This window comes from Mugil cephalus, chromosome 21, assembly GCF_022458985.1.
Source record: "Mugil cephalus isolate CIBA_MC_2020 chromosome 21, CIBA_Mcephalus_1.1, whole genome shotgun sequence".
NCBI lineage: Eukaryota > Metazoa > Chordata > Actinopteri > Mugiliformes > Mugilidae > Mugil > Mugil cephalus.
The window spans coordinates 17,912,893-17,973,556 of NC_061790.1; the positions used below are offsets into that span (position 1 = coordinate 17,912,893).

Below are 60,664 nucleotides of genomic sequence, written 5' to 3' on the forward strand. Positions count from 1 at the left end.
TCCTCCTTTTCAGGATAAAAAATCCTTTTGCGCCTAATATACAAATAAATGGATTGATCTCGAATTATTTTGACATTTTATTATTTTAGTTTTCATGAATAATATGCTGTCATCGTATTTTTTGTGTTTTGTGCAAAATTGAAAATGACTAATAAAAACTTTAATAAAATAAACTTGTGTTGTCTAACCACGAACCGATCTCGCAGTGGAGCAAGACAAACAGGCCGAACATATAGTTGATGTCACTTGGAAGCCGAACATGCAGGCCGAATATATAGTGATGCCCTCCAGAAGTGTCCTCGGTAAAAAGGTGAACCTCAACAATTTTAGAGATGTTTTAGTCCATTTAGATCCAGGCGGAACCACCAATTGTGCCTTTCTGTCATATTTTGGCACCTTATGTGCCATTTGACTTTTCTCAGGTAGCAGTCTGAAAAACGAATTTTGTTTCACTGATATTTTTGACTCATTCCCTCAGACCGTGTGTAAACGGAGGTCTTCGGTGAAACTCAAAGGAGAACCTATTGGTCAATTTTAATGATTGACACCAGGGACGGACTGGGACTAAAAAACAGCCCTGGACTTTGACTAGGCCCGTCCTAAAGCAATCGGCGTGCCGAAACTCAACAATAACAACAATAACGCCTGGCATCACTGTCGGAATACTTGAATTGTGGCTCATGATACGATACCATCCAAATTATATTATATACTATTAATTATAATCTGTTCCACGCAATCTTAAAATGAATTTATTACTTAATAATCTTAATTAATTTATGCAGTAATTAATCTTACTGCACAAACACTAATACCACATTTTAATGAAAATACACCATCACAAATATAACTTCTGTATTCAAAGTCTTCAAAGTTTGAAAGCATTAACTTATACATTACGAAAACTTTATCAAGTGAAACCACAATATATTTCTTAATATTAGCTACTACTGCATGGCCCTATCATGTTTGATGCTACTAATATGAAACTGAACTTCAGCGGGTGCTGCTGCTAGCTGTGCTGCTGAACATTTCAGTTAATTTGCGCATTTTCCCCCACGCCTTCTCGGCCCCACCCTTTTCTTTCCGTTTTTTTTTTTTTTACCAACGTCATCCATATTGTTTCTTTGGTCATTGGTCAATACGCTTGGACGTCTTTGCTGCTGCTATTCCACTTTTTCTTTTTCTTCTTCTCCTTAATTGGCGGGCATGGCTGGGCCGCTGGCACTGGTGCACTGCTGCCACCTACCGTACTGGAGTGTGAAACGGTAGATTAGCAGGTGGAGAAAAAACAGGTGATGACTGCGTGGTGGGTGGTCGGCCGCCGGCCGTTCTGTGATTCTCCACCATTCTCCTCTGATTGACACCTCTATCGGCCCATCAGAGTCAATCGAATCGAAAGCCATGCCCATATTGACCGTAGCAAACGATGACGATCCAGAGCGAAGTAAACCCAAAGATCGCATATAGTTAGAAGACCTTATACTCAAACCTAGAAACCTCTTCCTATTTTTATTGATCCCCACAGGGAAACAACCGGGAACTTCTGGGTTCATTTCAAACTGACGCAGAGTTATAGGAGAAGCCATTAGCAGCATTTTTTGGAGCTGAAATATAACTTTAATCACAAAACAGCAACGGTAAGACCTAGCTACTTTATGATTTTGTGAATTTTTTTTGTTTATGTGGTTATGGTTATGTGAAGTGGTGAGACTTGAATTAAATGAGACTTTTGCTATACTCCTGTTTTTGTCGTCATGTGTTTAGATCGTCTGTGGCGCACGGATCTCACAGCCCCCCGTACAGGGGGTACATAGATTGTACAGAGTACTATTATTATTATTATTTTATTTTTAACACTGTTGCAACTTTTACCACTCACAAACGCCAGTGGGTGATCAAATCAAGATCACAAGATGCATCTCTAAATCACTTCCCAGACAATTTTCCATCAGCCCCCAACAGTACAGTACAGTATAGAGGTCCAGTAGGGGTCAGAGAAGTACCAGATTATCCAATGCTACCTTTTTTCTTCCTTCTATGCAAGATTTTTAAGTTGCAATCAAAGAAATTTGAAGTGATTAAGCTCCAAAAAGTAAAAAAAAAAAAAAAAAAAAAAAAAGTATTGAGAATAAATGTGAAAATAATTTATTTAGTAGTTACATGACATGAAACCATCAAAAATATTTTGACTGGCGCACGTGATCAGGAGTGGAACGTCATGATGTGCATGACGTCATTAGTAGTCTACATCGCGGGGAAGGGGGCGGGGCAAGATTCGCGGGGGAAGGGGTGGGGCAAGATTCGCGGGGGAAGGGGGCGGGGCGTTGTCGCAGATCAAAGGAAGATCAAAGGCAAATATACTGGGTAATGACGTCACATCTGTAAAAGTTTAAATACAGCAATACATCCAGTCAATACATTCAGTCTTCATTACACTGACGCATCGGTTCGTGAACACTAGTTTTTCAAAACACAACGCAAATTCCCAAAACACAACAGAGCTAGCAAAACACATCCCAGTTTCTGCATCTCATATAACACAGAGAAGCGCGATGGCCAGAAGAATCAGTTCCAGGATGCAGGCGAAAACCTCACTTGACGCGGATACCGCTTTTGTGGACGCCCTAATTCTAGAGGAGGAGGAGAGGGAACGTAAGCTACGTTTAGATGTTGCTTATGTGGATGCCTTTATTCTTGAGGAGGGCAAGAGGGATCAGAAGCTGCTCTTAGATATCGCCTATGTGGACGCCTTTATGAATGAGGAGAAGGAGAGGGAACGGAAGGAGGAGGAGCAGAAACGGAGGAAGGAGGAGGAGCAGAAACGGAGGAAGGAGAGGGAGAAGAGGCGGAGGAAGGAGGAGGAGGAGAAACGGAGGAAGGAGGAGGAGGAGAAACTGAGGAAGGAGAAGGAGGAGAGACGGAAGAAGAAGGAGGAGGAACGTAAGAAGGAGGAGGAGCGTAAGAAGGAGGAGGAGGAACGTAAGAAGAAGGAGGAGGAACGTAAGAAGGAGGAGGAGGAACGTAAGAAGAAGGAGGAGGAGCGGAAGAAGGAGGAGGAGCGGAGGAAGAAGGCGGAGGAACAGAGGAAGCAGCGCACAAAGGTCACTCCTGTAGCAGCCGTTATTCCTAAGAAGGAGAAGGAGGAGGAGAAGGAGGAGGAGAAGTGCTCACAACGCGAGTTCTCAAAACACGTCTTAAGTTCACGAAACAGAACAACATTTCTGACAACACAACAGATCCAGGAGGCATTTATTCCTAAGGAGGAGAAGGAGAAGAAGGAGAACTGCCCACAACGTGAGTTCCCAAAACACAACCAAAATTCTCATACAACACAGACAAGCTCCATGGACAAAGGAAACAGCTGCCAGATGCAGGAGGTCCCTCAAGTCTCAGTGGACACAGTCCGTCCACTGGTTGAGTCCTTCCTTAAGAAGATCAGCCATGGCCAGTGGCTGTTGTTGGTATCAGCCACCCCCGATGATGAAACCAATTACTGGCTGGCGGAGCTGCTTTCAGATGTGATAGAGCTTATTTCAACAGTTATTCTCCCCCATTACAAGAGCACCAATGCTATTTCTGAGACATACGTGTTGAAGGTCGTGGGCGACACAATTCCTCAGACTTTTGCTCAAGTCCTGGGAGTTCCAGAGGAGACCTGCTGTAAGAGCTCAGATATTGTGACAGCCTTGATTGTCAAGAATGTGACGTACAGTGTTCGCTTTCTAGCCAGAAGACAAGAGAAACAGAATGTCACTCCGCTCCAAAGAATGGATTTTATGGTTGCTCACACCATTAAGATGTTGAAAGAATTTGCAGCATCTAAAAAATCACGTCCTGAATCCACAACACATCAAATCAATGTGAAATCAAATACTGTCCGGTCAACATCTATGCAAATTGTAGAGGAGGCGGAGGATGTCGAGTCATCAGAAAGTGAAATCTACGAAGCCTGGACAACCAGTGTGGTCAGCCAACAGCCATCCATTGAGTCTCTGAAGACGTCACCAGTAGATTGTGCTTCGAAGGTCAGGGTGCCAGTACATTTGTTTTCTGCCTCTAGATCTGAGGAACAGCACAAACAGTCTCCGGATAGCCAAGCGGCCCTGAAATTGAACAAGGACAGAATAAAATTGTATTTGAGCAGTTTTATTCAGTCACTGGTATTGAAAGCCGCAAAAAAATCACCTGCGACCTTGACTCCAGAAGATATACGTATCATCCAGGTGCGTCTGTGGAATAAAATCTGGGCAGAAGTTGACTGCCTGAACATTCCGACAGAAAAGTTTGAGGACCTCCACAGGAAGGTTTTCAAGGACCTTTGCAAGAAGGGGTTCTCCCCCCGCGCTGTGCTTATTCTCATGCATCGGGAAAATGAATTGGTCGAGGGTTTGGTCGTGAGTTTGTTTAAGAAACACGTGACCAGACCAGGTGTCCTGAAAAGAATCCTCTCAAATGTAGGCAAAGGCATCGTCAACGTCGGCTTACGGGTTGGAAATGTTGCTGGGGATCCTGCAACATAGTGATCAAGCTACGTCATCTTAAGGGGGAGGGTACTACTTATTGTTTTCATGGGGAAGGGGACTCTTTGTTGTTTTTAGTGTCTTTATCTTTTCCATTTCTTATTTATCATATCTTTATCTTTAACCATTCTATTTCTTATTTATCTTTATCTTTAACCATTCTATTTCTCATTTATCTTTATCTTTAACCATTCTATTTCTTATTTATCATCTTTTTCTTTATCCATTCTATTTCTTATTTATCATACCTTTATCTATTCTATGCTTTTATGTATTTTGATTTTACTGTTTTACTGCTTGTTTATGTCATCAAATTCAAATAAAAAAAAAACTATAGCATTGCAAAAGATTTAGTTTTCATGTGTATTTTTTAATGTTTTCCCTCTGTATTTATGGTATCAATCAGGTCTGGCTAACATTAACTGCTAGGCTAAAGTTAGCTCTGGTTCTGCACCACAGCCATGCAGCCATACCCAGCTGCCAGATGGGAATTTGGAATGGGAACAAATTATCGTACCAGATGCTTAAAATGATCTTATTGTGAGGGATATTATTGTACATACCTGATCTGACGTTGCTGAGGAGCATCTGCTACAGTAAAACATTACTGTGTATATTATATTATATTAGCTTATAATGCAGTTTCACCTTTAAATAAACAGCATTGTTGGAAAACGTCTTTTCTTCTGACTTTGTAAACATCATCCCAGAGTGTCATTATAGGATGTCACCACTTTTTTACTGTTATGAAATTGTTCAAAATCTTTCATTTTCATGTACAAAACCAAGGTCAACAACACGGTTGAAACGGTGAAAATAACATGTATTTTAACCTTCAATAATTACGTTATAAACAGGGTTCCAAATGAGGTTCAAAATCAGCACCCGCCAACCCTGCTGCTTTACTGTTCTGAGAGGCACCCAACTGCAGGTAAGATGGACAACAAGGGTGGCACCATACCTCAACCACTGACTGTATATACTAGACTTCAACCTGATGCCGGATCTCCAAAGAGGAGGAAAACAAATAAGATGAAGATCGTTGTAGCATAGCGGGGTAACTGTAAGAAAAGTAGCCTTTTAATTATCAGCCAACGAGTGTGATATGATCACTAAGATTTAGTTCGTGCTATTTACGAGTGTGATGCATCAGAATGTCCCGTGTCTTGAAGTTTGTTTTTCTGGTCCGGGCTAATGTTAGCTTAGCTCCTACGAGGTAGAAAATACCATACACTGTGAAACTTTTCATGGAAATTTACAGTAATTTACGGGCAGCAGCTTTGCCAGCAAACTACTGTATATTCTACAGTATCTCAATATGTTCCACAATTACAGTATATTACTGGAAATTAATCTACAGTTCATTGTTGTAAAGCGCAACACAAGCAAAACAAGACATGAATAAACCGTAAGTCCCTGTCTATTTTCTTTTTTTTCTGTTTGTTTTGTTCTTTCAAAACATTTACAATTTTTAATTTAAATTACAGTGCATATAATATTTGGTAACTCACAGTGACAATTTTGTCTTTTGTGAGAAAGGAACATCAAACTGTTTAAATAAACCTGCTGCAGATTGTAGCATAGGGAAGTGAACAGTAAGCATAAGAAAATAAGAAAATACACTGAGGTTCTAGTCACTGAGTGAGTAAGTGAACGCAGCATTTAAAGGGGTGGAAGGGTGAGATAGGGGGTCGTGTGTCCCACTTGAAATCACTGATCTTCTTGACGAGTGTGCTGACATGCAGATTCACTGATGTCAGTGCAGCTTCTGGAAAACAATATAGAAGGACAAAAATATTTTTCTTTCAGGTGATATTGATCTATGGATGCGACATATCAAATAAGAGCATGTTCACTACAATGTAGTGATGCAGAATGTTGAATCATGTTAAAAAGAGAGTATCGGCCATATCAATATTACTAGAGGCAGTAATTATGTTTGTAGTTGCTGTTCTTGTCACAGACACCATTGGCTTCCACTACACGTTACTGGACAATAGGGTTGTGTGAAAGAAAGTCAAGCTGTGTGCTACAGTATATGTAGAAGAAGCTACATCTGAATGAATTTCAGCGTGCACGCTGCATCGTGTTGATACTGATGGCTGAAGTTGTAGCAGGAGGAGAAGACTACAGCAAGCCCAAGCACAAAGGACATTCCTTCACATAGCACCTCTTTTTCTATGCTCAACATCCAACGTTGGTTTGTCTGTGTCATTGACCTAAGAAAAAGATTACAAGTTTAAACATATAACAGAAATCACAAAAACAATGGAATCAGTCTCTTCTAATTATGTTTGTACTGTATGACAGAATGGTAAGTCAATTACAACTACAAACATGTTCAAAAAAGAACATGTTTGACCAGGACAATACAAAATTTGTACTATAAGACACGATATAGTAATGTTGTAAATTTATGATATGATACTGATGATATTTTTTCAGTAGATTTTTGTATATATACAGTATTTGAACTGTAATTGAACAGTATTTATCCTGTATATAATATTAATGACAGAATGCTATTGTAATACTACTACTATAATAATAATATATAATAATAATAAAGAAATGGCAGCAGGACAGTATTCATTATGCAATTCCTTTTCAATTATTTATTTTTTTAAAAAGCAGCGCAACACAAGCAAAACTAGACATGAATAAACCGTAAGTCCCTGTCTATTTTCTTTTTTGTTTTGTTTTGTTCTTTCAAAAGATTTACAATATTTAATTTAAATTACAATGCATATGATATTTGGTAACTCACAGTGACAAGAACAGAAAAAGAATGATTCATCTTTACTTTAGTATTTGGGTGCATTTGCTTTTTTGCCAGATATTGTAAACATAAAAAATAAATTAAAAAAATAAAAATAAAAAAATCTCACGTGAAGTTCCAGTTAAGTAATTTAATTTGGTTTGTGTGTTTTTTTTTGCTTTGTGAGATTTATTTCCAGACAAATTTAAAATGAATTACCTAATTAGCCAATACCTTCCTGCACAGTGCAGAGCAACTACTGTGGCATTCAGGTAGTACTCGCTAAACACAAATGCACACATATATAAACAAATGGCTCTAACACAGTTAGACTTGTAAGGTTTGGATTTTAGGTTTTTAAAAATTGGCCTTAATGACAAATGCCTTTAAGTATTCAATTGGCATTGGCAGAGTTTGTTTGTTGTATAGATTAGAGCGCAGTTACAAGAGGTTAGAGGCAATTAAGAGGGCATCCTGTAAACCTTACATGTGTAAGCTTTACTGAACAAACTTCTTTAGCAAACTATAAGTATAGCTGTCATGTATTTTATTCACATTCAAAATCAGATACTGTTCTTACCAGCCACCAGCTACAGTTAAACGTGGTGTGTCAGGGAGTGTGACAGTCGACTGTACAATGGCTGGTGTGGCAGACACCTTAAAAAAAGCACAAAAATAAAACTAATTATCAGACCTTGCAGATGCATGTTGATTGACAATGAATGGACTGGAATTTTAGAATAATGGAATGTTGAAGGAAATACCTAACTACAATATTAAAACAAACACTGAAACCAATACACAAGCTAATCTCACATCAGTTTGGATGATGAGGGCATCCAATAGCTCCTTGATTTTTTCACCTTATGCTAAAAAAATCCACATGGCAAGACATTATGTCATTAACAGTGTACTGGTCTAAAAGTCACTTTCATCCGATGCCCTTTGGTCTTTAGTTGGGTGATCTCTGTATATGTATTTTGAAAACGCTTATTTTTTTGGAATATGCGGTTGCAGTCAGGTCAAGTTTCCGACATTCTTCTTAATCTTCATAGGCCTCACAAATGCAAATTTTGTTTCACAGTTATGACTACACAATTCACAAGGAAACATGTCGGCAAATTAAGTGGAAACCAAGATTTAAGTGAGATCTGTTTATTTAATTACGAGGCCAGTGAAACTGACAATGAAAAATTTAATAGCTAATCTTTGCAACAGCAGTAATAACAAAAGGAGTGAATTCAGAGCAAGGTACTAGAAAGGTCTTAGAAAAAAAAGGTCTTGTAAGACTTGCTTTGCTCATGCAGAAAACACAAGTACTCACTACTAGGGATGTCACGATTACTCGATTTCACAATTAATCGCGGTATTAAGCGCTACGATGAATTGATCGTAACATTTCCTGAATACCGTTAGAAAATATTATTGATTGGTCCTATATAAACAGATACTTAAATATACAAATACAAATATTGGGTCATATAATTAGTAATATAATTATATTTTGGCATCAAAAGATAGACACAAAGGAAACTAAGATCTTGAAGGAGTGTTCATGTGATTTTACATATGAATAGAGTTGTGAAATCTATCAACGCATAATAATCGTGATTATCGTAATATCGTGATAAATTCTCGGACAATAATCGTACTAAGGAAAACTCATCGCGACATCCCAACTTACTACCTTTCTAAATTAGTACCGTATTTTCCGCACTATAAGGCGCACCGGATTATAAGGCGCACCTTCAATGAATGGCCTATTTTAAAACTTTGTTCATATATAAGGCGCACCGCATTATAAGGCGCATAGAATAGACGCTACAGTAGAGGCTGGGGTTACGTTATGCATCCATTAGATGGAGCTGCGCTAAAGGGAATGTCAACAAAACAGTCAGATGGGCCAGTCAAACTTTATAAATAGATTACAAACCAGCGTTCTGACAACTCCGTTCACTCATCTCGCTTTGTTCCCTCGGAAACTCTGTTTAGTCTTCTTTACTTGGCGCAGGTCATCTTGTTGCTTCCTCCACTTCCGCACCATTGATTCGTTAATGTTAAATTCTCTCGCTGCTGCTCTATTCCCGTGTTCTACTTGCGTGACTGATCGCCTTGAGTTTAAACTCTGCGTCGTGAGCGTGTCTCTTAATAGGAGCCATTTTGGGGTCACTACATAAACACACAAATGGAAATGAAACGGCACGCCTCGCGCAGTCATATATCCCAGCATGCACCGCGCGCTTCTTCTTCTACGGGGAAAATGAAGTCGGCGGCTGCTTACCGTAGATGCGAGACCTGTTGTGGCTCAATATTGGTCCATATATAAGGCGCACCGGATTATAAGGCGCACTGTCAGCTTTTGAGAAAATTGGAGGTTTTTAGGTGCGCCTTATAGTGCGGAAAATACGGTAGTTAAAATATCTACTAGGAAAAGCAACAGTGTTGTTTCAGTGTTAACGTAAACCAATACACAATGCTTAGACTTGCTAGTTTTAGACTGCAGTCAAGTGAGCCATCGTTCGTCTTTTCGTGGTTAAATCAGTCGCACCAAAAAAGTGCGCCCGTATTACAAAATGAATGGCAAATACAGGTAGTCCATGATACAGAGCGAGCAAACTTTCGGTTTTCAGAACAAAACGTCGGTTATTCCAAGGTAGTAAAAGCAGACATACCAATGTGTTCCGAAGCTGATTTTCAGACATTAGAGTGATATTTACGCTACTGTAAAATCTCTTTGATCCATAAGTTCTGACAAAGGTTTTTACACTTGTTTTCAGGACCGTCCTGACTGTTCGCTCACTCAGTGTCAAGCATATTCACTGGATAATTTTTGAGAAATTCAGCCTCAAAGTTCCTTTTTTGCATTGACAAAAGACATTATGTGCAATATTTATGCTACCGTAAAATATCTTTGATCCATAAATTCTGACAAAGGTTCCTACACTTGATCTCAGGACCATCCTGACTGTTGAGAAATTCAGCCTCAAAGTTCCCATATATATATATATATATATATATATACACACACAGTATATATATGTATATATATATCGGTTTTGTTTATTGGTTCAAAATAATATTGAAGCTGAACAAATGAGGAAAAACTAAACAACTCAGGTGAAAACTGAAAACATCATTACAAACCCTCCCTTCCACATTAGGGAAACAAATAACATCATTCACTAGTAAAATGTGGATGTGTGAGCAGGAAATTAATATAGACTGTAGATATAGTCTGAGATCATTGTTGTAGTTGTTTATGCATTGTTCACACATAAAACAATTCCAGTCACCTGCTGAGGTGAACATGAGTCCATGTTAATGCACTCAACATGGAACCACCTGCAACAGGTGTAACTAAGCACATGTAAGAATAAACTTTAATATCTAGCCATGATGGACACCAGATAACCATGATCCCCAGACTAACATTTTGAGTTAATATTTGCTTCTTTGAAATACTTAACACAGATACATTTTTTTTTTCATAATTGTAGATCTTTCTCTAGATATGATGATGGCTTCACAATGTGATATTTTGGTTAATGAGGTCCAAATATTATACTTCACTCTGTAGAAATGCATTTCCATCATGTAAAACAGGAAACTGTAAATGTGAATGACATGAAATTATAAAGTTGACTAAGCCATTGTTTTTGCTTTCTTCATGGAAATCACTAAGTGATTATATAATGTTCTACAACCTTTTGATGACTATCTTCATTTCATTATTCTCCAGATCAAACTTTTGTCATTGTTGAAATCTCAATCTAATGCACACTTTCTTTTTGGAATTCTTGATAGGAAAACATGCATATCCCTATGGCTGAGCAGTGAACCTCAGGTCGTCCTAGCACAGATTATTGTCTGTTGGGTGGTTTGACTGCTGAGCACATGGCAAAGCTGTTACCTGTATTAAACACCTAACAAAAAGTTGAAAATATTAGATAAACCACTACTACCACCACCAACAATTGTACTTATAATAAATAAAATAACGATTTACTTGTTTGAGCATATAGAGAAAATGTTTACAAAGTGTTTTCTGTAATACCATGTCACTGTAGATTTAATATAAGTTGTTACACACCTGAGAGTCAAGTGTATTCTCTCATCTGCCATCATTCTTTGAGCAGTCCCAAAGCCTCCATGACTGCCTTCGACGGACTTAATATTTTGGGGTCAGAATTGCAAATAATGTTCAGTTTGATCGAAAAAAAAATTATAATGTTGATAGTGATGTCTTTAAGTGGTCACAAGTCTCTTCTGACTTTGTTTAAGTGTTTAGCAAGGGTGACATAGCTATTGTGTGGGACATTGAACAAGTATTTTCTGCCATATTGCCTATATTCAGCCTTATGTATAAATCCTGCTTGTTACATATTTCTGTCTTGTAAAGATGCCTCTAATATGTTGTGTAACAGATTACTGTAAGCCTTACTGTAATGCAACATTGCATTCATACTTAAATATTTTCATTTAAAGAAATATTCAGTTTTGAAATTGCTTCAGTCACACTGTACAGATAGATCTGCTTAATTACCGTCATCTTTTTGCTGCATTGTCTGAGTCTGCCTGCTCGTTAGCACTGCGTGCGGGATCAACCAAATAGACAGTACTATCTGCAGCATTGATGTACTGTAACCAAAAGAGAAAATATGAAATATTATTTAGAAGTTAGTAATGACATACAGAGAATTGAAGGCAGTTGTGATGTATTAAGTATCGACATACCAGAAACTTCCAGTGTATGTTACCGATGTTAATAACAGACACAACGGCCTTATAGTTGTCAAAGTTGGTCTGTAACAAAACCCAATATTAGTTATTTAATTTGACTAGTGCAGTGCCAATGCAAAATCTGTTTTGTGTGTGTTTTTACTACAAAGTCAGACATCAAAACTCTCCCACATATTATTAGCAGCTCCCTGATGCCCGTAAATAAGATCCAATCTCCCGGAATCTGGAGCGTGCAAGAGTGCACAGCTAACTTGTAAACAATTGACATACTGTTATACCTTGGTTTTGTACCTGACAAAAATATTACCTTTGACATACTCTGTCTCCTTACGTCTTCCCTCTTACCAAAGAGGATCACACTAGCCACATAAAGGCTCAGAACGTAAATGGTGTTTCCCAAATTTAGTTTCCTGGCAATGTGGTGAAGTACGCACTCGATGACCTTCAGTCACCCCCTTCACCCCACCCTGGCTGGACAGGAAAGCAGCCACAGCCAACGGCTCCTGTCACTGAGCTGTAGGACGGAGCGCTTCAGGAGGTCACTCATCCCCACAGCCATCAGAACACACAACGCTAACTGTTAGCAGGCTAGCGACTAATGGCTTGGGTGACTGCACTGTCTGTTGCGCATCTGTAAATGCATATGATACACTTTACTTTATGGAAACTTTATTTAACAAACACTGAGACACTTTGGATCTGGACTGAGACACTTTAAAATGTACATATATATATCTCATGTCTGTGATTGTAGATTGGACTGTATAATTTCAGAATATTTTCTTGTAATTACTACCTCACTCTTACGCTACACTATTTTTTTTATTTTTATCTTATTCTATTTTTTCTCCTTGACTCATACTCTTATGTCTATGTCTGGTCACATTTATGTTCTCTGTTTGCTTGAGACTTGGACAAAACAATTTCCCTGCCAGGATCAATAAAGTGATCTTGAATCTTGAATATTTAACTATCAAAAAAATTAACTTATTCTTCATGTGACTTTGAATGGAAAATGATGTTGATTTTCATTATTGTAGCCGTAGTCTAAGTATTTCATTTTGTGGATTTTACTTTTTGTGTGGTTGTTTGGCATGAGGGTGGGGTTACTTTAATTATGAATTGGGATAGCAATGGCCGGTGCACAATCACAAATGTCTAAAATACTAGTAATTGCAGTATTTATGATCAGCATATGAACTTCTTACCTTTTTCTCTCCCCTCTGGGAGTCAGCACACTCCTTCAATAGGGCCTTGAGTGTGACTTTGTAGGTGTCCACAAAGTCATCGAGTCTGGTCAGTCTTTTGAGGTCTGTGATGGAAAATTACATTTTTATTTTTACTTCTCTCATATACACTGTCTGTATTTGCTTAAGTGACCTTTTAGCTAACATGAGTTCATAACAAGTCAAAATAAGTTCAGCAGAAGTTCAATGAAAGTTCATAATAAGTGCAACATTACGTTATAGTTTTTATGTGTAGATGTGCAGACCAAAGACCTTTTAGTTGTCTCGTTTGACTTCGCTTACACTTCCTCTTGACCTTCGCACCTCCTTTCTATGCAGTAGTAAGACTCAAGAAGTGGAAAGCATAGTTTCACCAGAGCCACGTGGAACAGACGTGAGCGTGGACTATAAAACTTGTCACCCCACATTCGGTGTGACATACTCTGTGGGTTTTACTCTGTGTGTGTGTCTCCTTCTGCGCAGAATATTTGCAAATAAACCAACAAAAGTGATCACTGAGTCTGAATCATTACTGGCTTCTCAACAACCCTCACTTTTTGAATTTTTCAACGACTGGTCCCATTGGCTTTTTTCCATTATTCCCTGCGTTTTGTTGTCCAGAGTGTAATTCTAGCGTTCAACATAAACATTACATCAAATCGCAGTGTCTTCATTCATTTGGTTTATTTTATCATGTGTAACATCCAGCATGGATAGTGATATTCAGTTTCATTAACAGATGTTCAGCTTTATTGTACCTGTTGTGATTTACAGGCAGCTTTACTGTACTGTCATATACTGGGCCTGATCCATGACATCCTAGATGACCTGGCAGAAGATGGAATTTAATTTACGTAAATATATTGAAATAAGCATATAGATTAATAACAGCAATTAAACAGGACTAACTAGTAAGCCAGACCATGGGGTAGAAAGTACTTCATCAATGTCGGGATGAAGGTTGGACAGAAGTAGATGTTCAAATCACCTTCCTGGTCACGTTCTTCCCTCTCAATTACTTCTTCAAAGAGCTGCATGAATGGCGTTGGTCCTACATCGTTCTAAAAAAAATAAATAAATAACTACTCTGTAAGACTGTTTTAGAAAGAGTGTGTGCAGGGCAGGTGACACACTTCAGCGGCTGGCAGAGTGTTTGAAAATAGGATGTTTTTCACACAGCACAGATGAGTAAAACTGTAAACACAAAACATTTATGCATGCCTACACAAGAGTTTAGTTTAGCAAAGGAGTACAAAAAAAGAACAAAGCTTTTAAGGGACAGTTAAGTTTTTAAGTGTGGTTGTATGAGGCCCTATATACTGTATCTGTAGTTGACAGCTCTCTCCTCTCCATAAGTCAGACATAACGCTGGGTCCTCACACTGCAAGAGTCTGACCCAAACAGCTGATGAATGGAGTGCCACGTGTCGTGAAGCATGTTTTTTTAAAACAAGCTGTATGTACATCATACACTTTAGAGTTATGCCGTTCACAGCTGTTTATTACCTGTATCTGTGTCCAGTGTTATGCCCTTTAGAGCTTGAATTTAAAAAGCCAAATGTGTTTGAACTGACAAATTTCTTAGTCGGGTACAGCAAAAACTTAAATCCAGAGCAAAAAGATACCTCATAGTCTTTCTCTTTGATAGATGTGTCCTCAGCACATGGTCCTGCATTTTGAAAATGTTTCTCAACATTTTGACCACTGTGAGAACTAGAGAAGACCATGTTGGCACTGATGACAACTTCATCGGTTGATGCTCGGGCACAGCACAGCGCCTGCACCATGAGCGCTCGCGTTTACCTCCACCTTAAAGGGACGCTCAAAATCAGATGCAGCCAGTGCTGGCGCACTGCTTTTGGCTTTTATGTCTGAAATCTTAAGCATATTTTTATACAGACACCACGTACTGTTTTCTGCAAAGGTCCTTAGCATTTTTCATTACGTGGCTTACAATTACAATTGCAAAATATCTGCAGAGCAGTTCCTGCAGACTCACTCCACAGAGATCATATGCAAGTGACTGCAGCAGAACCACTGAGTCGTCACAAATTAACATCACTGGCTTTGATTTGGCTTGTTGACCATGATGTTTTACTAAATCTGTGACCACTGACCCTTAGAAATGTAAGACCGATGCTGTGGTGCGGTCACTGGTGATGTATGTTGCCACAGGGAGAGGGAAAGATACTTTAGTTGGGTGTCTCACGACCACCTCACAGGCGTAGAAGGGTGACGTCTGTCCTTTTCCCTTCCGTACAATGCTGCCTGTTGCATCTAAATACACAATATCTTCTTTGCACCGGTCAAAGAAAATATTAAGTGTTTTTAGAGTGTACAGCATCACACTTTTAGGGTAAAGACCGATGTTCTGGATCACCCTTCCTTCTGCCTCTGCCTCCTCTTCAGCCACCGTCTTCTGGAGGATGATCATGTCGTTGTGTCTTTTTTGTTTTTTCTTGCTCCATGACACTGTTTTCATGACACCAGTTGCAGTGACCTCATAGTAAATTAATAAATAAGAAAAGCTAAAGAAAAACTAAACTAGTCAATCAGTCAAAGTTCCTGTCATGACTTTAAATGTGGCATTCTTCAGAATTAGAACAAAATTATTTTAGGAGCATCAAAAGCTCCATTGACAGTGTTTGATATGGAATCAGTTCTTGCAAACCTGGCTGATGTTCAAGGAGAGAGTTAGCAGAGGAAATGGAGATTATTATTTACTCAAAATGATCAAAAGAAATACACACAATATTGCATGTAAGTGACGTATGGGTGAATGGAGTGAGGATTAGGTCAAGTGTATAAATATATATTTGTCAGAAATGATGGACCCAAGGGATTTTATAGTAGTGCAAATATCGCACGTGATGCCTTTTTTCAATGAAAAAGAAAATTTCTCAAAAATGATGCAGTAAATATGCTTGATACTGAGTGAGTGAACAATCAGGATGGTCCTAAGATCAAGTGTATCAACCTTTGTCAAAACTGGATCAAAGAGGTTTTACAGTAGTATAAATATCGCTTTAATGTCTGAAAATCAGCTTCACATTGGCATGTCTGCTTTTACTGCCTTGGAATAACCGACGTTTTATTTTGACGCTCGCTCCATATCGTGGACTACCTGCATTTGCCATACACTTGAAATTTTGGCGCGGCTGATTTGACCACGAAAAGACAAACGACGGCTCACTTGACTGCAGTAATTTACGCTAGTTTGTAAAAACAAACGTGTTCTAACACAATTATGAACGGCAGGAAATTGAACTGGAAAACTCCTCAAATCCTCCTCCTAAGCAAATAATAATAATAATAATGAGAAGAAGAAGAAGAAGAAGAAGAAGAATACATTTTTAAAAATGGTGAAATAATGTTAACTTGTCAGGCAGCTCCGGACATCTGTGACAAAAGGCTGAGCAGGTTGTCCTGTGACTGTGCCTTCGTGGAGACAGAGACTGGCTGTCAGTATTGCACCAAAGTTCAACAAATCAACAAAAATAAAATCTGCAAAAACAAACTTTTGAAGATAATAAAAAGGTATGTCCGTTGATTTTCACATTTTAGTTCCCGCACTTTTATTACACCTTCCCATGATGCTCAGCTGTTTACAGGCATTCTCTTAAAATGCTGTAATTTGTTGTAATCACTTTTTTCCCTCCTAGATTGCATTGCAGTTTACAATATAATACAGTAAGACAATAATACTGTGAAATACTGCTGAGATTTCACTGTAAATTTATATCAAAGGTTTACAGTGTAGCTATAAACACGCTTCCGCCGCCTCTGTCCATTGGAACGATGCTTCAACGGGCCGATATCTTAGGCAGGTCTACCAGCGATTTAAATAATAATAACTCACTGAATTTTCAACCAAATTCAGGTCCTTTGGTTTATTATAAATGTCATACATATATTTATGATAGAATATAAATAGATTAAATAAAAAATGCAGACAATGTGCAACACCACTGAAAAGCTTCTAGGTATTAATCAAAACGGATTGATATATCACAATAATAATAATAATCTATTTAACAATAATAATTATAAAATAGGATTTATGATATTATCAAATGAAAACAAGATACAGTTACAGAAATAAATAATAACAATAATAATAATAATAATAACAGATTTAATAACACACTTTACATTTGAAGGACAAAACAACTTCATCTGACCAATGCAGAGTTCTGCGTTTGTAGCTAACGTTAGCATTCAGATGCATAACTTACGTTAGCAGTTAACGTTAATGTTATATGTGTGATGATATAGATCTATACATGACAACAACATGGCCTACTTAGTACAATTACATACAGTGGCCGATTTACAAATGTCACTTTCATCATCTTACTGATATCTTACTAACAAAAACATATTTAGTTTTCTTATCCTTAATAATACGATACGGCAGTTTAATTTATATTAGCGTTAGAGATACATCAAATTCAACACGTTCATACCAGTTAAATAATATAAAACATCTTCTCACTTGTTAAATGGTTTTCCCTGTTCCTTGGTTTTTGGTGTTTCTTCTCACGGGAAAAACAAGCGACACAACGGTCTGTCATTTTAGTCAGTCAGATGCACTGACAGCGGTCTGCCCAAGATGGCGGCAGCGCTGACGTGTCTGACAAGACTGCTGCGCAGCTCTGCTAGAAATGACGTTAATGGATTTGGTGTTAAAGATGTTTTGTTGTGTTGTGGCGTTTACCATGCACTTCTTTTAGACTATACACACACGCACTCAAGCAGATAAGAAGGTCAGTCCAGCTTTCCAAATAGAAGGAAATTATTGGGTCAATTTTATTCCTTTGAAAATCATAAAAACAAAAGAGTCTACCCTTCACAACATCACAAGGTATGATTAAATTATGTTACTATTTTTCAGTTTTGATCCAAGTGCTTCAGGAAGAGGGGATGACTAGGCTCAAAGCTGAGACCAAGATGCTGCCCCTACCACCTGAGTAATTCTTTACAAAAAAGTAAAGTAGTTATTATTGCTAGTATGATAGAACGCAGTAACAAAAATAGAAAATAAATTCTTCACCAGGGTTAATCAATATGCAACATAAGAAACTTATAAAATCCTCAGGTACTTCTATTATACAATCTCTTTAAGAATAAAAGAAAAGTTTGACTTCATTTTTAAGGATCAAGTGGCAATTAGCTAAATTCCGCTTTGGAGTTCCAGCAAGGAGTTGAGCTATGGTCAGCCATCTTGCCTGCAGTTGGGTACTCGTTGATAAATTGGGTAAAAAAAAAAAGTTTGCAGGCTTGTGTGACGGTGCTGCATCAGATATTGACCCTTGTTGGGTGGTATAGACCAATATATACTGTTGCTTCACCTCTTCAATGAGCTAAAAAAGATTACAAACTGTAATCCGGACTAGATGTTTGTATACAGCCCACGGGATTGATTTCCATGCTCCGCCTCTTCTGTAGTTCTGTAGCAGAAACAGTGTCACACATAGGCCTGGGATATGTACTAAAGCGTTCCTACAATTGTAGAAATTAGATGCGGTTTTGCAATGGATTGATCTTTACACAGAAATTCTCAAAACGGCGCCAAAATGATGTTGTTGTTATGAGACATCGGAGGCTAGAAGGGTGAGGGGTGAGGCGATCACATCATTGTGTTTGTATTGAGACTTTCACACGAATAACAATAAAAAAAAAAGAATCTGCACAGGCTCTGTTATTTGTTTTTTCACCCTGGGACCTGGATTCAAAAAGGTGCAGTTCCAGATCTATCATGATAGTCAGCAGAAACCTGCACGATACATGCGGTCTCACACAAGAATCATATTTGTGTAAACATGGTCTAGATCAACACATAGACCCCAGAGAACCCCACTAACAACACTGGATTACCAGACACCACAGTACACCCTCAGAAGACCCATGTCCGTTCTGTGATGTGTCAAAACTGTTTTGGAGGCAAAAGGGAGACCTACACAATATCCGGTCATAATGTTGACTGGTGTATATCCTTTATATTCTCTTTTATATTAGTATAGCACTATATATTAGTATAGCACTATGTCAACCTACAGAAACAGGGTGTGGCACTGTGATAGCTATCATGGACCTGTCATAACTGTCATGATAGACTAGATATGGTAAGAAGACTTAATTAAATGTTAGTAACTACCTATAGTGAAAAACTACTCCTTATATGACACCATTGATCATTTAGACTGTTATGCCTGAATTGTGTAATTATAGCATGGTCATTACACTTAATGATTACAGATGAATGTGGGAATTTATCATGGAAAACCCTTGTGCTGTCCAGAACCTGTCATGTTCCACTCCTCATGGTTGAAGAAGTTATTTTAAGTGGATAATGCCATGAGCAGTGGATCAAAGCTGCTTCTCAAACCACTACTCCACAACTCTCCTCATTTCTACTGAATGCAAAGCAAAGCAAAAGAACTCCCTTCGGTCTTTAAGGCATTCTTCTTTGTAATTACTGCATGGCTCATACTGAAATAGTAAACTTAGAGCAGATGAATGTGCTTTTCCATACAGAACAACAAATTGGGGAGTGAAGTCGTTGACTTGAATGATCTTATCAATTATGGAGATGCAGATTATTGGACTGAAGGTGCCAAATGTGGGAGTGAACCATGGCAGATCCTTGTGCTCTCCAAGACTGTCCATGATCCACTCCTACCGCTGAGGAGTTAGTTGAAATGGTTAATGGCATGAGGAGTGGATCATAACAGGCTTTGGTGAGGTCCAGCTCTTCATCCACGAGCCTAGGGACTGAATGTTGTGATAGTTGCTGCATGCTGGTGTTTCATGTCTCTTAAACCTATATAACTTTACAACATCTTTCAGCCTCAGATTTGGTGGGTTTGGTTTGTCTGATCCTGTGCTGTTTTTGCTTTACTCGAGCGATACTCCACTTGGGTTCCTTCCCATCTGAACTTTGACATTCCACGCGCCAAAGGACAAGTTTGCAATGGCACGCCCAGGTCGTCCTCTTCTCCTGCTGCCTGGTTCGTGCTGCACCCGACCCCAATGCTTTGTCTTGGCAGTTGTAGTTCCTCATGAAAGTAGCTCTATGTTGCTTCTTTTGTCTGCGCCAAGCCAGGCCCGATGTCAGTAAGCGTAGACCCCAGACGGTCGCCAGTAAGGTCCCTTCCTGATCTTGCACCTGGTGGGAGACCCAGTTTCGCTACTTCTGGGGAAATTTACTGCGGCTCCTTTTAGGTCATTCCATCGAAGTCCATGAATCACTGTTTGGTGGGCCCATCCCTTGCAATATTTTTTGTGTTTATACAGGTTAGAGTCAGGTTTGTCCATGAACAAATACAAGGCAAAGAAGCGATTTCATAGGGATTTGACTTTGTGTGCAATGTGAGCTACTAAAAAAGCCAAGCCTTCTGTACCTGAAACACAATAATTCTAGTTCTATTCCAGTGTGTACCATTGTTGGTAACTTTACCCATGTAAGCATTACATAATTCCTTTGTGACAGTTTAGTTTGCTCATAGTGCACCTCGGGGAGTAGCAGAGCTCTGTGTAACAACAGAGCACCTCAGGGACCAAAGACTGAACTGTGTTTCACACCTTTAATAGGGGGCAGGTTAGGTTGCATCATGCTGTAAACAAACTGTTAAGACCAGACTCGATATTCAGAGAAGACTTAAAATTATTTGATTTGAAATATTCACATATACATACCTTGACCTCATAGGAAATATATATAATATTTTGGGGAAATAAAAGTGTGTATGTGTAAATGTAAAGATTCCCACATGCAATACAGACAGTATTTTTTGTGTTACATTTTATTTGTGTTTAACAACTAATGCATAAATAACATTTAGATGGTTATGTTTTAGCAGAGTTTTAGCACAGTTTCAGCATCACAGATCTTCATAAGACAGCTAATGGGTGGCATAGCATGCCATGTTACTTTTCTGGAGGATTAGACAGACAGACAGACAGACAGACAGACAGATAGATAGATAGATAGATAGATAGATAGATAGATAGATAGATAGATAGATAGATAGATAGATAGATAGATAGATAGATAGATAGATAGATAACTATATTCATCCCCGAAGGGAAAAAGTTGTGTGAGCTGTTTCACTTACCACTGGTGTCCACAAGCACATTTGAATGTTGCTGTCACAGCAGGCATCAACAACCTTCTGGCAACAGCTCCCACCAGTTGCTTCTGCAATGGAGGACTTGCCAGAGTTTGGGATTACTAAGTCTGACTGGCAGCCTTCCCCACCATCAAAAACAACTCACGACCTCTACTCACAACAGTGTCCAAGACGTACGAAGATCTGATGACACTATCACAAGTCTATCACTGACCTTCGCCCTACTGTGCTCTGATACCAAGTATACTTATGCGCCACCTTATGCTTTAACATGATGTTTGTTATGGACGATCTCTGACCAACACAAAAGTCCAACAACTAAACACCACTCAGTTTAAGATCAGGGATGCCGTTCCTCCCAATCACTCCTCTCCAACTTGCTCCAACTGTGCCCACATGGAAGTTGAAGTCTCCCAGTAGAACTATGAAGTCCACAGATTTAGCATCTTTCAGGATTTCCCCCAAGAAGGCCAGACTCCAAACTGCTGTTCACCCTTCCCCCCCAGTGACTTGTAAACACGTGAGGATGACCCTCATGTTCATCACCGAGAACTCCAGCAAATGAAAAGAGCTGGATGTGTATTTCTACCGCTAAAGTTGGTATTCACCTTGGTAGCTTTAAATATGTTACGCTAAACCAAACTGTTCAGGATAATATTTGGAATAATAATTATCCTTGAGGCTTCAGGCTTAACATCAACTGCCAGTTATTCTGTTCTCAGTAGCACTGCATCCTTTGGAGTCATTAGGTTTTGTTAGTGCTGATCTGCTTATACTTTTTTATTTTTTTTATTTTGTGAATAGTTTCGTACAGAGACATCAGTCGAGAACATACAGCAAAAGGTCACAGTTTGGGGAATCTAGTCTGAGTTTGTGTACCATCTGCTCAACCACATGAGCTATGGAGACATACACTACTGTAGTTCAGTTTTTAGTCTTACATTCAAGCAGGCATTAGTCGTAAAGATGTAAAGAACTGAACCCAGGGTGAAACTGGTTTGAATGTTCTTGTCACTCTGGTGAAGTTTCTAATTTTGGTATATTACAAATAATGGTACTGATATTGATGGATCAACCTAGGATATATTTTCATCTCTTGACTTAATGGCAAATGTCACAGTTCTGAACTAGACCAGTAGACCTATAAATTCTGCAAACCAAATAGCACAACCAGTTTTTCCTTTCAAGTGTTGCAACAACTCAAATGATGCCAACTGATGCCCACACTCTTTGATAGACACGGAACTTTTTTTGCAAGCAAAAGGACAGGTTATGCCTTAGTCAGTGTGTTCCAAGTTGATATTATTATCCAAACTTCATTGAGTGACGTTATTAAATCAAAGGTTCTTAAACTGTTTTTACTTTGTATTGTATTTTTTAATTTGTACGTTTTTTTGCTGTAATCTTCAAGTAAATCTTGTAAATAACTAATGTCCAAAATATATAGTAGGGGTAATGTCACATTTTTAAAAGGAAACTCAAATACTCAAATAAGTATCTCAAGTATCTCAAAATGATGCTTAAAAATATCACCCCAATGGCAGTGCCTAGTCAGGATTTCTGCAACAAGCCATGATTGGATGCCATGGTTCAGGGGAGGGATTAAAGAAGTGGTCCATCATGGCAAGGTGCTGGCCATATTAAATTATGTGAGATGTTCTGGGATACACCAGTCGGGGATAACGATCAACACATGAACAAGGTTTACGAGTATGGGTGTTATTCATCATGCATGTCCATTGTTCCAGCTTAATTTGTTAATGTGTTTCATTGAAGATAATGTATAAAAGTAAAAACTGTGGATTCGGGAAGCATGATCCTCAACGAGACCGACAGTGGCACAGGGACGTTGTGTGATCAGACAGGGAATGTCTCTTGCATAATGGAAATAACCCCTTCAACAACACGTGTCTTTTTGTATATGTTTATTGGCATTGCTGTATCTGTTCTAACAATAAGTGGCAACCTGCTAGTAATCACCTCCATCATTTACTTTAAACAGCTTCACACTCCTACTAACTCTCTCATCGTCTCTCTGGCTGTGGCTGACCTGCTGGTTGGAGCTTTAGTTCTGATGTTTAACATGGCGCTGTCTGTGAAATCATGTGTGTATTTTGGGGATTTAGTGTGTAAAATGCGACGAAGTTTAGATATTTCACTCATGACCACATCTATTCTCAACCTGTGTTGTATTTCTATTGACAGATACTATGCAGTGTGTCACCCTCTGACATATCAAACTAAAATCACTCATTGTGCTGTTGTGATCATGATCCTGGTGAGCTGGAGTGTTTCTACTCTGTCAGGATTTGCCATTGTATTCGGAGGACTTAAAAATGCTGTCTGTGGAGGGCGGTGTTTCATATTTAATATTCCTTATTCAAACATATTAGGCCCTGTTGTGTCATTTTACCTTCCAGTTACCATAATGCTCAGCATCTATCTAAAGATTTTCTTTGTGGCCCAGAAACAAACACACAGCATCCAGAACACAACCATCCAGAGCAGAAAGTCTGTGAGTACAGACTCTGGCTATTGTTATGGGAGTTTTCCTTTTCTGCTGGACTCCATTCTTCCTCTCATTAACCTTTAACCCTGTGACTGATTATTCAGTTCCATCACCTCTGACTGAAACTCTGGTTTGGCTTGGCTGGTCAAATTCAATGCTTAATGCTTTTGTCTATGGATTCTTTTATAGTTGGTTCAGGTCAGCTGTCAGATTATTCATTTCTGGAAAAGTATTCACTGGTAATTTTACTAATACAAAATTGTTATAACTGACCTACTTTACTCAAATATGATTTAATTTCATTTTAACCAGAAAGACAGAAGCATGCAATGTAAGTACAGAAAGAGAGAGACAGCTGGTTATTAGTCTTGCCATGTTGTGGTAGTTGGAACATGATGTTACTGACATTATTATTATTAAATATTTAAGTAACTTTTCTTGATAATCCTCACAGCAAGAAGGTTCTGGGCTCTAATCCATCAGCCAACTGGGACTTTTTTTTTCTTGATGATAATTTCATTTGTTGCAACCGATTCCATTACTTTTAAATAAATGTACAGGAATTAAAAAAAATGACAGTGAACAATGACAACTGCAGTGGATGAAGAAAGAGGATCTGGACAACTGTTCAAAAGATGGAAAGACCCACAAAAAAGCTCTCTGTAACTATTGATTGGTTGGATAAAGGCCATCAAAAGATATGTGACATTTTCTTGAATGATTTATGTTGTTTAATTTCTTTTTAAATCTAAAGTGAAATAACACAGTGTTTAATCTCTTTGCATCGTGCTGGGATTAGCCAGGAAAGTAGCCCTGGTTGCATGACATAAGTAACAAGTTATGTGATCTATACAGCCCACTGAAATCAACTGAATTCAACAGATCTGATAAAATCTGTTGCATATCCAAGACATGAACTGAAACGTATTGAAATGAACTCCAACAAAATTATGACTTTTGAAATGTAAGGCAATCCAACATACATTTGCAAAAATTAAGCAAATATGGTTGCCTGGGAGGCAGACCAACGTCATTGCCTACATTTCACAACTATAACAGCAGTGGATAAAGGAAAGGGATTAGGGTGACTGCTAAAAAGGAGGAAAAAAGAAACAAGGAATGAAAATGGGTGTTGTGACCTTTTTTTCTCAGAAAAGCTGAGAAAAAAGGTCTTTAATCTCAAAATTGTGTCTCCTTTTGAAAATAGTCATAAATTTAGAGTGGGCCTAAACCTCTCTTATGGTGGACTAACAGGGGTTATACCGCTTTCGTCACAATTATTTTGTACATTTTATACATATTGTGGAATGCTGTAGATAAAGTGTTTGATCAGCTTTTACATTTTTTCATTTGCCTTCATATGCAGTATGAGCAACACATTTTGTCTAGCAAGGTAAAAAGCATTTGAATTACATGAATCCTAAAATAGTCCTTTAATCGAGGGAATACAAAAACTAATACACCAACTTTTCTCTAGCTTACCCAAAACTTATTACAAAAAATGTTATTGGTATTGTTGGATACATGTATTGGTCCTCATACTAGTTCATACTATGAACTATATCAAATCAAATCAAATCATACTTTATTTATATACCACCTTTCAACCGCCTGTTGGGGCGGCTATGGCTCAGTAGGTAGAGCGGATTGTCCATGAACTGAAGGGTTAGCGATTCGATCCCCCGAGTGTGCCGAAGTGTCCTTGAGCAAGATACTGAACCCCCAGTTGCTCCCAGTGCAACTGGCGCTGGTGTGTGAATGTGTGTGTGCTTGTGTGAGCGAATGGGTGGGTGTGTCTATGATGTAAAAGCGCTTTGAGTACCTTTGAGTAGGTAGAAAAGCGCTTTCATGCAAAATATAAAATGCAACACAAAGTGCTTCACAAACAAACACATAAAACATTACAAGAAACAAATCAAGAACAAACTCGCTCCCTCCCCACCCACCCACACACACACAAACGCACCCCTCACGCACACATACACACGTTACACAGACACACACACACTCACACCCATATACAATGTGAGAGCTGTTGAGACATGGCAGGGCAGAGGGCCTCACACCACCCATTGGGCTGTCCAACCACCCAGGCCGAAGGGACCCAAGGGACCCAAGGGATGGTGCCCCAAGTGTGGCAAGCCCCCACGAGGAAACACTGGAGAATTAGAAGACTGAAACAGTAAGATGTGGTAGAGAAAATAAATAAATAAATAAAATGAGTAAATAAATAAGTAAATGAAATAAATAAATAAAATAAGTAAGTAAGTAATACAAATATATTATAAAAGTAAATAAATAAGTACAAAGAAAAAATAAAATCATGTAAAAGCCTGATTAGTCTTGAGCCTCTTTTTAAAAGTATCAACAGTCCCTGTGGCCCTGAGGTTCTCCGAGAGCTGTTCCACAGTCAGGGGCCATAATAACCAAATGCCGCCTCCCCATGTATAGATCTAACTTGTGGTATTGTTAAAAGGCCGGTGCCAGAGGGTTTGCAAGGGTTGATACGGTAAAAGCAAGTCAGACAGGTAAGAAGGCCCAAGACCATTAAGACATTTAAAAACTACTAAAAGAATCTTAAAATCGATCCTGAAACACACGGGGAGCCAATGCAGCAATTTTAAAACTCGTGTAATGTGTTCCCACCGTCTGGTCCTCGTCAGCACACGAGTGGCTGAATTCTGTAACAGTTGCAAACTGTAAATGTTCTTTTTAGGAAGACCAGAGAGCAGAGCATTACAATAATCCAAACGACAGGAGATAAAAGCATGCATCAGAACCTCCGTGCTAGCCTGAGAGAGAAACAGCCGGACTCTGGCTATAGTCTTAAGATGGTAAAATCCTATCTTTGTTACATTTTTTATGTGCGGAGTAAAAGTTAGCTCAGAGCCTAAAATCACGCCCAGGTTCTTTACCTGGTTAAAAACAATTTTTTCTAAAATTTTACTTAAAAATGGTAAGTTGGATACGGGTCTGTAATTATTAAAAATCTCGGAGTCTAAGTTACTCTTCTTAAGAAGGGGCTTCACCACTGTCATTTTGAAGGCAGTGGGGAAGACATCCTTCTGAAGAGAGCAATTTACAATATTTTGAATGTGTTCCTCAAAGAATTCATAAAATGTTCTTAAAAGTGATGTGGGAATTGGATCTGAAAGGCTGGTTGTGGGCTTTACTTGGGAGAAAACTCAACCAAGTATTCTTGCATCAACCAGGACAAAACTCTCCAGTGTTTCCTGAGGTAAAAGACTGCATCTGATCTTATGGATTTTACTTCTAAAATGGTCTGCAAAGTCCTCGCAGAGGACATCTGTTGACGTAATGGGAGGTTTATTAAAATTTGGGTTGGTTAAAATATCAATGGTGGAGAAAAGGAATTTGGGTTTTTTTGTATTGTCTTTAATGAGTTTTGAAAAGTATGATACTCTGGCCTGTTTGACGGTATTGTTGTAGGTTTTGAGTTGGTTCTGTAATATTTCGTAATGAACTGTTAGTTTTGTTTTTCTCCACTTCCTTTCTGCACTCCTGCATTTCCTTTTCAATTTTTTTTATATATCTGAAATGACACCTTTGCTAAAGTCAAATATTAAAAAGTTGCTAAAATCAAAGATTTAAGAAGTTTATTTTTTGTCATTTCCACCTGGCTTGCTTGCAAGGGAGTTGCCATTTTGAAGCCATTTTGACGAAAACACTGAAACGCCCCGATTGTAGCAGGTAAGCCAAGCTAGCTGGAACCACACGCTACAACAAGTACATACTATGTAGTGTAACATACAGGAATGTGATTATAAACAGTGTGTACAATATATCCATATTAACTTTTTTTAGTATAGTTTTTGTGTAACCGCCGCATTTGCTCCATTGGCACTAATTACCAGCTAAACCGAGGCCTTTGCTAGTTTAAGGTAACTTCTGAATATCGCCTTACTCCTCTGTCTCCAATGTCTTTTGCCATGTTTCACTATCTGTGTTCATGATCTTCATATTTCACTGTCTGGCTTTTTTTTTTTTTTTACTAAATATATCTTTGAACATCTGACTAATAGGATCTGTCTTCCGCTTCACCGTCCGGGTTTCTCTCGCTCCCTCTTTCACTGTCTGCCACTATCAGAACCAACCACATGACGTCACAGGCCACAGTACAGCAAGGTGGCGGCACCCGTGCTAAAAAACATATCACGGCCGCCAAACTGTCTCATTATACGCTAACATTTGTCAATAGTGTTATAGATTGCTAATAAGAGCGGAACTTCGTCCATGAAATGCGGTTTTATTTGATTGAGCCCTTCATTTCCCCTTTAACCCAGAAAACCTTCACATCTGTTGACACAGTGACATCAAAAGTTACAGTTCAGAAGAACCACTGTACACAAACTGAACAAACTAGATTAGATTAATGGTTTGGTTCTGGTTTGGTTCCATAAATTCATGCATGCATGTCTCCCATCCACAAGCCACAAGTAGAGAAGAGAAGCCACCTTGGCTTAACTGGAAGTACCTGACCTTGAAAGACAAACATTTCATTCTCTATAGTCCATGTCAAAGCAGAGCAATGAAATGAATCATGTATAAAATTAGTTGTTCACAGGACCACAGTTCCATCCTTCTGAAACTATCAGGACTACTAATCTATCAATCTGGCTTCAGTCTGGTCAAGAAGAGATGTCAACAAGATGCCATTAGTTACTGTGAAAGAGCTTTAGAAGACCTCTGAGGTCACTGAGATGGTTGGCCCTGTCTAAATGACCATGACTCCTGAAGCACTCAACCAATTAGGTCATGAAACCCAAGATGCCAAAAAGGCGGACAGTTGAGGATCACAGTAGACGGACAACTGTGCCCATTACTAGATGGACATCAGTAGCAAAGAGCATAGTAGATCTGGTTGGGTAAACTTGTATTTAACTTCTATTGTACTTAAAGTGCTTTTGCTGAACATGTTCACATGTACATTCACACACCTTGGATCAACTTGACATGTGGTCGGTGGGGGTGGCACACTTGAGGTCACTGTTATGGCTGAAAGCAACCAGCAACTGCTATTCTACCACAAGTACAATATTACATGCAGGGGAGCTTTATGCTCAGTCATCATAAAGAGCTCTCAGCTTCAGTTTACGTGCACAAATGAAATATTTCACTTTTAATAGCCTGAAGTTCTGCCAAAATTTTAGCAGGGGAGTTGCTCTCTTCTGAATTCAGTATGTCCTGAACACATCTGATGGACCAATCACATTGTTTCAGAGAGCTTTATGAAGTGATGGACAGAGAAGTAAGTAATTTTTAAGGCACTAAAATATATAAAACACAAAATAAAAATCTAAAAGCATCACTAGTTCCAATGAACAGAAACACTGAGTGGTGAATGGATTTTATTGTGAATAGTAAAGGTATTCTAGGAAACTGTTAGCTCTGCACCCCAGCGCAGATGGCTGGTTGAACAATAAATCAAGATTAAACACTGGATATAACAAATATTAGGAGTATAGATCATTTCTATCTGATTATTGAAAATTAATGAAATATTAGATATAATAAAAAAGACACATAGCAGCCTGAGAGGAATCCCCCTTAGAGACTAGTGGATATCCTGTCTCTATAGCCACGCCTTTCAACGTTATATTTAATCAGCACAGACTGATATATTTAATCTAGAGATGCTGTTTAGAGACCATAGACGTCTATTACTGTATGGGCAACTGTGTGCTACACTGCGTGAGTTGTGAAAAAATATGTGAAACATTAACTGAAAACCTGTGTACACGGAAAACTTTAGAAATCCTCTGGAGTTACCGAAGATTTACGTATGGAATCATTATCTGTCAACAGGACCGGTGAGGACACTGTAGTCAAACTACTCTGTAATGAATCAGCAATGGTGTCTGGGCTAACCGTTAACGCTTTATATTTATGTGTTTTAATAGGCTCTTTGTCAGTTCTCATAACATTTGGAAATCTTCTGGTAATCACTGCCATCATTTACTTCAAGCAGCTCCACACTCCTACTAACTGTCTCATCCTCTCTCTGGCCATGGCTGACCTGCTGGTTGGGCTTTTAGTTTTGCCTTTCAGCACCGTGCTGTCTGTAAGCTCATGTTGGTATCTTCAAGATTTACTCTGCAAGGTACGGGGCAGTTTTGACATGTTATTGTGCACATCCTCTATTCTGAACTTGTGCTTCATCTCAGTTGACAGATATTATGTAGTGTGTCAGCCTCTGACATATAGAACGAAGATGAATGTCCATGTAACTGCCATCATGATCCTGGTCACCTGGACTGTTTCTGCGCTACTTGGAGTTGGCATCACTATTCGGGGACTGGGTCAAGTGCACTTCCAAAGGTGTCATATATTTCAAAGCACAAATTCAACCGTAATGGGAGCTGTTTTTGCATTTTACATTCCAGCTCTAATAATTATCACTGTCTACCTAAAGATATTGATGGTGGCACAAAGACAGGCACGCAGCATCCAGAAGACAACAAAGTCCAGAGCTACTGTGGCTAAGATGGAAAGCAAGGCCACCAAGACTCTAGCTATAGTGATGGGAGTGTTTCTCATGTGTTGGACTCCTTATTTTCTCTGTATCATTTTTTACCCTTTGAGTACAATACCATTACCTGTGATTGAGACTTTTAAGTGGCTTGGATGGTCGAATTCAATGCTCAATCCGTTTGTCTATGCTTTCTTTTATAGCTGGTTCCGATCAGCTTTTAAAATGATAATTTCTGGGAAAATATTTCAAGGGGACTTTTCCAATACCAAACTGTTTTGATACGATTCTCTGTCTCGCTGTGCCATCTATATGTAATTGCTGGTTGTGGTTCAGTAGGAAAGGCACGCTGTACACGAACAAGACGATTAACAGTTCAATCCCACGTACGAGGACCACAAGCTGATGTTACTCCCAGTTACTGTGACACGGTGTGGGGATGAATGTGTATGTGTATCATCATGATTGTAAAGTGCATTGAGTACTGGCAGGTTAAAAAAGCACTTTTTGTATGCTGACATCACTGGCTCTTACTTTTTCTTTTGTGCGTATTATTTAGTTGTGACACACACTCTGGAGGCATTTGGATGTAGATGAGATTTTTTTTTCTCCATCTGAAGTCATATTACATAAGCCTAAGAGTGAGGTATACTTCTGGAAGTTTGACAGTGATGTCATACTCCAACCCTAATAAGATCTGACAAGATGCAAGTTAATTCCTTTCATTTACACAACCAAACCAAAAATTAGATTTATTCAAATGATAGATACTGTAAGTTGCTTATTGTCTTGCTCATAAAGTGATGTTAATGTTCTGCCTCTACTGTGACTTGGCTCTCTGCTTCCCCTTGTAAGCAGTTTAATCAGAGGATGATAAAGACACAAGAATCTATCAGTCTGAAGACTAAGGCAAAATACTTAATAATGCTAAAAGGAAATTAATTGTACCTTTTGACACCACCTTACTGTTTAATTACAGCAGTAGACATAAGCAACTTGTAATTATGAGTAAATGTAGCAATATGTACTTTTATTCATAGTTTAAAAAAATAAAACGATTGGAGAAAAAAATGCACAGCGATAACTCAATGAATCATACAATTCATTTGCAAAAAGAAATCTGATTTATTGGGTGTACAAAGGGCTCACTACACAGGTACCAGATAGTAGTTTTAAAACACTGCGCACACATGCACAATTTATCAGAATAACTCATTTAAAATCCTCATTTATGACTCACAAATTCTTGGACAAAAATAGATAAATGTTTTTGTTTCGAACAAACCGAATGTGTTAAAGTACAAAGTACACAAACAGAACAGCACGATTAAATGTTTCACAACATGTCTTAGTGACAGAATGCAATTTAAAATCTTAACTTATCACCAGCTTTAAACTGTGGTAACATATTACAACAGGTCACACAACACTTGGGGCTGGTGGTATATTTAGTTAAACATTTGTTGACATTTATTCAGCAAACTACAAGTGAGCCAGTAATGTAATAGCTGCGTCATATAGGAGCTCGTAGCAAAAATATTGTTTCTCTGTTTCCTTCACAACATTGTCTCTGAACTTTACATTTAAGCTGTATTGCACTTATTATCCTACAGTTGCATTGTAAAAGTAGATACTTAATGAGATCAACCCTACATTTACAGATTGTTGCACTGATTTAGATGTTCATATATGATTCTGAGGAATTACTGTTGCTGTTTGTGTTTGCAGTCGCCGAAACATGGTAGACATCTGAAAGGAAAACAGCAAATTCTCAATATTGTCAACTGATTTAAGTAAACAGGAAAGCTGCTAAATGTTAAAGGACTTACGTCTTCTTCCACGGAGTCGATCGAACAAATTCATTCCACCAGAAGAGGAAATACCTCCGCTTGTGCTCTACAAAGGTATAAGTTTGTTAAACTGAGTGTAAGAAATTATTATAACACAATTTTAAGTGTGTACATGTCAAGGTTTTGCTATATCTTATGATAAATAAGTAAGAGGAAGAATAACAACAATCACTTACTCTTGTTTGATTGGAGCCAGAGCTTACTGCAGGTAATTTTTTTCCCAGGATAGCGCGTATCTACAGACACAAACGTTTCACAAATGTTCACAGAAATTCACAAGTTAAAAGAAGAGTTTAAATGCTGCACACAACCCCCTTTCAGTCACAATGCTAAGCTGAGCTGATGGACTCTTGTCTCTGGTTCTATATTTTTGGGCACAGACTCTCACATGGCAGTGGTGTAAAGAACATTTACTCAAAGGCTGTAATCAAGTACAATTTTGAGCTACATGGTCATGCCTTTTGATTTTCTGTTTTGTACAACATCATGCATTTATTTGATACTTATAGTCACTATTTACTGTACTTTGCAAATCATATGTATTACTATAGTTAAATAAGCCAACACCAAGCAAAGTTTTGAGGAGAAAAACGACTGCAGAAAAAGCTAGCCTGGAAGCAGAAGCTTGGTCTGAAGTCATAGAGAGCTGATTATGCTCTTGACTTTATGCAATGATGGAACATGGTAATACACAATATGTGAGCATTGTTGAGGAGAATTAGTTTTCAACAAAATGGCTGGGCTTGGTTGTAGGACTATCCAATTGCATAAAGAAGTATTGTTTTCCTAACATCTCATAATGAAATCCAAATGGTGCATTACCAGAAAAAAATAATAAAAACATTTCCTTTCTACATGGAAAGAAAGTGTGCTGGGCTCAGAATTCAACATACCTTTGAATCAAAGAGTGTCCCAAACACTAAAATGAAGAAACCCTGAGGAAAATCAGATAAACATAAGTTTCATCACACAAAATTAAAGCCTTATAAGAATTAAATTACAGGCATATATGTCCATGGGTGCAAATACCTGTAGTGAGTTGAAGAATGCGAAGGCGATATGGATTCCTTTATTTTCTGAAGATATCATGGTTCCTACTCCCAAAGACCAGGTCAGTCCAAACAAAGGAGTCAGAATGGCCACACATCTTATGAGGACCACCAGGGTATGCTTTTCATCTGGTTGGGCTGCATCTCCCACACCTCTTCTTAGCATTTTGAACAAGACCACGATCACGATCAAAATGTTGATGAAAACTATGGTCAGGGCAGGTATCACCATGGCTAGCAGAGCCATGGTGTCTACCCAGTTCAGCCAGCAAGCATTATCTCTCCGTATGTATCCACGTCCTGGTGCTGTGGCCGCAACAGTGACCACAGCTATGATCAGAGGACAGATGTAGCCTAATGTAAAGCCGATGGCCAACATGGTTGACTTGGACATGTGGGAGAAGACCATGACTGTCCGGTAAAAGAGCAGAAGTGCTGACACAAGCATCCAAAAGAAGAGAGCAAGGTAGAAAAAGTGCATGAAAAATGTTGCTGTGCTACATGGGCCGAGTGGAACTTCGAAATCTCCTCCTGGGTTTTCTGTTGGGTTATCAGCGATTGAGGCACCAATGATGAAACAGATGTCCGCGATCAGTAGAGACAAAGCAGTGTTAACGATAGAGACGTGGCGCATGAAGGAAGTGCTATTTCTTGTCAAAGCTTTCCACACATATGCTTCAATAATGAGACATATGACTAAGCTTGCCATAGATATCACTACTCCTACATAAGTGATTACATCCAAGAGAATCCGGATTGATTCGGGGATGCCAGTTGCCATCAGGATTGAGAAGGATGTGAGGTGGTTGCAGTTGCAGGTTACTGTGTCATTTATGTCGGAAACAAAAGTACACCCTTCATCATCCCAAGCACCGACCTCATCAAAGAGTGTAAAATTCCAGAAGACGCATTGTGGATTCAGTGACAGAGATCCATTCAGCTTGTTGTAGCTCAGAGTAACATTATTGATTGTTGCATTTATTCTGACAAGTACCACAGCAGCGTTGACGACAATATCATTGACAGCGTCATTGCTGGCACTGTTGAAGAGACTGACGTTAAAAGTGGAGTTCCTTACTGGCATAACATTATTAAGAGTGAGGAAGGAGATGGTTGTAATAAAAGCATTAGAAACATCTGTGTTTGGAATTTCTATGACAAAGCTGGAGTTGTCATTTGATGTGAAATTGTTGTTGAATGGGCTTCTCCTTAGCCGGGTCCGTAGACTTGTGATTTGGAAATTGCCTTCCAGCCTACTGCTGAATGTCTCCATTGAACCCAGTAATTGTGAGCTGGAATTGCGGGTTTCATTTTGATTCAGAAATGCCCAGGACTCTCTTGCATCGTCACCAATGATGACATCAACGGTGCCAAGTATATCCTGCAGATAAAGAGATACTTCATTGGAAGGGTACAGTCACAAGTACATTTGCTGCAATTGTTATAAACCTTTAACTGAGAGGCTACAAAATGGAAGGTTTGACTTACCGCCATGATGTCTTCAGTGACAACGATCGAAACATTGGCAACTGTATTCAGGATATTAACAATAGCCTCTATTGTTCCAGCTGACTGTGCAACTTGATCTTTTGAGCCTTGGACAGTGTTGTTTAGATCTTGTACAAACTGAGGCACAGTAGCCGAAACCAGAAACTGAAAAAAAGAAACAATGAATAGTTGAAAGAATTAACAGACTTAAAACAAATTCTGTGCCATATAATTCACAGACAAAAGAAACAGTTGCAAACACTGGTTGCACAAAAGTACAAAAAAGGCCAAAAGGATGTGTTGTTTGAGGTGAAATAAAGCAATTATGACCCATAATCCTTTCAAATTCATGGGGTAGATTTGAGACCAGCCTTATGTTTGTTGAGATAGTTATTGGCTACTTTAGTCACCAAACAGTTCTCTCCCACAGTGCACTGTAAACTAAACCCATAATACTGAACAGTATACCTGGGAGAAATGACATACAACAAAGGTCCATAACAGAAAATGAAGAATGACAGTGTGTTGAAAGCACAAGTTTGTGTTTGTGTCTGTTTTTACTTCACCAGAGACAGTTGCCTAATGAAATACTAACATGTTATGTATATTCAGAGTTAAAGTGAGATTAAAGCAAGCAGCTGACCCAAAGGCTGTTAGCACACAAGTAACCCTTTAGCAAACTTAATTTGCTAATACGTTACACTTGGTTAGTGCTTAATCACATTTAACAAAAGTAAAGGAACAACAAAACAAAACTAAAGTTACGTTTGTGTTGTTTTGTACGTCTGACAGCATTCAAATTCACTAAAGTTTTATCATCCCGCTTGAGGACAGAATAAAACTAGAAAAATATGACACAAACTCATCTACTAGCAATTGGCTACACAAACCTAATGTGGTTTACTTTCTTTGATAATTGGCAATAAAAGATAACTATTAGACAACAGTTTAAATCACCATTCCTGTACATCGCAATACAATTATCATGGAAAATAGCATGCAAATATCAACTAAAATGATACAGTGAATGTAATATGGAAGACAGAAGAGTGAAGTTGCTGAATGAATACAGTGCAGGTTTTGTCGGACTTTCAGACAAACAATTAGAAAAGATGCAGCAGCATCGGTATGCATCTGGATACACAGACCTGTTTGTTACATCGCAGAACCACCTACCATAGATTCTGTTAGTAATTCGTCGATTACTGTTAAAATGCAGGAGTCCACCACAAGTCTCCATTCTCCTGTTTCCTGACATTCTGCAATCCTCCTCCCCTTTTGACCTGCAGGACACAAGAGACTTGCTCTGGCACCTGCTGGTCCTCGACCATATGGAGGCTCATCACAGACAATAGCTTAAGAGTTGAAAAATCAATTAGACAAAAAGATAGTAAAACAGCAAATGAATACTACAGCATAGTTACATTTCAAACAGTGCTCTTACCTTCTCTGAAAAGAGACAGTGTTGTTATTGCTACATAACCACTTGCGTTATTGACACGACATGTGAATGTTTTTGGTGCCAGTGATCCACTGCAGTCTACATCATAATTATGCTGGATGCAGTTGGATGCAGGATCAAAAGCTGTGGACATTTAATGTTGTTAATAAAAATTGTTAACTAATAGGTCTAATTTCTGACCACAGCTAGATTGAGATTGATGACCTTCTAACTTTAGCCCATACTTACCTGAGGTTAATAATGCTGAGCCCTCAAACCATTGGACCGTGTACAGGGACTGAACACAACATTCAAGTGTTGGCCGTCCATTACTGTTGCAGTCAAAACTAATGTCCTCTGGTACTCGCACATTGGGTGCTGGTCTGACAATAGAATTTGTCACATCACCCCTCTGGCGTAAATCGACGCCTGAGCCCTTCAGAATGCATTCATAAGGTCCTTTGGGAAAGAAGTATGTGTTAATGATTGTACTGTTACACTCCACACCAAAGATGAAGAAAATATTTACACTGATACAAACAAAATATACAAACAAACAAAAACAAACGAGAGTGATCCAGAGTGCAATGCATGACTTTACTTCACAACAGTAAAATGCAAAACTAACTTTAAACTTATTTCTTGATGACTGATTTCTCATTAACAAACAAGGTAACAATGACTTACCGATATCAGCAAGAATGACATTAGATACCGTAAGCCTGGAACGATTTTCTGGCAAAGATTCCTTTCTAAACCTTGCGGACATAATTTCCACTCCTTTAAATTTCCATGTCCAACCGGAAGTTGCTCCCACATCAATATCAGGAGGGCCACAGAACAGAGCCATGGAGTTACCAGTAAAAGTGCGACCTGGTAGTTCGATTCCAGTAGGACCTTGGAGAAAGTAAATGTCAGATCAGAATACCATCACACTTTTTTTTGACAAAAATGAATAAACATTTTTCAACGTACTGTCATACACTGCAACAACTGAGCCAATGACAGGGGCAACCACTTCCATGGCTGCTGGAAGATTTTGGTTTGCTCTAGCGAGTGCATCCACTTGCAGCTGTGTTGTCTGAACAAGAAAGTCTACAATAACGCTTCCTGGTCTGTAAGAACAAACAAAAGCCAAAGTTTTGAAATTAAATAAGTCCTGGTTCCTCCTTCTGTGTTTGTTGTTAATGTAACAATTACTATACCTGAATCCTGTAACAACAGCTCTTACAACCGGTTCGATTGGATCGGTATACTGAGCCTTTAACTATGGGAAAATATGGTTTGTCAGCCTTAGAAGACAACAAAAATAAAAATGAGAATTGGGTATGGTGTTCTTGACAGTGCACTTACCACTGCATTAATCTGTCCTGCAAACTGTTGGTATCTTGCACTTGAGGGGTTATTGAAGTCTGGTTCGAAGGTCGTGTCTAATCTGACTGTTAGTGTTACATTAATTTCTGTTTGTTGAAAACATAATAACACAAAAAAACATGAAAACATTATCACAACAATAAAAAAATGCATCACACAGGCATAATTTGCTGTTCCAAGTGTAATAACTATCAGTCCTCATCACTTCAAGTAATAATTTAAATTTTTAATATTTAACTGAAACACAGGTCACAGGTTTACTGCTGCATCATCATTGTGTTTACTCACTGAAGACATAAATCAGGTAAATGTTTTTGTTGGGTGTAGAGTTTAAAATACATGATATACGACGAACTGTAACTGATAATACAAGATAACAGTACCTCTAGGTGGGGTGGTGGTAGTAGTCACTGCAGTGGTTGTGGTGGTGGCAGCGGTCGTAGTTGAGGTGGGGACAGTGGTAGTAGTCGTTGGGGAGACGGTGGTAGTAGTTGTTGGGGAGACGGTGGTAGTAGTTGTTGGGGAGACGGTGGTAGTAGTCGTTGGGACTAAAGTGGTAGTAGTCGTTGGAGGTACAGTGGTAGTAGTCGTTGGAGGTACAGTGGTAGTAGTTGTTGGAGATGCAGTGGTATTAGTCACTGGGGGTACAGTGGGAGTAGTTGTGTGGTTTACTGGTGGAGTTGGTGTTGAGATGGTATTAGCTGAAAATGCAAACAAATTTACAATGTGAAGAACAGAGAATGTTTCAAATATTTTAAATATGAGAAACCTGTCAAAGGCAATAGACAAATCATTTATTTTATAATGCAAACAAGCCCTTTTCAAACAGTATTTAAGGTTGACTTTCCACATGGAGAAATATAACTCCAGCAAGTAGTTCACTCTTGTGGTTTACATTTGCAAAATATTATATATATAATAGTGTCTTCCTTTTGCCAGTATTCCTGCCGAACTCTTTACATGGAAATGAAAATGAGCATATCACCCCAATATTACCATTAACATACAGTTTTACAGCTGTGGCAGACTGTGCCAACACGATCTCATTTATGTTTCTAAGAATATTCAAACAACCATTGAGGCCTACATTAGTGAAAAAAGTGTTTATTTGTTGTAATTGTTAGGTTTGCTGTTGGTAACTGTTGTGTTCAGATGTGTTACAGAAACTTTAGGTAACTTTTTTTTAGTAATTTTCAACAGTAAACACTAATTATAAAGAAATTACAGATAATGCATAACTCTGGGATGGGTATCATGCCATAATCCAAAATTGTGTCTAAACTTTTGAAAAGTAAATATGAAAGTCTATCTTAGTCTCCAATTTATTTTTGCTTGCATAATATTTGGAAAGAATCAGATCTTGATGTTCATTTTCAGATTTCACCATCAAATCTGTTATTGTTGTCGCAAAAACTACAAAATTCCAAATTACGCAACAATATACCTGTGTCATTCTGCACACACCGATCAGACATAACATTATGACCGCCTTCCCTAATACTGTATATGTCTCCCTTGTGCCTAAACCAGTTATGACTCATCAGAGAATGAACATGGTTTGGGATGTAATGAATTGGAGCCCAGGTAGGACAGAAATAAATTAAGGATAAAGACAGGACTTGTACTACAGAATGAAAAGTCAACTCTAAAAGAGCAGTGCAAACCTAGTAGATATATTAAACCATTTAAAATATCAATAGAAATTCCACTTTCGAGACTTTAAAACTTCTTAAAAAGCATATGAGCAGCAGTTTTCAGGCAGGTTACAAATGAAACCTGCAAAAACAACTAATGCACCAAGAAAATCGTGACAAAGCTGAAACTGAAAATGTCATAGACTTTCAAAACATTATGCAAAACTTTTTTCCCCCTTAGTTTAAATTATGGAATGGCAGATGTAAGTTTTAGATATGACTAAAGATAACCCTAAATGATAAAAATGCCTGTTGTGTTGGAATTAAATGTACATGTTGCAGTTAACATTGGTGATGTTGGAATAGTATTTAGTTGTGTTGCAGTCACAGTTGTAGTTTTCCATGTAATACTAAAGAAACTAGACACATTTACTTGTGTGATTAAGGATTATAGTTATTCATAAGAACATCGTCTTTGGTTGTTGTATGGTATTATTGTCTTACTTGTTGGAGATGGTGTTGGACATGCTGCAAAGGCTGTAAAAAAGAACAGATAAGAGTTAATGCAGAATAAAAGGTAGATGTAAAGGTCATGCTACAGCACTGGTACACATGATGTCAAACTTTGGATTAACAAAGTTAATCAAACTTTGGATCAACACTCGTTAAAATCTATTGCACCAAGCGTCATCCTAAAAGTACAACTGTGACTGTTGTCATGGTACAACCAAAACATATAGATCTCGAGAATTTCTTCCAGCAACTTTACCATGAATCCAAAGTGGAAAACCATGCGATGGCTTTCACAATATGACACGTGACACTGGTGTCACTGTACTGATACTACTATACTCTTTATTAGTTTGATGCTAAAACAACATTTATGAATATTCTTATCATCCAACTAATGGTATATCAATGATTCCAAATTAAGCAGCTGGATTGGTTTCACTTTCATTTAGAAGTGAAGAAGCCTTTCAGACGAGAGTTGGAATGTCTTAAAGAGACTCAGGTGAGACTTATACTTTGAAATATTCATCTGACACTGTTGTCAGTGTGCTAGTTAGTAAAATGAACTCACTATGCTGATACTCAGACAGGCAGTATTGTCCCTCAGGAGGAATGGCATTGATACAACCACATGTGTTGTCAGTGATGTTGTCACAGGATCCATAGCTTAGACACTGGTCACATGGCCAACGATACTGATCCTCACATCTGCACTGGAAGCCATCGATGCTGGGAGAACACACTGGACACCAATGGAGAGAACGTCAAGATCTTCTACAGGGACATCTTATTTTGTTTTAGCACTTCACTGACAGATATGAACTTTCCAACCTCAAATGATACATGGCAGACATATTTGAAAATTGGGGATTCTTATTTGAATGACTCACTCAACAGTTCTTACCTGTAGAAATGTTGACATCTGTCAGTAGTATCTGGCCATTGATATAGATGGGGTAACTGAGGCTGCTCAGTAGGGACCTCAGTGCATTTATGACAAAAATATCTGTGGTGTTCAGCTCAATGGAAAGCAGGTATTCATAAACAACATGAGGAGCTGTAGGAAATGGAATCAAAGAGGAAAAGCATAATTTAAACTAGAGTAGTTACAACATATCACATAACACATGGTAACATTCTCTTTCAGTCTTACTTGTTGGTGTTGAAGGAGGACATGTTGCAAAGTCTGTCATAGAGGAGAGAGACAAGAGTAGATGGTGAATAAATACAAATATAGACACTGACACCTCAAATATAGTACCACAGCCCCTACAGTATAAGCTACACACTCATCCAGTCTCAGTATAACTCACTATATCTTTCTGGGAATTCTATTTGAAAAAGGGATATGTCAGCATGTAAGCATGCATTGTCAACAGTAGATGGTGGTGTTTCCTACAGTTTCTCTGACTGATGTGAACTCAACAACTCGAAAGCTAGGAGTGAAAAATAAGGACACGGTAATTGGTTCAGTGGGAAGAAAGTGACTGAGGAGAAGTCAGTTATATCACTTATCAGCAACTTCAGACACTTATAATATTAAACGCTGGATGAAGACTGATGAATAGTCAAATGTAAGAAATCCAATATATGTGAGAAATATCTCCCTATCTTGATTTAATTAAAGTGTATCATCTCTTTATTAGTTTGATGCTAAAATAACATCTATGAATATTCTCATCATCCAACTAATGGTATATCGAGCATTTCAAGTCAACTAGACTTTTTTCACTTTCATTTAGAAGTGAAGAAGGCTTTTAGATGAGAGTTGGAATATCTTAAAGCGACTCAGGTGAGTCCTGTACTTTGAAATACTCATCTGACACTGGTGTCAGTGTGCTAGTTACTAAAATGAACTCACTGTGCTGATACTCAGACAGGCAATATTGTCCCTCAGGAGGAATGGCATTGATACAACCACATGTGTTGTCAGTGATGTTGTCACAGGATCCATAGCTTAGACACTGGTCACATGGCCAACGATACTGATCCTCACATCTGCACTGGAAGCCATCGATGCTTGGAGAACACACTGGACACCAATGGAGAGAACGTCAAGATCTTCTACAGGGACATCTTATTTTGTTTTAGCACTTCACTGACAGATATGAACTTTCCAACCTCAAATGATATATGGCAGACATATTTGAAAATTGAGGATTCTTATTTGAATGACTCACTCAACAGTTCTTACCTGTAGAAATGTTGACATCTGTCAGTAGTATCTGGCCATTGATATGAATGGGGTAACTGAGGCTGCTCAGTAGGGACCTCAGTGTATTTATGACAAAAATATCTGTGGTGTTCAGCTCAATGGAAATCAGGTATTCATAAACAACATGAGGAGCTGTAGGAAATGGAATCAAAGAGGAAAAGCATAATTTAAACTAGAGTAGTTACAACATATCACATAACACATGGTAACATTCTCTTTCAGTCTTACTTGTTGGTGTTGAAGGAGTAGGACATGTTGCAAAGTCTGTCATAGAGGAGAGAGACAAGAGTAGATGGTGAATAAATACAAATATAGACACTGACACCTCAAATGTAATACCACAGCACCTACAGTATAAGCTACACACTCATCCAGTCTCAGTATAACTCACTATATCTTTCTGGGAATTCTACTTGAAAAAGGGATATGTCAGCATGTAAGCATGCATTGTCAACAGTAGATGGTGGTGTTTCCTACAGTTTCTCTGACTGATGTGAACTCGACAACTCGAAAGCTAGGAGTGAAAAATAAGGACACAGTAATTGGTTCAGTGGGAAGAAAGTGACTGAGGAGAAGTCAGTTATATCACTTATCAGCAACTTCAGACACTTATAATATTAAACGCTGGATGAAGACTGATGAATAGTCAAATGTAAGAAATCCAATATATGTGTGAAATATCTCCTTATCTTGATTTAATTAAAGTGTATCATCTCTTTATTAGTTTGATGCTAAAATAACATCTATGAATATTCTCATCATCCAACTAATGGTATATCGAGCATTTCAGGTCAACTAGACTTTTTTCACTTTCATTTAGAAGTAAATAAGGCTTTTAGATGAGAGTTGGAATGTCTTAAAGAGACTCAGGTGAGACCTGTACTTTGAAATACTCATCTGACACTGGTGTCAGTGTGCTAGCTACTAAAATGAACTCACTGTGCTGATACTCAGACAGGCAAATATTGTCCCTCAGGAGGAATGGCATTGATACAACCACATGTGTTGTCAGTGATGTTGTCACAGGATCCATAGCTTAGACACTGGTCACATGGCCAACGATACTGATCCTCACATCTGCACTGGAAGCCATCGATGCTTGGAGAACACACTGGACACCAATGGAGAGAACGTCAAGATCTTCTACAGGGACATCTTATTTTGTTTTAGCACTTCACTGACAGATATGAACTTTCCAACCTCAAATGATATATGGCAGACATATTTGAAAATTGAGGATTCTTATTTGAATGACTCACTCAACAGTTCTTACCTGTAGAAATGTTGACATCTGTCAGTAGTATCTGGCCATTGATATAGATGGGGTAACTGAGGCTGCTCAGTAGGGACCTCAGTGTATTTATGACAAAAATATCTGTGGTGTTCAGCTCAATGGAAAGCAGGTATTCATACACAACATGAGGAGCTGTAGGAAATGGAATCAAAGAGGAAAAGCATAATTTAAACTAGAGTAGTTACAACATATCACATAACACATGGTAACATTCTCTTTCAGTCTTACTTGTTGGTGTTGAAGGAGTAGGACATGTTGTAAAGTCTGTCATAGAGGAGAGAGACAAGAGTAGATGGTGAATAAATACAAATATAGACACTGACACCTCAAATATAGTACCACAGCACCTACAGTATAAGCCACACACTCATCCAGTCTCAGTATAACTCACTATATCTTTCTGGGAATTCTACTTGAAAAAGGGATATGTCAGCATGTAATCATGCATTGTCAACAGTAGATGGTGGTGTTTCCTACAGTTTCTCTGACTGATGTGAACTCAACAACTCGAAAGCTAGGAGTGAAAAATAAGGACACAGTAATTGGTTCAGTGGGAAGAAAGTGACTGAGGAGAAGTCAGTTATATCACTTATCAGCAACTTCAGACACTTATAATATTAAACGCTGGATGAAGACTGATGAATAGTCAAATGTAAGAAATCCAATATATGTGTGAAATATCTCCTTATCTTGATTTAATTAAAGTGTATCATCTCTTTATTAGTTTGATGCTAAAATAACATCTATGAATATTCTCATCATCCAACTAATGGTATATCGAGCATTTCAGGTCAACTAGACTTTTTTCACTTTCATTTAGAAGTAAATAAGGCTTTTAGATGAGAGTTGGAATGTCTTAAAGAGACTCAGGTGAGACCTGTACTTTGAAATACTCATCTGACACTGGTGTCAGTGTGCTAGTTACTAAAATGAACTCACTGTGCTGATACTCAGACAGGCAATATTGTCCCTCAGGAGGAATGGCATTGATACAACCACATGTGTTGTCAGTGATGTTGTCACAGGATCCATAGCTTAGACACTGGTCACATGGCCAACGATACTGATCCTCACATCTGCACTGGAAGCCATCGATGCTTGGAGAACACACTGGACACCAATGGAGAGAACGTCAAGATCTTCTACAGGGACATCTTATTTTGTTTTAGCACTTCACTGACAGATATGAACTTTCCAACCTCAAATGATATATGGCAGACATATTTGAAAATTGAGGATTCTTATTTGAATGACTCACTCAACAGTTCTTACCTGTAGAAATGTTGACATCCGTCAGTTGTATCTGGCTATTGATATGAATGGGGTAACTGAGGCTCCTCAGTATGGACCTCAGTACATTTATGACTGTAATATCTGTGGTGTTCAGCTCAGTGGAAATCAGGTATTCATACACAACATGAGGAGCTGTAGGAAATGGAATCAAAGAGGAAAAGCATAATTTAAACTAGAGTAGTTACAACATATCACATGTCACATGGTAACATTCTCTTTCAGTCTTACTTGTTGGTGTCACTGGTGGTGAAGGAGTAGGACATGTTGTAAAGTCTGTCATAGAGGAGAGAGACAAGAGTAGATGGTGAATAAATACAAATATAGACACTGACACCTCAAATGTAGTACCACAGCACCTACAGTATAAGCTACACACTCATCCAGTCTCAGTATAACTCACTATATCTTTCTGGGAATTCTATTTGAAAAGGGATATGTCAGCATGTAATCATGCATTCTCAACAGGAGATGGTGGTGTTGCCTGCATTTTAATAACTCACTTCACTTATCATTTTGTATGGATTCCTTGATATATTTTTCCTCAAATGTGACAATATATGTGTGAAATATCTTCCTTTTTCGATTTAATTAAAATGTATAACTTCTTTATTAGTTTGATGCTAAAACAATGTCTATGAATATTCTCATCATCCAACTAATGGTATATCCATGATTTCAAATTAAGCAGCTGGATTATTTTCATTTTCATTTAGAAGTGAAGAAGCCTTTCAGACGAGAGTTGGAATATCTTAAAGAGACTCAGGTGAGTCCTGTACTTTGAAATACTCATCTGACACTGGTGTCAGTGTGCTAGTTACTAAAATGAACTCACTGTGCTGATACTCGGACAGGCAGTATTGTCCCTCAGGAGGAATGGCATTGATACAACCACATGTGTTGTCAGTGATGTTGTCACAGGATCCATAGCTTAGACACTGGTCACATGGCCAGCGATACTGATCCTCACATCTGCACTGGAAGCCATCGATGCTTGAAGAACACACTGGACACCAATGGAGAGAACGTCAAGATCTTCTACAGGGACATCTTATTCTGTTTTTAGCACGTCACTGACAGATATGACGTCAAATGATTCATGGCAGACATATTTGAAAGCTGAGGATTTTTATTCGACTGACTCGTTCAGAGTTCTTACCTGTAGAAATGTTGACATCTGTCAGTTGTATCTGGCCATTGATATAGATGGGGTAACTGAGGCTGCTCAGTAGGGACCTCAGTGCATTTATGACTGTAATATCTGTGGTGTTCAGCTCAGTGGAAATCAGGTATTCATAAACAACTTGAGGAGCTGTAGGAAATGGAATCAAAGAGGAAAAGCATAATTTAAACTCGAGTAGTTACAACATATCACATGTCACATGGTAACACTCTCTTTCAGTCTTACTTGTTGGTGTCACTGGTGGTGAAGGAGTAGGACATGTTGTAAAGTCTGTCATAGAGGAGAGAGACAAGAGTAGATGGTGAATATATACAAATATAGACACTGACACCTCAAATATAATACCACAGCACCTACAGTATAAGCTACACACTCATCCAGTCTCAGTATAACTCACTATATCTTTCTGGGAATTCTATTTGAAAAGGGATATGTCAGCATGTAATCATGCATTGTCAACAGTAGATGGTGGTGTTTCCTACAGTTTCTCTGACTGATGTGAACTCAACAACTCGAAAGCTAGGAGTGAAAAATAAGGACACAGTAATTGTCTTGGTAGGAAGAAAGTGACTGAGGAGAAATCAGGTATATCACTTATCAGCAACTTCAGACACTTATGATATTAAACGCTGGATTAAGACTGATGAAGATGTAAGAAATATGGGTCAGTCTAGAAACAACTGTCAACTGTCACTGACTGTCACATTACAAGATTGTGAAGCTTAAGACTTTTTTTAAACAACAAAGAACTTCAAATGATCCCACAATTATTTGACAGGTTTCCTGTATTTTAATAACTCACCTGACTGATCATATTTTATGGATTCCTTGATATATTCTTTCCTCAAATGTGACAATACATGTGTGAAATATCTCCCTATCTTGATTTAATTAAAGTGTATCATCTCTTTATTAGTTTGATGCTAAAATAATGTCTATGAATATTCTCATCATCCAACTAATGGTATATCGAGCATTTCAAGTCAACTAGACTTTTTTCACTTTCATTTAGAAGTGAAGAAGCCTTTTAGATGAGAGTTGGAATATCTTAAAGCGACTCAGGTGAGTCCTGTACTTTGAAATACTCATCTGACACTGGTGTCAGTGTGCTAGTTACTAAAATGAACTCACTGTGCTGATACTCAGACAGGCAATATTGTCCCTCAGGAGGAATGGCATTGATACAACCACATGTGTTGTCAGTGATGTTGTCACAGGATCCATAGCTTAGACACTGGTCACATGGCCAACGATACTGATCCTCACATCTGCACTGGAAGCCATCGATGCTTGGAGAACACACTGGACACCAATGGAGAGAACGTCAAGATCTTCTACAGGGACATCTTATTTTGTTTTAGCACTTCACTGACAGATATGAACTTTCCAACCTCAAATGATATATGGCAGACATATTTGAAAATTGAGGATTCTTATTTGAATGACTCACTCAACAGTTCTTACCTGTAGAAATGTTGACATCCGTCAGTTGTATCTGGCTATTGATATGAATGGGGTAACTGAGGCTCCTCAGTATGGACCTCAGTGCATTTATGACAAAAATATCTGTGGTGTTCAGCTCAATGGAAAGCAGGTATTCATAAACAACATGAGGAGCTGTAGGAAATGGAATCAAAGAGGAAAAGCATAATTTAAACTAGAGTAGTTACAACATATCACATAACACATGGTAACATTCTCTTTCAGTCTTACTTGTTGGTGTTGAAGGAGGACATGTTGCAAAGTCTGTCATAGAGGAGAGAGACAAGAGTAGATGGTGAATAAATACAAATATAGACACTGACACCTCAAATGTAGTACCACAGCACCTACAGTATAAGCTACACACTCATCCAGTCTCAGTATAACTCACTATATCTTTCTGGGAATTCTATTTGAAAAGGGAATACGTCAGCATGTAATCATGCATTGTCAACAGGAGATGGTGGTGTTGCCTGCATTTTAATAACTCACTTCACTTATCATTTTGTATGGATTCCTTGATATATTTTTCCTCAAATGTGACAATATATGTGTGAAATATCTTCCTTTTTCGATTTAATTAAAATGTATAACTTCTTTATTAGTTTGATGCTAAAACAATGTTTATGAATATTCTCATCATCCAACTAATGGTATATCCATGATTTCAAATTAAGCAGCTGGATTATTTTCATTTTCATTTAGAAGTGAAGAAGCCTTTTAGATGAGAGTTGGAATATCTTAAAGAGACTCAGGTGAGTCCTGTACTTTGAAATACTCATCTGACACTGGTGTCAGTGTGCTAGTTACTAAAATGAACTCACTGTGCTGATACTCAGACAGGCAGTATTGTCCCTCAGGAGGAATGGCATTGATACAACCACATGTGTTGTCAGTGATGTTGTCACAGGATCCATAGCTTAGACACTGGTCACATGGCCAGCGATACTGATCCTCACATCTGCACTGGAAGCCATCAATGCTGGGAGAACACACTGGACACCAATGGAGAGAACGTCAAGATCTTCTACAGGGAAATCTTACTGCTGTTTTTAGCACGACACTGACAGATATGACGTCAAATGATTCATGGCAGACATATTTGAAAGCTGAGGATTTTTATTCCACTGACTCGTTCAGAGTTCTTACCTGTAGAAATGTTGACATCCGTCAGTTGTATCTGGCCATTGATATAGATGGGGTAACTGAGGCTCCTCAGTATGGACCTCAGTACATTTATGACTGTAATATCTGTGGTGTTCAGCTCAATGGAAATCAGGTATTCATACACAACTTGAGGAGCTGTAGGAAATGGAATCAAAGAGGAAAAGCATAATTTAAACTAGAGTAGTTACAACATATCACATGTCACATGGTAACATTCTTTTTCAGTCTTACTTGTTGGTGTCACTGGTGGTGAAGGAGTAGGACATGTTGTAAAGTCTGTCATAGAGGAGAGAGACAAGAGTAGATGGTGAATAAATACAAATATAGACACTGACACTCAAATATAATACCACAGCACCTACAGTATAAGCTACACACTAATCCAGTCTCAGTATAACTCACTATATCTTTCTGGAATTCTACTTGAAAAGGGATATGTCAGCATGTAAGCATGCATTGTCAACAGTAGATGTGGTGTTTCCTACAGTTTCTCTGACTGATGTGAACTCAACAACTCGAAAGCTCGGGTGAAAATAGGCACAGTAATTGTCTGTAGGAGAAGTGACTAGAGAAATGGTATATCATTACACAACTTCAAATTTGATTTAAGCGATAAGACTGATGAGATGAAGAAATATGTCAGTCTAAACACTTCAACTGTCTGACTTCATTACAAGGGCAGACTTTTTCAACAAGACTTAAATGATCCACAATTATGACAGGTTTCCTGATTTTAATAACTCACTGACTGATCATATTTTATGGATTCCTTGATATATTTTTCCTCAAATGTGACAATATATGTGTGAAATATCTCCTATCTTGTTTTAATTAAAAGTGTAACATTCTTTATTAGTTTGATGCTAAAATAATTCTATGAATATTCTCATCATCCAACTAATGGTATATCGAGATTTCAATTCACTGATTTTTTCACTTTCATTTAGAAGTGAAGAAGCCTTTTAGACGAGAGTTGGAATATCTTAAAGAGACTCAGGTGAGTCCTGTACTTTGAAATACTCATCTGACACTGGTGTCAGTGTGCTAGTTACTAAAATGAACTCACTGTGCTGATACTCAGACAGGCAATATTGTCCCTCAGGAGGAATGGCATTGATACAACCACATGTGTTGTCAGTGATGTTGTCACAGGATCCATAGCTTAGACACTGGTCACATGGCCAACGATACTGATCCTCACATCTGCACTGGAAGCCATCATGCTTGAGAACACACTGGACACAATGGAGAGAACGTCAAGATCTTCTACAGGGAATCTTATTGTTTTAGCACGCACTGACAGATATGACGTCAAATGATTCATGGCAGACATATTGAAAGCTGAGGATTTTTATTCACTGACTCGTTCAGAGTTCTTACCTGTGAAATGTTGACATCGTCGTTGTATCTGGCATTGATATAGATGGGGTAACTGAGGCTCTCAGTATGGACTCAGTACATTATGACTGTATATCTGTGGTGTTCAGCTCATGGAAATCAGGTATTCATAAACAACTTGAGGAGCTGTAGGAAATGGAATCAAGAGGAAAAGCATAATTTAAATGAGTAGTTACAACATATCACTGTCACATGGTAACATTCTTTTTCAGTCTTACTTGTTGGTGTCACTGGTGGTGAAGGAGTAGGACATGTTGTAAAGTCTGTCATAGAGGAGAGAGACAAGAGTAGATGGTGAATAAATACAAATATAGACACTGACACCTCAAATATAATACCACAGCACCTACAGTATAAGCTACACACTAATCCAGTCTCAGTATAACTCACTATATCTTTTTCTGGGAATTCTACTTGAAAAAGGGATATGTCAGCATGTAAGCATGCATTGTCAACAGTAGATGGTGGTGTTTCCTACAGTTTCTCTGACTGATGTGAACTCAACAACTCGAAAGCTCGGAGTGAAAAATAAGGACACAGTAATTGTCTTGGTAGGAAGAAAGTGACTGAGGAGAAATCAGGTATATCACTTATCAGCAACTTCAGACACTTATGATATTAAATGCTGGATTAAGACTGATGAAGATGTAAGAAATATGGGTCAGTCTAGAAACAACTGTCAACTGTCACTGACTGTCACATTACAAGATTGTGAAGCTTAAGACTTTTTTTAAACAACAAAGAACTTCAAATGATCCCACAATTATTTGACAGGTTTCCTGTATTTTAATAACTCACCTGACTGATCATATTTTATGGATTCCTTGATATATTCTTTCCTCAAATGTGACAATACATGTGTGAAATATCTCCCTATCTTGATTCAATTAAAGTGTATCATCTCTTTATTAGTTTGATGCTAAAATAACATCTATGAATATTCTCATCATCCAACTAATGGTATATCGAGCATTTCAAGTCAACTAGACTTTTTTCACTTTCATTTAGAAGTGAAGAAGCCTTTTAGACGAGAGTTGGAATATCTTAAAGAGACTCAGGTGAGTCCTGTACTTTGAAATACTCATCTGACACTGGTGTCAGTGTGCTAGTTACTAAAATGAACTCACTGTGCTGATACTCAGACAGGCAATATTGTCCCTCAGGAGGAATGGCATTGATACAACCACATGTGTTGTCAGTGATGTTGTCACAGGATCCATAGCTTAGACACTGGTCACATGGCCAACGATACTGATCCTCACATCTGCACTGGAAGCCATCAATGCTTGGAGAACACACTGGAAACATATTTCAAGATATTAGATCTGAAAAATATTAGATCTATTGTGTTAGTCGAGTGTTAAAGTCTGTGTACAATTATTGTTCCCACCTGTAGTAATGTTGACCTGAGTGAGTTGTATTTTGCTGCTGATGCTGATTGGGTAACTCCTGTTACTCAGAATGGTCCTCAGAAGATCGAGCTCTGTGACATTTGTCGTGTTCAGCTCAATGGAAACCAGGTATTCATAGGTCACTGTACAGAACATTTATCAACAGTTGGTGGAAATTAGGTGATAATGTAAAAAAAAATCAAAGATTATCTGGATACTGGATTTCAGGTCAACAAGATTCCTATTTATATGTCTAGCATTTTTCACATCATCACCTGTTGGCGGTGAAGTTGTTGTCAGAGGACATGTGGTCACGTCTGTAGACAGAAGACAGGACAAAAACACAGAAGAAGGACGATCCGGTTCAAAGAATGATATTGTTAGATTGTATATCAGATACTAAATGATTTTCAAAAACATTTTAAACCTGTTTTGAACCGTGGCTTTTTTGTATTGCTGACCACAATACCTACTTTGCTGCACAGACTGACAATACTGTCCATCTGCAGGAATGGCATTGATGCACATGCATGTGTTGTTTGCATCACCGCTGCATTTCCCATAGATGACACACTTCTCACATGGCCAAAAGTATTCATCTTCACAGCGGCACTGGAACCCATTGCTTTCTCGCATGCAAACTTTAAAATCAACAAACCATCTTCTCTTAGAAAAATATTGATAATGATATAACAAATTTCAAATTTAGGAGAGCTGAAAAGTGTGCTCCTACCTGTGGTAATGGCAGCATCTGAGATGTTTATTTGAGGGCTGATTTCGATGGGGAAAGTGATATTCTTTACAGTGTTTCTCAGTTGATCCGTTTCATTTATGTAGACCTCAATTGTAAGCTCGTATTCATAAACAGTTGAAGGAAAAGCTGAAAAACAGGGTATATTAATTAACAAGTTCTCTTCATTATATTGATGCAAATGCCAATTTTAACTTCAGCTATGTATTCACACAGCTTCTAGTAAGCCAAGCAATGAGAAACGCCTTTAAAAATACAGGATTTTTAATCCACACTTAACATATTAAGATGCTGTTGGCAAAACAAACAAAGTTAGCATTATAACCTGTCTTTAGCTGGCAGTACTGCCCATTGGATGGAATACTATTGATGCATCCACAAGTGCCGTCAATGATCTCATCACAGGCTCCATATGTAATGCAGGTTCCAAACGACCAAGCATACTGATCTTCACATCTGCACTGGTAGCTGGTATCATTTAGGTAGCACACTAGAGAAGTAATGGCACAAAGATGAATATAAGTAGTATTCTGACAAATATGCAGCTTATTTGTTGTGCACAAGGTTGAAAACTAATTGAAAGCAATTTAAATGCTGCTACATCAATCTATGACACAGCACTGCTGTATGCCAGCAAGCTAAGGAAGTTGTTGACGTACAGTGCATTTCATGAATATTTGGTGTGTGTCTTGTCCAAAGGCTTTTTACTCAAACCAACAATCTGTTATATTTCAAATTCAATGGGGTGGACCTCAAAGAGCAAAATAACAAAAACAAACAAACAGACAAACATGAAATCTGAAGAGTCACAGTAAATAAGGAGGAGTTGATTTTAAGAAATGAACCAAGTGTGAGACAAAACTTGAGAAGTATGACACACAAGACCTCCATTGTCAAACTATTTCAGGAGAAATGACTCCATCCTCACCTGTGGTAATGTTAATTTGTGTGACATTAACTGTGGGTCCCAAGGCCAGAGAATAGCTGCCATTGTTAAGCAGGCTTCTAAGGTCGTCCAGTGCTTCAACATCCGTCAGATTGAGCTCCACTTCAACTTCATACTCAACCGGAGTTAGCAGCTCTGTAAGACAATTACAACATGATTTCTTTCTTTTTTTCTTCTTCTTCTTGGTTTCAGGACATGCCACTCTCAAGAGAGAATTCACTTCACTAGGGACATGGAGAGATACAAACTAGATAATATATTTTTTAAATAGGGAAACATATATCAGTGCTTGTGATATCTGAAGGAAAGTGAAAATGAAATCAGGTTTACTTTCCTATGCATGTTTTTGGCAGGTACTTCATTGAGCATGTGGTTGGAGAAAAGAAAATTACTCTTACTGTTTTGTCGGGTGGCCAAACAGCATGCAATGTAAAGTAAATAATGTAAATAAATTGATATACACCTATCAGGCATAGCATTATGACCACCTTTGTGATATTGCCTAGGTTTCCTTTGTGCCTCCTTTGGTCCTTCTGAGGGTGTCCTGTGGTGTCTGGTAACAGAATGTTGTTAGTGGGGTCTTTGGGTCCTATGGGTTGAGGGGAGGTCCCTCTGTGGATCACCCCACAGATAGTTGATCAGTATGTGTGTGTGTGTCTGTGTCAGGCTATCCAAAAATGTCCCAGCAGAACACTGGATTGTCACAAGTTATTTACTTCTACTGTGAGTGGTTTTAATGTTGTGGCTGACCAGTGTATCTTTATATGGTCTTTATGCAGTTCATTCTTTAGTTTTGTCACCAAAAACAAGAGGTCATTTCGGTTATATTACCACATAACACTGGTTTGTCAATATGTTTTAAAGAGGATATATATATGTTCCTTTTTTAAAAAAAAAAAAAAATATATCAGCTATTTCACTGTGCACATCTATGTCCACAGATTTAAGAAATGCATATTTTCTTTTAGCATAAGAAGCTAATACGGTTATAGGGGAGTTAAATATTTAAGGCCTTGTGTAAATTTTTGAGTAATCTTTTAAGAACAATTATCAATTCCAGGAAACACAAGTTAGTGGGCCACTACCACTGATGAATCATCAGAGGAAGTGAAGTATAGCACTCATTCTCCTTTTAGCTCTTCTTTGGTCTTCACCAACCCAGAGTAAAATATCTGGCACTTCTACAGCCAGCTGCTATGTTTACCAGCTCATCGCTAACTGTGTCTGTTCTGTTTTTAGTGTTGAAATAGTCATTTTTCATCTATACGGTGTAAAAAACATGAGAACCATGACACCAAATTAAAAGTGTTAAGTTGTGGTCAATGGAATCAGATTAATAAATGGCTCTGTTGAGTAGAGAGGAGGAACACTTTATTGCAGTCTATAACTCCTATTGCACTCGGGCAGCCAATGTTAATTGTTATCAATAACAAGAAATATATGCATTTGGATTCACTGGGAACAACAGATTGATCACCTGATATCGGCTGGCAGGACTGGCCATCATCTGGAAGGGCATTTATGCATTTACAGATTCCATTGGTTATGTTATCACAGGGACCATATGCGACACAGGTGGTGTATGGCCAAGCAAACTCCCCTCCACATGTACACTGGACACCAGAGTCCATTGAGAGACACACTGCAAGAGGAGAAGATGTATATTCATATACTAAAAATACTACTTGATATCAAGTTGATCAAAGGAGTGCAGGACTGCCACTGACCTGTTGTGATGCTAATATCAGTGACCTGTGTGTTGTTGTCAAGTTGTATGGGAAAACTGGCAACACTGAGGGCTGACATAATTAGCCCAAATGATTCGACATCAGACACATTCAGCACAAGATCAATGGTGTAATTCCATGAGTCAGAAGACACTGCAAAGATTGAAAACAAAACCAAAACATCAGGACTTTTGTCATTCAGGATACAATGCCTCGGGAAATAGAGGGCAGATGTATGGTAGTAGTCAGAGAAGCTTAACCAACATAGCAATAAAACATATAGCAATAGCTGTGTGATAACTAAGGAGAAACCATAAATAGGAAAAATATAAATTAGCTACAACTAAGAGACATGGTAGCTTTGCATTACAGATGGGGAAAGTCACTCTATTAAGTACCTCTGGACCACCCACTGACTCAGGCATCTTTGAATGGTGCAAAGGCTTGTGGCTAAACGGCTTGAATGGAAAAGTATGGTGAGATCACTGCCCTTTAAGTCCGAAGCTTATCTGATATATTTATACAGGGAATCTAGACCTAGATCTTTTAATAGATGTCCACCTTCAGGACAGGAGGTCTATCCACTATGACACTTATCAGAGCGCATTTTAGTTTATACTCGTTTTCCAACAGTTTTTTGTTTGTTTGTTTGTTTTTACAAATGCTTAATGGTTTTAAATGACACTATTTGCTTGGGTAAACAAAATAATTAAATGGAGCATAACTAAGGCCTATGTGGAACTTCCATACACGACATTACTTATTAATGAGCACTTGAGACCGACACAGCAAGAGAGAGACCTAAACTAATAATAATAATCGTAATAATGAAAACATTAATAAGAATACCATGTACTACCCATTCTCCATTGCAGAGTAGAGTGCATAGGCTAATGTGGATAAGCTGTGTTGTTAGCAAATGGAGCCCGGTGTTTTAGCATGCTAACTTGATGACATAACTTCTTGCACTTAAGTGATTTCAGACATGATTCGTCATGATGTACCCATTAACACAATAACGAAACCTGCATTCAAATTATTCTGGTGTTATATATGAGCCTCATCAGATGCAGTAACCACTGCGCATGCGCAGTGAGTACACTACAGTGGTGTGTGGTTTGCATTGGTGATGTTCAATACCACTATCTTCAAATTCCAATCAAATACTGAGTAAAAGTCCCTAATAAATGGTTATAGTCACTGAGTGGCAAAAAGTGACAGTTGAGCATGGAGAGTAGCCGTTATTTCTTAACTTGCGTTTCGGAGGGCTGCCAGATAAGTTTGTCGATGCTTTTGATTTGTTTTTGCATTTTTGCTGTTAGAATATTTAAAAGCAGCATTGTCTACCATTACAAAAATGTTGCAGAATGGGATGTAGTACCTATGGTACATGTATAATACAGGCTTTACCATGTCTATCTTCTGATACGAACACAGAGAGAAGTTTTATTGCATTTCTCAAATTATCAGCGGTTCAACATGTTAAATGCACATCCATGATTTATCGTAATTCATCAGACTAACCACTTCGTCTCTGCCGGGTGTGAGGAAGGGATAAAGATTGTTCTTCTTCACTGTGTCCCTGAAAAACACACACACACACACACACACACACACACACACACACACATATATATGTGTTTAATAATATATGAATTAAAACAAGGCCTTGAACCCATATTTTATGTTCAGTACAGTAAATAAACGCAGTCAGCCTACCGGTAAAACCTGATGTGAAAATTCCCTGACGTTCCTTGTATCCAAAATAAGAAGTATCGCCACAATGGCAAAGATGGTCAAAGCATTCCTAAGTCCTGCCATTCCCTTTAGAAAAGACAACAAAAACATTTGTGGGTCCACTTTTTTTTTTAATCTCTTTACATAAGGTCTTTGCACTTTTTCCAAAGCACCAGGTATTTTCTGAGGCATTTCTGGTGTTTTTCTGAAAGTAGCTCCACTTTGCAGCAGTATTGCCATATAAAAAGTGTCCTTTTAATGAAATCTTTAACAGATTAGGTCATCCAAACAACAAAAATTAGAATCTCTGTGTTACCTCTAGTGGTATTTTAGAATCAGTATCTCAGTTAGAACAGATACAATGTGGTATTTTCAACAGAAAGCAGTACAAATGGAAAATGTTAAAAACTTTTAAGTCACATGTTATACTCACATCTAACATTGTTTTCCAGTATACTCACCTTTAATGGCTTGTATGCTTAGTTAAAAGAACTTTAATTGCACTGCAAGGAGATGCGTTCACATAGCGTTGGCTCTGTTGTCTGGTATATCATCAGAGGCTGTTTCATGTTTGAGATGACAGAAAGGAGACCTGTTCAGAAACACAGGAAGACGCTGGCATGAAGACGCTTCTGCTTGTAATTATTTGTGTGGTTCTAGTGGCGCGCAGAACTTAATGTGCTTCTGTTGAAGTAATTCAGCACTATACAATGACCTAAAAGAGAAGAAAAAAATGATTGCATTGTTCTGCTGTCAGCGAGGCAATTAGAGTCATGTCATCAAAAGTTATTTGCGACCTGGAACAGTAGTCGGTTCACGGGAGCAGCGCCTAACAAAGGCATTCATGACGCATGATTAAGATCTTTTTATGTTTCTTAATGTCCTTCAACAGAAGATTATGGAACAGCAGATTTGGCAAAATGCAAGAATTAAAAAAAAAGATATCCAGTGTTTGTCAAAAGCCAAAAACAATAAGTGGTTGTGTGACTGAAATTCTACTTTCACATAATGACAAAAATTGCTAATTAACTTTGTAAGTGTTCTTTAAAATGGTTGCACACTGATGCAGGCCATGCAGCTCAGAACTCAGATAACATAAGTAAAGCTGTGAAATTAAGAAATAAGTGAAAGAATAAGAAAGGGCTCTTTGTATTTAGGTTTGGGTTAGGGTATTTAAATGGTACGTTATATGGAAGAGCAAGCTAAAAATCACTTAGGATAAAAGGTAATACAGAGAGCAAAGCATGTTTTCACAAAGATCTGCCTACAGCTTCAGCTGCAGTTACACCATATCTTAAGTTGTTCAATTTAAATCCCTTGCATCCCTTGATTTTCTTCTGGCAAAGCTTGAAACTTTTTATGTATTGTGATAGCACATGCTGTGCATTGACATTTGACGTAACAGGGAATGGGAAATTAATTCAACAGACTGTTCAAGTAAATCATCCCATAAGCCTGTAAGGTATGGTCTCTTCTCTGACTTTAAACACACAACTTTAGATATGAAAAACCCTTTAGTATCAAACTTTTCTTGCATGTTTTTCTTAATTTTTCTTCTTCTTTCATCTGAAAAACGTATCCATAATTTCAACGGGTAATAATAAACTCTCTGTGGCATGTAAAAACATGCATAATAAGGAAAGGTTTGAAAAGAGAATGTAATATTGCTGCAAAGGGGGAACAAAAATGGCTTTTCGTTGTTTTCCAATCAATTTCATGAAATCAATTTCATCGTCATTCAAACATAAAATATACACTGCTAATGTTGTAGTTACTTCATTAAAAATTATTTCAGCCTTTGGCTTTCCTAGGTTCCATTATGTGTGTGTACATTTGTTGTACAGGTATGCACAAAGTACTGTCTAAAGGACATTCTTAAAATGCTGATGCATGTCGTTAGGTTCATGTTTTCTGAAACATGAAAACAAGCAAACATACAGCCAAAGTCCTAAGATCCATCATTGTCCACAAACAGAATCTAACCCTAAACCTAACCCTATCCCCTTCATCAGCATTAAGGAGACAGACTAGGCGTACATCGCTATGCGAACAGTGAAAATCCACAGTAGGACTGATGCCTGGAGATTTAGACTTTATTTTTCTAAAGCATCCTCCACATTACACCGCCTGACTGTCCATCACAGGTTTCAGAGCATTCAGTTGCTCAGCCCTTCACAACATTTTCCCACAGGTCTGACATTCAAAACACAGACTCTCTGACATGTTCCAAATCCAGACTCAAAACACACATTGTTAAAAGAACTTACTCCATTTAACTAATTTCTCTACACTTTCAAATCCGATTTTATGATATGGCATTGTGTGTTTTATTCTTATGATGTTTTGTGTAAGGTGACTTTGACTGCTTTGAAAGGCACCCACAAATAAATGTATTATTCTTATTATTACCTTTTCTTATTGTAGAACCAATCCATTACACAATTTAATTTAACATCACTAAAACACCTTAAATATTATTTTTAGAAACGGAACCGGCAGTCAAAAACCATCTTCTCATCCTCTCAATTATTTCTATTTTTAAAAAACCCTGTTTATCCCCGATGACAGATTTTTACATGATGTTTCTTGACACGCTTTCATGTGAAGAAACAATCACAGGAGATCAGTACAGCCCTCTGAGCAGACGATATTCAATAATCTGACAGAAAACCCACTGCCAATACTGCGGAAAGCTTAAGATAACAATGATACGGAGGAGGCAGAGCAAACAGATGAGTTTTGTGCCGCTTCACGCTTAAGTCTGAACACTAGAAAAGCTTTGGTGTACTGAGATGACACCACACAGATAAATGGGAAGAAAAGAGCTCAGAGTGTAAAAAACAGCTCCCCATGAATAGCCCATTGTTTAAAAGAAACACCGGTATAACAGCCGATTCACATTAAAAAATTAAAAATGAACTAGCCTCCTTACCATATCTCTTCTTCTCTGTCTTCGGACTGAAAGGTGTATGTGTCAGAGACACAACGCATAATAGTCAACCAAGGAGTGTAGAGGCTGCCCAACCTGTATGCTGAGTTATGGGAAACATGCAACACAAAACACTTCCTGAAATATAGTAAGGGACACTCAGTGCTGGCAGTCACTTAACAGGTTTAATTATTTCCTTGGTTTCCTTGTCTGATTTGATCTGCTGGCTTCTCTCTGTGCTCATGTGGGTATGTGTGACATAAAGACAAACACATCACAAAGATATTGCTGGATATGAAGTTTAGTATTTTTTATGAATATCATTCTGAGAAATGACAGATCTTGAAACTTGAAAACAGATCAAAGGTAAGATGGTAACACAAAGCATTAGAGAGACAGTGGCAGGCATGGTTCAGAATCACAGTGGCTACTTAAAACCAGATGAATCCACTGCCGCCTGCAGTCAGACAATGAAATCATAAATAAATTATAACTTTTTGTTAGAATATGATTATATAATTTGTTATAATGTGCAGTGACACTGACCTGCATGGGGTTTTAGGCCAGCTGGGAAATATTCTATGACCTTGAGGAACACTCATACTAGAGTGCATACCTCAGCTTTTGAGTTCCAACATGTCAGCCGAGCTGACTGAACTTGTTGCCAAGACAAACAAACCAGGAGACAATTCTGACTGTGACTGGATAGATAGTAGACGCTGATTGCTGTGATGGAGATTTTAAACAGATTACTTTAAGTCATTTTGCACACTTTCATGCTAACAACAATGTGAAAGCGTCAGAAAAAAAGTCACATTAACAGCCTCATCCACAATGACCTGAGGACCTTTCGATCCGATTGAGAGGGGTGTCGTAAACCTCTGATAATCAGTTCAATGGGAAAGTATCAGCCCCTTGTAAGTGTGAGAACTCATGATCGTTTCGCTCGGGTTGCCATGAATACTGTCTTTCTGCATGCAGTGGTTGGCAAGAGGCAATAGGACACGTTTCAAGGAGGGGCAGAAGCATGGTGGCACAGAACTAGTCTGTGGCTCATGCAGCTTTTTCTCGGGCCGTTTAAAGGAGCTGAATATTGTGGATCATCTGATAATGCGTAAAGTCAGCTGTACAAAGAAGTGCTTGTGAGGATTTTTAATAATCTTAATAATAATCTTTTCCTGTTGGATGAATTCAGTCTTGGCAGTGTATGCATTCATTTATTTACGATAACTGTTTGTCTTCGAGAGGGTCGTGGGTGCGCTGGACTGTCTGCAGGAAACACCCTGGACAGGTCAGCAGTCTGTGACAGGGCTTACACAGAGAGGCATTTTCATATGCACACCTACAAGCAATTTCAAATAAAATTAATCTGATGAGAGTGTCTTGTTGGCAATGTAGTTAGGAAAGAAAATCCTGTGTTTTGTTTCCATC

General features: G+C 38.3%; 2 protein-coding genes and 1 pseudogene across 2 annotated transcripts; 2 read left to right on the forward strand and 1 right to left on the reverse strand.

Annotated features, from left to right (window-relative positions):
* Positions 1-23,191: 23,191 nt before the first annotated feature.
* On the forward strand, positions 23,192-24,155 carry LOC124999483 (annotated as a pseudogene).
* A 5,604-nt stretch (positions 24,156-29,759) lies between these two features.
* On the forward strand, positions 29,760-30,659 carry LOC124999484 (trace amine-associated receptor 1-like). Its single transcript, XM_047574395.1, has 2 exons — positions 29,760-30,003; positions 30,076-30,659. Exons 1-2 carry the CDS (start codon positions 29,760-29,762, stop codon positions 30,657-30,659), a joined length of 828 nt encoding a protein of 275 aa, XP_047430351.1.
* Positions 30,660-31,478: 819 nt separating this feature from the next.
* Positions 31,479-59,293, reverse strand: LOC124999485. Its single transcript, XM_047574396.1, has 53 exons — positions 59,237-59,293; positions 56,766-57,019; positions 56,287-56,391; positions 56,092-56,149; positions 54,568-54,720; positions 54,318-54,482; positions 52,823-52,975; positions 52,220-52,384; positions 51,877-52,023; positions 51,617-51,784; positions 51,419-51,460; positions 51,143-51,286; positions 50,880-51,050; positions 49,971-50,015; positions 49,843-49,878; positions 49,718-49,734; positions 49,421-49,589; positions 48,586-48,630; positions 48,337-48,489; positions 48,012-48,182; positions 47,419-47,451; positions 47,170-47,322; positions 46,837-47,007; positions 45,931-45,975; positions 45,682-45,834; positions 45,358-45,528; positions 44,754-44,798; positions 44,505-44,657; positions 44,172-44,342; positions 43,461-43,496; positions 43,212-43,364; positions 42,895-43,049; positions 42,416-42,452; positions 41,918-42,070; positions 41,585-41,755; positions 40,877-40,909; positions 40,628-40,780; positions 40,295-40,465; positions 39,718-39,750; positions 37,963-38,280; positions 37,559-37,665; positions 37,411-37,472; positions 37,181-37,320; positions 36,893-37,102; positions 36,455-36,664; positions 36,209-36,349; positions 35,941-36,119; positions 34,765-34,929; positions 33,257-34,657; positions 33,121-33,162; positions 32,404-32,463; positions 32,207-32,273; positions 31,479-32,126 (listed from the first exon to the last, which is right to left on the reverse strand). The coding sequence occupies exons 3-53, from the start codon at positions 56,386-56,388 to the stop codon at positions 32,053-32,055; spliced, it is 7,470 nt and encodes a 2,489-aa protein (XP_047430352.1). The 5' UTR covers positions 56,389-56,391; positions 56,766-57,019; positions 59,237-59,293; the 3' UTR covers positions 31,479-32,052.
* Positions 59,294-60,664: the final 1,371 nt, after the last annotated feature.

Coding starts and splice junctions, on each gene's coding strand:
- LOC124999485 (XM_047574396.1), bottom strand. CDS start 56,388: ATGGCAGGACTTAGGAATGCTTTGACCATCTTTGCCATTGTGGCGATA. Junction 44,658..44,753: donor ACCACCAGTGACACCAACAA/GTAAGACTGAAA, acceptor CATTTCCTACAG/CTCCTCATGTTGTGTATGAA. Junction 34,658..34,764: donor TCACTGAAGACATCATGGCG/GTAAGTCAAACC, acceptor CTTTATCTGCAG/GATATACTTGGCACCGTTGA.
- LOC124999484 (XM_047574395.1), top strand. CDS start 29,760: ATGGTGTCTGGGCTAACCGTTAACGCTTTATATTTATGTGTTTTAATA. Junction 30,004..30,075: donor GTATCTTCAAGATTTACTCT/GCAAGGTACGGG, acceptor TCATCTCAGTTG/ACAGATATTATGTAGTGTGT.